General features: G+C 36.7%; 4 protein-coding genes across 29 annotated transcripts; 2 read left to right on the top strand and 2 right to left on the bottom strand.

The window, feature by feature from the left end:
• Window positions 1–10,285: 10,285 nt before the first annotated feature.
• LOC142549320 (stromal cell-derived factor 2-like protein) lies at window positions 10,286–13,246 on the bottom strand. Its single transcript, XM_075658207.1, has 6 exons — window positions 12,915–13,246; window positions 12,293–12,433; window positions 12,049–12,189; window positions 10,850–10,899; window positions 10,622–10,751; window positions 10,286–10,493 (listed from the first exon to the last, which is right to left on the bottom strand). The coding sequence occupies exons 1-6, from the start codon at window positions 13,011–13,013 to the stop codon at window positions 10,410–10,412; spliced, it is 645 nt and encodes a 214-aa protein (XP_075514322.1). The 5' UTR covers window positions 13,014–13,246; the 3' UTR covers window positions 10,286–10,409.
• A 14,208-nt stretch (window positions 13,247–27,454) lies between these two features.
• On the top strand, window positions 27,455–31,793 carry LOC142549319 (SUPPRESSOR-OF-WHITE-APRICOT/SURP RNA-binding domain containing protein 1-like). Its single transcript, XM_075658206.1, has 3 exons — window positions 27,455–28,932; window positions 30,315–30,598; window positions 30,760–31,793. Exons 1-3 carry the CDS (start codon window positions 27,953–27,955, stop codon window positions 31,512–31,514), a joined length of 2,019 nt encoding a protein of 672 aa, XP_075514321.1. The 5' UTR covers window positions 27,455–27,952; the 3' UTR covers window positions 31,515–31,793.
• Window positions 31,794–44,327: 12,534 nt separating this feature from the next.
• On the top strand, window positions 44,328–64,050 carry LOC142549318 (sister chromatid cohesion protein PDS5 homolog D-like). 7 transcript variants are annotated; one of them, XM_075658204.1, is made up of 14 exons: window positions 44,328–44,559; window positions 44,655–44,787; window positions 45,655–45,858; window positions 45,986–46,167; window positions 46,354–46,480; window positions 46,581–46,748; window positions 47,274–47,948; window positions 48,042–48,113; window positions 48,207–48,286; window positions 62,341–62,392; window positions 62,646–62,729; window positions 62,842–62,900; window positions 63,191–63,293; window positions 63,454–64,050. In XM_075658204.1, exons 2-13 carry the CDS (start codon window positions 44,668–44,670, stop codon window positions 63,288–63,290), a joined length of 1,923 nt encoding a protein of 640 aa, XP_075514319.1. In that variant the 5' UTR covers window positions 44,328–44,559; window positions 44,655–44,667; the 3' UTR covers window positions 63,291–63,293; window positions 63,454–64,050. The 7 variants fall into 7 exon arrangements, with proteins under 7 accessions (XP_075514319.1, XP_075514316.1, XP_075514318.1 ...); XM_075658201.1 differs by having other exon boundaries at window positions 44,330–44,559; window positions 44,658–44,787; window positions 63,222–63,293; XM_075658203.1 differs by having other exon boundaries at window positions 44,330–44,559; window positions 46,360–46,480; window positions 63,222–63,293.
• A 1,495-nt stretch (window positions 64,051–65,545) lies between these two features.
• LOC142549316 (metal transporter Nramp1-like) lies at window positions 65,546–69,885 on the bottom strand. Of its 20 annotated transcripts, none has more exons than XR_012821167.1 (8): window positions 69,338–69,885; window positions 68,542–68,620; window positions 68,425–68,465; window positions 68,197–68,274; window positions 68,019–68,123; window positions 66,562–67,711; window positions 66,426–66,480; window positions 65,546–66,041 (listed from the first exon to the last, which is right to left on the bottom strand). XR_012821167.1 is itself a non-coding variant. In XM_075658192.1 (7 exons), exons 1-6 carry the CDS (start codon window positions 69,532–69,534, stop codon window positions 67,274–67,276), a joined length of 483 nt encoding a protein of 160 aa, XP_075514307.1. In that variant the 5' UTR covers window positions 69,535–69,885; the 3' UTR covers window positions 65,546–67,153; window positions 67,238–67,273. The 20 variants fall into 20 exon arrangements, 7 of the variants coding, with proteins under 7 accessions (XP_075514307.1, XP_075514309.1, XP_075514310.1 ...); XR_012821169.1 differs by having other exon boundaries at window positions 65,546–66,712; window positions 67,084–67,153; window positions 67,238–67,711; XR_012821172.1 differs by having other exon boundaries at window positions 67,238–67,711.
• Between the last annotated feature and the right edge of the window lie 2,204 nt (window positions 69,886–72,089).

The raw sequence follows: 72,089 nt of genomic DNA, 5'->3' as shown, positions 1-72,089 counted from the left end.
GAATAGTTGAACATCATAAAATATTATAGTATAATTCTTTTCATTTTTCCTATGATTTTTATTCTAATAATTTTTAAGAGTTTTATTCCTAACTCTCGGTATCTGATCTTATATTTTATTTTCATATTTATATATTGAGATGTCGCACATAAAACCAACAATTTTTCCCTTATTTGGTAAAATGTATGGTTCTGATTGAAGGTAGTAGTTCCATACGAACATTATATCATACTTTATGAAGCGTTATTTAATATTTACTTGAACGAACGCAACAAGTTTAATTTCCCTAGGTGTTTCCATAAGATTTATATACAATAACCTAGTTAACAATAGAGTCAAAATTTTATTTAAAAATGGCTGGCGGGATTGAAATGTTGATGAAGAATATGATCATAATTAAGAGAAATTTTATAGAATGTCAACGTCGATTCAATCGAAGAGTCAATCGCTCCGCTCATATATTAGTCGATACTCGATAGCACAGCATGTAAACTGTGCATATATGTTTGAGAAAGGTTGTTATAAGATCAATTTTTTTGGTGGTTTGAATTTAATGCTATATATAAAATTGTGTGTGTGTGTGTATATATATATATATAGCCTTAAATTTTCATTAATATATATATATATATATATGTTGAAAAATAATAGTTGTGTTGAAAATTTGATATATTTGAATGTTGAAAAATAAAAGTTGATATATTTGAATGTTGACATAAGAGTTGCAAATATTGAAAATTAGTGTGTGATGATATATGTAATGATGAATTTATTTTTGGATTATTTCCAAAAAAATTCTATAAATAGGTCTCTCAATTTGTGAAGAAAATCACAATTGAGTTGAGAGAAAATTTTATAAAGTGTGTAGTTTAATAATTTTGTGAGTTTGAGATTTTTACTTTTTACCGTAAATTTTTACTTTTAACACATTATAGGCACGATACTCGAAGTTTCGGTCCTTCATATTTTTCCAAGCTCCAAAACACAAGAAAAAGATAACAATATTCAAAAGTAAGAGTATTTAATTTACTTTTTATTTATTTTTATTGTGTATAATATATAATATCATGTTATTATATAAAAGGAGTCTATAACACCTCATTATAATAACGTGATGTAATTATATTATTATATTGCTTATATAATTTTATTGTGTTACTATTTATTAATTGTATATATATATATTTGAATAATATCATGTTATTGTATAAAATGAGTCTATGACACCTCATTATAATAACTTGATGTGATTATTTCACTGTTTATATATTTTTATTGTGTTAGATAATAATTATATATATTTGTATAATGTCACAGTATTATATAAAAGGAGTCCCTGACACCTCATTATAATATTGTGATATTAATATTATATACATCATATTATTACCATAAAATTTACATATACATACATTTATTTTTTTAAGAATTTGTAATAGTCATAAACGGTCATAAACGGCTATTTTTTATCCTATAAATATGACTTCACAAACACATTCAATAACTCCAAACTTATTTTTCCTCCCTAAAAATTTTCTTCATCAAAATTTTCGAAGAAGAAGAAAATGGCTCTTTCAAGGTTATTTTGTATAATTATTTTTGTTATTATATTCACTAGTCTTGTATTTATCGGAGAATATCCGCCTCGCATTTTTTCTTTATTTTTAAGAATGCTTGTACTTGTAATTTATCCGTTACTTTTTATTGTCATATTAATAGAACTTAACTAATAAAATGCATTGTTATTTTTATAGTACCACCATGTCAAACTTGGCAAAGCTCGAATTTGTTGCGTTCGACATTACAGGAAAAAATTATATGCCATGGATCTCGATGTAGAAATGCATCTTGAGTCATTGGGTCTAAGCGAGACCATTAAAGAAAATTGTATCTCTTTATCACAAGAAAAAAGCAAAAGCTATAATATTTTTGCGTCGACATCTTGATGAAGGTTTAAATGTGAATATCTTATCGAAAAAGAACTCATAGCTCTGTGGAAAGGATTAAAAGAAAGATTTGAACATATAAGGGAAGTTATACTTCCGACCGCCCATGATGAATGGAATATGTTCAGATTCCAAGATTTTAAGAAAGTCAGTGATTACAATTCGGCGATGTATCGAATAATCTCGCAACTAAAATTTTGTGGACATGAAGTTACGGAATCGGAAATACTTGAAAAAACATTTTCCACATTTCACGCATCAAATATAACTTTACAACAACAATATAGAGTGCGTGGATTTGCGAGATATTCTGAACTTATCGCATGTCTTCTTGTGGCGGAAAAGAACAACGAGCTGCAAATGAGAAATCATCAGTCCCGACCCACTGGATCAACTGCATTTCCAGAAGTAAATGTTATAAATAAAAATGAATTTAAACATGGAAACCAAAATCAAATTCAGTGGCAAGGTTTTGGTCGAGGTCGAGGTCGAGGTCGAGGACGTGGACGTGGAAGAGGTCGTGGTCGTGGTCGCGGCCGTAGTTTTGAAAACAATCGAGATAGTTATTTTTATAACTCATCTCAAAAGGGCGTCACAGACCACCCACTGAAAAGGCATCATGAGAACATGAGTGGTAATGAGAATCACTCAAAACGATTTGAAAGTTCTTGTTTTAGATGCGGCTGTGAGGGGGCCTACAACTCCTTTCTTGAAAATTTGCGGAAAATTAAAATTTTTCTTTTTAAAAGAACTTAAATGACCTCATTCATAAAAATCACTGGTGAATCAAGTTCCATATTTCAAAATATTGCAGCGGAAGAAAATTAAAGTTTTGCCAACAACAACGATTTAAAAATATCCAACGACTGATAAAATTGTTTGCGGAAAAAAAATTAACAACTGCTGCTCTGAGGTCCTCGGGTGCCACTACTGCCGACCTAAGCTGGCTCACTGGTCCCCGCCCTCGGCCCTGGCCTCATCAGTACCTACAACAATCAAGTCTAGTGAGCCTAAAGACTCAGCATGCATATATCACAGGTAACGAGTAAAAAATCTGAATTAAAAATATGCATGAGTTAACATATCCTGTCCTGAGGCATACTGAAAATAATCTGTACTGAGCAATTATAATACGTGCATAATTGAACTGGAAATCACTGTAAAAATATTTGCTCCTTGGAGCCTGTACTGAAATATCTGGTAAAATTTTCTGTTGAGATTATGTTTTACGCCTGTGGCCACTGCACTAAGCTGAACTGATCGGTAACTGGCTACCGAGGAGGCTGAAACTGAACTGAGCTGGCCGGTCACTGGCGACCGGGTGGTACCATACTGAACTGATCGGTCACTGGCGACCGTATAAAATAACACTCCCACATAGTGAATGAACCACAAGCCATATCGCATAAATCTCAAAAATAATCATTTTCTATTTAATGCACGTAAAATAATTAACTGGCGTAATGAAAATTCCTGTAATTTTACCAACTGGATTGGATTGGATCGTTCCCAGGCTCGCTGCAACCTAACTGTGCCATGAAAATTATGCAATAGCTTAAACTTGACCAACTATGCAATTTACGTTCAAAAGATGCGACTATGACGCCTAATGACTTCGCATTTAATCATGACTCCGAGCCAACCTGAACCGACACTGAACCGACGTATAGTCATGATTAAAATACGCTGAAAAATCATAAAATAATGTTCCTAAAATGATAGGGTCGAAATCTAGGTGGAATGGAGGCCAAAACACGAAACGCTCTTTCGAGAGTCAATTTGGCACATTGCACCGTAAATTCTCGTACGACCTCAAAAATGATCCAAATGACGAACGGTCGAAAACATGACCTTTCTAACTCAATGAGGCACTGTCCAGTCCAAGGCCATGGGCTAAAAGCCAACCAAGAACTCAAACGAGCCTTCTAAACGACACAACAACTTGCTGTAATTTCCAGCAGCTGCGCAACTACAAGACTTGCGTTGGTTTCGAGACTATCGGCCATTAGGGGCGTGAACCACCGACCAGAGACTCTTACCAACATCCCAAGGAATGATTTGAACCATGGCTAAGGGCCCTAGGCCAGCCACAATCCGCATCACACCATAACTCAACCGAAGGGTCCAACCGAGAGCATCTTGAATGCGTGTGTAGTGTTTATGCTATGATCGATGTCTTGCGTCATTCCAGTGGCCATTTGATTGACCATGGCACGATCTAGACATCTAGGAGCATGGTATGAACCGTGGCTAAGGGCCATAGGCCAACCAAGATCCACACCAAGCAAACACAAACCGAAACCAAAAGCTGTCCAACCGAAGTAGCCGAAGGGGTATAGGGGCTGTTGTGATGTTTTTATTAAAAACCGATGAACCATGGACCAAGCCACCAAAAGGGCAACTTAGTCACGTCTTAGACTTGCTAGGGAAGTGATCCAACCATGGCTATAGGCCCTTGGGGCAGCCAAGATCAGATCCTTCCTCCATGACAACAAACTGAATTTTCGAACAACATTTTCTGCACCTATGGGGACTTGCTGTCATTCTGAATTTCCAGCAAGCATGGGGCTGGTTTGAATGGACCAACATGGTCCTAATGCATCCTACTACATGTATATAAGCCGCCGTGGGAGCCTGGAGTCGATCCAATACCTGAAACTCACAAACCAAAAGAAATCGTGAAGCTTGCCAAGGAAATCGAAAATTCTGCATGTGTGGTTTCAAAATGTTTTGACTTGGATCTCGATTTTTACTTGAATAAACATGATCATGTACTGAAAAATAAATGATAATATGACTTGATTGAGGTTTGAAAGAAATCTAGACATGCCTGGTTTCGTTTCGAAAGAAAACGAACGAAACAACGACGACGCGGCACGGAGGAGGTGGAGCGCTTCTCTTTTCTACCTTACCTTGCTCTCGATTTTTCTCTCTTCTTTTTGGCTAGGTACCTCATGATTTTTCTACTGAAAATGAGTGTGAATTCACTTTGAATTTTCGAAAAGGAGAGGGGGGGAAAAATGGTTATGAGGGGTGAGGAGAAGGGTGCACAATATAAGGAAGAATCAAGACCAAGTCCACTCCCCTTTGAATTTTAAATTTTGAATTGATATCAAATGAGTTGGTGGATGCTTCTAGGAGGTAGTGGCCGAAATTTTGCTTATTTTCTAGTCTAGGATATGTCCATTAATTAATTAAATTGTGCTCCCAAAAATCCTAGAATTATCCTACTAATTACATGCAAAGAATTGGTCAAAGTTGATGAGTTGGAAAATGAATCTTCTAGCACTAAGGGTGGCCGAAAAATGCATGATAAAATAAAGGGAAATGTTGATTATCTAGTCAACTAATAATCCTTGAAAGCCTTACTAATCCTTTAAATAATTTTAGTGAGCTAACCCCTTAATTTAATAACTTAAATGAGTTCATTTCTTAATCACCTCAAATAATTAAATTACATCCTCAAACCTCCCTTTCTAACTTAAATGAACTTACTTGCTAGCTAAATTAACTTCTGGAAATATTTCTCGAATCTTAAATTCTATCTCAAAACTCCAACTTCGGTCCGGCCTCACTGAAATAACTGAAATGCTAAAAATCAAACTACTGAACTGAAATAATAAAATAATTAACTTCAAATAAATGCATTTAAAATAATCATGCAATGAAGTCAATTAAATTTAAAAATCTAGAATTATGCATGGCTTATACGTCTACTGATTTACGGGTGCTACAGCGGCACTCCAGGACATTGGTCTCGTATTTGTCGAGCCCTCGAGCACCTTTGCAAGCTCTATAAAGAATAGATAAAGGGGAAAGAAAAAGAGACCAACTTCGCTGAACGCAGTGACCGTTTGAGTGATTCAACTCATTTTGATGCTGCAGATTTTTTGAATGATTTCTCTGGAAATTATCAATATGCTGGTGGAATAGAAATGAAAAATATTGATGCTACAGATTTTCTCAACGATTTATCTGAAAATGAACAATATATTGATGGAATATAAATGTAAAATAATTTATTTTTCATGTACTCATATAATAATGTGTTATTGTACATTTATGATCTGAGTTATATTTTTCAATAAATTACATATGTATTATCCGTAATTTTTTCATTGCATATTGTTTTTGAAGTTCAAATATGAAAAATGCTATGAACAAAGCTAAACAAGGAACTAATCCCATGGAAGTTTGCATACCTGATAGTGGTACAACGCGCACTATTCTCCGAGATAAAATATATTTCTTGGAACTAAAACCAACAAAAACAATAGTGAATACAATATCAAGTCCTGTAGACTTGATAAAAGGTTGTGGTAAAGCACATTTTTTGTTACCTAATGGTACAAAATTTTTGATAAATGATGCTTTGTATTCACTACAATCGAAAAGAAATTTGTTAAGTTTTAATGACATATATTCTCATGGGTATGATACTCAGACAATAAATGAAGGAAATGAGAAATATATGTGTCTTACCACATATAAATCAGGAAAGAAATATGTAGTTAAAAAACTACCAATGCTCCCTACTGGATTGCATTATACAAATATAATCAAACATGGTAGTTGATAATTCTTCAATACTGATCAACTGGTATGATCGATTAGGACATCCTGGTTCAACAATGATGCGAAGAATTATAGAAAATGCTCATGGTCATCCGCTGAAAAACCAGAATATCTTTCAAAATAATAAGTTTCAATACAAAGTATGTTCTCTTGGAAAACTTATTATAAGACCATCACCAGCTAAAATCAAAAATGAATTACCTATGTTTCTCGAACGTATTCAGGGTGATATTTGTGGGCCAATTCATCCACCATGTGGACCATTTAGATATTTTATGGTATTGATCGATGCCTCCAGCAGATGATCACGTGTATGTTTATTATCAACTCGGAATGTGGCATTTGCAAAATTACTTGCTCAAATAATAAAATTGCGGAATCAATTTCCCGATCATACAATCAATAAAATTATATTTGATCATGCTGGTGAATTTACTTCCCAGACTTTCAATGATTATTGTATGTCAATGGGAATCACTGTTGAGCATCATGTTGCTCATGTACATAAACAAAATGGATTAGCTGAATCATTGATTAAACGTTTATAACTGATTGCTAGACCAATGATTATGAAAACAAACCTCCTTGTTTCTATATGGGGACATGCAATTTTACATGTTGCTGCATTAATTCGCATCAGACCAAGTGCATATCATAAATATTCCCCATTGCAGCTTGCATTTGGTAAAGAACCAGACATTTCTCATTTGAGAATTTTTGGATGTATGGTATATATGCCTATTGCACCGCCTCAACGAACAAAAATGGGACCTCAAAGAAAGATCGGAATTTATGTTGCTTATGATATCCCATCAATAATTCGATATCTTGAACCTCAGACAGACGACGTGTTTACAGCACGTTTTGCTGATTGTCATTTTGATGAGGAAATCTTCTCAATTTTAGGGGGAGAAAAGAAAAATATCAAAAAGGAAATTACATGATATACATCATCATTGTTACATCTGGATCCAAAAAATAAACAGTGTGAAAAAGATGTACAGTAAATTGTGCACTTGCAAAGAATAGCAAATCATATATCAGATGCATTTGCAGACACAAAAGGGGTAATTAAAATCATATATACATGCTGTAAATGCCCATGCTCGAATTGAAATTCCAAAGAAACAAATTGAAGACACTCATGATGTCATTAAACGCCTGAAGCGTGGAAGACCAATCGGTTCCAAGGATAAAAATCCTCAAAAAAGAAAAATCATAGAGAAATATGATGATCACAAAATAGATAATGATATTCCGGCAGAAATACATGATGATGAAAATGTTCCGTCAGAACCACAAAATGATGAGAATCGTGAAATCTCTATCAATTATATTAATACTGGAAAAATATGGAACCGAAAATATACAAAAGAAATTGATGAGATATTTTCTTACAATGCGGCATTTGACATCATAAATGACAATGAAGATCATGAACCAAAATCATATGGTGAATGTAAAAATCGACAAGACTGGATAAAATGGAAAGACGTCATCCAGGTTGAATTGGATTCGCTAAATAAACATAACGTTTTTGGGCATATAGTCCTTACACCTGAAGGTGTAAAACCTGTTGGATACAAGTGGGTTTTTATGCGAAAACAAAATGAGAAAAATGAAATAGTAAGATATAAAGCTCGACTTGTTGCATAAGGTTTTTCTCAAAGGCCTGTAATTGATTATGAAGAAACGTATTCTCCTGTTATGGATGCAATTATGTTTCGGTATTTCATTAGTTTGGAGGTATCTGAAAATTTAGAAATGCGTCTTATGGATGTTGTAGCAGCTTACTTATATGGATCACTTGATATTAATATATATATATATATATATATATATATGAAAATCCCTGAAGGATTTAAGATATCTGAAGCACAAAGTTCAAAACCCAGAGAATGTTATTCTGTGAAATTGCAAAGATCATTATATGGGTTAAAACAATCCGACCGAATGTGGTATAATCGGCTAAGTGAACACTTAATGAAAAAGGGATATGTAAACAATTCAATATGTCCTTGTGTTTTCATTAAGAAAACAACATCCGGATGTGTAATTATTGTTGTATATGTTGATGATTTGAACATCATTGGAACGAATAAGGAAATTCAAGAAGTTGTGTCGTACTTGAAGGAAGAATTTGAAACGAAGGACCTTGAAAAAACATAGTATTGTCTGGGTTTGCAAATTGAACACTGAGAATGTGGAATATTTGTTCACCAGTCAAATTATACAGAAAAGGTCCTTAAACGTTTTATATGGATAAATCAAATCATTTAAGTACTCCAATGGTTGTTAGATTATTAAACATAGAAAAAGATACATTCCGTCCATGTGAAGATGATGAAGTTATTCTTGGTCCAGAAGTATCATTTCTAAGTGCTATCGGTGCTCTTATGTATCTTGAAAATTGTACAAGACCTGATATATCTTTTGCTGTAAATTTATTGGCAAGATTTAGCTCATATCCAACAAAAAGAAACTGGAACAGAATTAAGCATATATTCTGTTATCTACGAGGATCGAATGACTTGGACTTTTGTATTCAAAAGATACCAATCAAAGCATAATTGGTTATGCTGATGCTGGGTATTTATCTGATCCACACAAGGCACGTTCCCAAACAGGATATGTATTTATTCGTGGAGGCACTGCAATTTCTTGGTGTTCACAGAAACAAACACTCGTAACAACTTCATCAAATTACGCCGAGATTATTGCACTACATGAAGCAAACAGTGAATGTGTGTGGCTAAAATCAATAACCGAACATATCCAAATCTCATGCGGATTATCATTCGACAAGAAGTATGTGATACTATATGAAGATAATGATGCATGTGTTGCTCAAATGAAAGAAGGATAAATAAAAAGCGACAGAACTAAACATAATTCCCCCTAAGTTCTTCGCATTCACACAAGAGCTTGAGAAGAATAAAGATATTGATATTCGTTAAATTCAATCAAATAAAAACTCATCAGATCTCTTCAAAAAGGCACTTCCTACGACAGTATTCAGAAAGCATATATATAACATTGAGATACGCAATCTACGAAATTTGTGAAGAATCGTTTGTGTTAACATGAGGGGGATTTTACGTGACTACACTCTTTTTCTCTTACTATGGTTTTTATCCCAATGAGTTTTTCCTAGTAAGGTTTTTAACAGGACAGTATAAAACACGTAATGAAGACAATCATTGCATCATGATCATCAGCACAAGGGGAAGTGTTGAAAAATAATAGTTGATATATTTGAATGTTGAAAATAAGAGTTGTAAATATTGAAAATAAGTGTGTGATGATGTATATAATAATGAATTTATTTTAGGATTATTTCCAACGAAATTCTATAAATAAGTCTCTCAATTTATGAATAAAATCACAATTGAGTTGAGAGTAAATTTTATAAAGTGTGTAGTTTGCTAAATTTTGTGATTTGAGATTTTTACTTTTTACCGTAAATTTTTCCTTTTAAAAAAAATATATATATATATCAAAATTTAATGCTATATTTACTTGCAGCTATCATGTGTGCCCCATTACTTTTAGAGGAATGAAGATCTCTGGCATTATTTTATAGAAAAATGCACATAAACGCAAATAAGATGATACATCTTATTTATTTTATTTATAAAAAAAAAAACTTCATTGTTCAAGAGATGATCACCTGGTGCAACACCCGTCACGCAGTAATTCAAGATCTACTTTTTGGTAAAAAAAGATCAAGTCCAAACCTGAGAAAACTACTGAGGTACCTGAACTTGTTGAATTCGTAGTAATATTAATTTCTCTATATCAAAATTACACGAGTTATCTTATGATTGTTCTAACCCTTCAAAGAAATCTTGGAAAATATGATTAGATTGTGATACATTTTCCGCGATGTCACTTGCTTTCCATAACTGGGAGATATACGCCCTCTGCTGCTAACCAAACATTATCAGCACGCTTCTCTCGGACACCACAGACCTGCAGATGGCATGCAACTCAATCGACATTAGAGATACTGGGTTAAGTAGATTGCTTTGAAACTTTATTCAGCGGTCCTCGACTGGAAACCCGGCTGGTGAAAATTATTGCAACCATTTGATTCTTACCTCTTGCTGACCACCAGCTATACGGGTATATTTCTTGTCATGACTGTGCAGGTATCCACCGGTGTCTACATGACGAATTCTTACTCTCTGATCTTGCCTCCAAGTCTTCCCACTTCCCTCGATTTCAAGACTAAACCACAATAAAGAAAAAAAATCAAAAAGATCAGCACGTTTCACAAAGAACACCAAATGATGAAATGATGGAGATTAATAACAAAAAGAACTCACCTCCAGTAATCGCCGGTATCTGACTCACCCTCAGTGCCAAAGCAGCTGACCTGAATGTTTTGCTTATATGAGTCTATAATATTATGGCAATGCATATAAACATTTTTTTTTAAATATAAAACCAGATCTGACAATATTAAACTGGCAGAAAGTATCCTATTAAAAGGGGCTCTAAATACTTTTACCAGTTGAGGAAGGAGCAAACGATTATCTAGCAAAACTGCCTGTAAGGTCAGATTTTGTCCTGCTGTCCTTAGTAATTAATTTGATTAGGCAGCACAATGGATACTACCATTTTCTGCATCAATAAGTTCAAAAGGCAGTAATGTGTTCTTTTTCTGTATGAGTTCACACATACAGCAGCATTGATATGGGGCCACACTACATGCACTAACTTCAGCGGCCGGAATTTCTTCCTTTATGCACACATCATAAATATGGCCTACGAGATTCTTGATGATACTCATAATAAGATGAGAAGGGAGAATCTCTCGATTGTTGTTTAAACCAAATTATTCCAAAGTCGTATGCTTTAACCCATCCTTGGCAAAAAGTTTCATGATTCGGACAATAAAAATGACAAATTCAAACTTTATAACAGAAATCCCATGACTAAGCCAGTCTCAAAGTAATGAGACTCAAATTCAAGATGCAAAGAAGATTGCATAAGATAATTATTGGCTGCTTCATTTTTTACAACAATATGCACAAGCACTAGTGAGAAAAAAAGATACGCCATGCGGTTACAGAGCTCCAAATTCTAGCAAACAATATAGAGCGCAAGCACGCGAATGTGAAGTATGTGACTTATTGAAGTGAGGAGTGCTTACATATAATAAACAAGAATCTAAATATTAGAAATATTTTCACCGCATATCATATAATGTGTAATTTACACACCTGTTAATCAACAACAAAACAAAGATTCATCAGCTTATACATTAATTTAAATTACTATGATGTTGAATTTAACAATAGAATCACTGTCCCAACAGCTAAGGCCCACTTAAGGGATGCCTTGAGCATTTAAAGCGCACCAAGGCTCATGCTTTACAGTGAAGGCGTGTACTAAACTGAAAAGCTAAGCCTCGGCCTGAGTCTAGGCCCAAATGAGGAGCATCACTGCTTGAGGTTAGGTGCAAGCCTTTTGGGCTTTTAACAACTATGAACAAATCTTAGGAAAACACATGTGTACTGACCTCTAAATTGCCGGATATGGGGGATGCGTGCAAGTGGCTGTGCAACCATTTCCTAGTCCTCATGTGTTGCAGCCTTAAAAGGCTCCCAATTTTGATCGTGTCACCTTGTTTTGCATTGGAATCTGGTGCAGGCCTCACAATCTTCATAGTAAAACGACTCCAATTAAAACATGAATAAATATTAATAAACACCAGATACATAGGTAAACACATATTAAATTATATGGAATAGCAGGCAACATACCCAATAGCTGTTAGAATCATCGACATTGGGGAAACCAGTAACAGATTGCTGCCCACTACCAGACCCATAAGGTACATCATGAGAATGCAGCCGAAATTTTGTTCTCTCGTGCATAAGCTTTATGACAGAACCGTAGGTAATCTACAAACAGTTTGAGAAATGCACAAAGCCATGAAAAGAACTCTAGAAACCCAAAATAGACATATCGCTAACCGATCAAATATCAAATACATTTTATGAATCCAATCAACGACGCATTGCACAAATGCTAGCCATAAATTTGGGAGGAAATTGTCAACCAATTAGCTGGTATAGTAGTTGAGTTCTTAATGGATCCCCAAGATAAAAGGAGGAGGATGAGAAAATCGCAGAAAATGAACATGGGAAAACTAAATTTGAAATTGAACTGAGGTTGTACATTTAAAATTTTAAGTATCTAATATTACTATTATTTTAACTGAGGAATTCCGACTCCACGTCTCCAATTCATGCCCAAAGTCCCGACAATCAACCAACTACATCATCCCACAATTAACCATTCCATGAGCAGGTAATTTATAAACAACCTACGCACCTATGTCGACATTATCACGAAATCTATCACGAAAACGCGATCACTTACCTGAACCCCTTCGGAAGCAGCGGAAACAGGAGCGGATACGTAGTCGGAGTCCAGCGTGAAGTACAGGAAAATCGCCAGAGCAAAAAACGAACAAGCCATGGCCAGCACCAGTGCTACAAACCAAGACCTCAGCCAAAAGGGCAGGTTATCGGAATCAGACGGCGGTTTAGCGGACTCTCTGTATACTATTCTGGTCGTATCCGTAACGGAGGACGTTGCCGCGGGTTTCCTGCGAGTGAGGTTCTGTTGGCCGGAGGGAGCCACGGTTGGATCCTCTAAACGACGTCGGAGCTCGATCGAGATCGCTTCCAATAACAGATTTGACTGTTTATCGAAAATATGTTGCCATTCGACTCGACGTGTCCAAGTCCAATGTTATGTTTCCACGTGGCAAGTCACTGACGTGGATAGTTTCAATTAGTTAATTGTACGCGTCCATTTTACTCGACGTGGCCGCATCCAATTCGTCGTAGGATTTAATTTTCAAATAATTAATCAAATTATTATTGACACCATGTCAATTGATTTATGTGGTCGCATGGCTTCTATATGTACCAAGTGAAGTTTAGTCATTGAGTTGAGCCATTGAAGAAAAATTGATGGATATACATACATCTGAGAGGACATGGATACATACAAAGACGACCAATAGAAGCCGCAATTAGGAGATGCGAGATCATGACTTATGTGTTGTACTTTTGTCTGATCGTAACGTACTCAAATTAATAGAAAAAGAAGGAGACCAAAAGAAACTTAGTTACAAATGATCAAACACGATATGCATTATCTAAATATAGATTATAATATTATATAAGATATAGCACAATTACATAAGATGATTCATATAATCGACCCTACTTACTAGGATAAAGACTTATGTGTTGTTAAAAGAACGTTTGAAATCGTGTAAACTGTGTTGTTATGAGATTGATTGTTTGGATATTATACAATACTAAGTTTGGTAATGAGTTTTGATTCTTCTTGTTCCTGATTTCAACCTAAACCTATTGTTTTTTATATAAGGAGTAAAACCCATTTATTAACGGGCCTAACCTGGTTGTCATATGTACGATGTTGTATTTTGACATATGTAATACAACTGTGTAACATTCATCGTACATATAACCTGGTTGTCAATAGACTGGTCTAAATAATACTGCAATATAATATGATAACCATGAGTTTGACATTGGTGAGATTTCTTCCTTGTTTGGATCGAGTAGCCATTCAAATCGATTTGGTTCAGCGTTTAACATTTTCTTGCACCTTATATATCGTTTGAGCGGGTGGTATGATAGAGAATTGCGTAAATTTTATACTAAAGGTTTATCATCAGAAGTGTTAACATGTCGATTCGTCGCACATCTTCTGGTATAGTGATATAAATCGCCTTTATAAAAAGACGTGAATTGAAATATATGTACGAAATCTCATTGTAATTTTTTTAAAAGAAACGAAAATAATGTTTCTGAGTCACCCTAGATGGATTTAACAAACCCAACAGGCAATAACAAAGACTCCTGTTTTCATTGAATAAATTTTACCTACCAAAATAAGATAATTATTACGGTTAATCCAATGGAAACAAAATTAATGTTTTGGCCATCGAGCAATGGATATGACGTGTACAGATAGTAGCCAGTTGCTCAGCATTGGGCATGTGCAAGAGATGGGCTCCGAGAGCTTATACTTGTTTGAATTGATATGTGCGAGATAATAATGATTTCATGTCCTCCAGTTAGCCGATGAAAATACATAATAAAGTTGGAATCAAGTCCGTTGCTTCGAACTTGTCAGAGGACATAGCTGAGGCAGAAGTCCATGAATTGAATTTGAACGCTAATGTTCATGGTAGTTTCCGAGCTTGTGAGTGCATGTGCATACTTAATTTTTTATTTTTGCATTTTTTTTATTACATGATTTTTTCTCTTGTCATTGTTTTGGGTATGTATATCATTGTTGCTAAGTATAAAAATATAAATAAAGAGAACTTTTTAAGCAAAATATCACATCTCCTCGTCTTTCAAATATTGGCACGTTAGATGAAAGAGACAAATATTTTGTTTGTTCCTTGCACCACAAAAAGAGAACTACCGATGCATTCAAATGCTATTATACGAACATACACGTTCACAAGTATATGCACAAAGCTTGATAGTAAGAAAAGATAATTAATTTTGAAGGATAATTTTTTGTTTTTTTATATGAGTAAACATGTTATCATGAGCTTCCTGCACAATGCTTAATGATATATAAAGATAATTCTAAAGGAGAATTTCTTGATTTGTTGTTGTTGGATAATAGAAAACTTCTCAAGGAAAGATACGTAATGAAGTTGGCATCAAGTCCATCATTTTGAACATCTCAGAGGACATAGCTAAGGCAGAATTTATCGCCAAAGTCCATGAATTAAATGTGAACCCTAATGTTCACTATCGTTTCCGAGCTAATGGGCGCATATGCGTAATGATTTTTTTATCCTTTTACTTTTGTACATGATTTTTTCTCTTGTGCTTTTTTCTGTATATGTATTTCATTGTTGCAGTTATAAAAATATAAACGAAGAAAATTTTTAAGTGAAATATCATTTTTTTCTCATCCTTCAAATATTGACACAGTACGATAAAAGTTACAGATCTTTTGTTTTTTCCTTACAATACAAAGGGATTACCATTGATGCATTCAAATTCCATGATAAAGACACACATCACAGGTACATGCACAAAACTTGATAGTATGAATAGATAATTCTAAAGTAGAATTTCTTGTTTTTTTTCCCCATAAGGAAACATGTTATCCTGAGATTCCTGCACAATCATTGATGGTATATAAAGATAATTCTAACGGACAATATCTTAGTTTTTGTTGTTGGATGATAGAAGGCTTTTCAAAGAAGGACACATGATGAAGTTGGAATAAAGTCCATTGCTTCGGACATATCAAGTGACATAGGTGAGGTAGAATTAATAAAAAAAAGTCCATGGATTGGATGTGAACCCTAATATTTATGGTAGTTTCCGAGCTTGTGGGAGCACATACATATTGATTTTTTCTATCTATTCATTTTTTTACTAAATGATGTTTTCTCTTGTATTTTTCCTGTTACATATATCATTGTTGCATTTATAAAAAATATATAAAAAAAAAAAAGAAAACTTTTAAATAAAATATCATTTATTCCCATCTTTCAAATATTGACATATTACATTGAAAGAGACAAATCATCTGTTTGTTCCTTACACCTTAAAGGGAGAACTATTGATGCATTCAAATGTTATTATATGAACACTCACATTCACATGTACATGCATAATGCTTGAAGGTACAAAAAGATAATTTTGATGGAAAATTTATTGGTTTTTTGTCGTTGAATTATGGAAGACTTCTCAAAAAAAGATACATAATGAAGTTCAAATCAATTCCATTGATTCGGACCTATTATAGGACATAGCTGAGGCATAATTAATTTCCAAAATCCATGAATTGAATGTGAACATTAACGTTCATGGTAGTTTTCGAGCTTAAACGGGAATGGGGATATCTGATTTTTTGAGTTCGGAGATTTTATAAATCCCCGATGTAGTTTGGGGCGGGTATGGATTACTATCCACATTCCCGAACCCGCCCCGAAAATAATATCAATAATAAACTACTAGTATTATTAGTATCGATAATATAATAATAATAATAATATTTTTAAAATATTAATAATAATATGATATTAATATTAATATTATCACTAATAATAATATATAATAATAAATTTTGGTTTGAGAAAATCTCTGAATCCGTTATCGTCTTACCATATTAATATTTTTAAAACGGGGATAGGGGCAGGGATGAAAAGTTGATCCCCGAAGTTTCGGGTTTGGAGATTCCCCGAACCCGAAAAACGGGGATCGGGATGGGTATGAGGGTGGGGATGGAATTCGGGGACGGGGATGAAGATGGCAAACCCGCCCCCGCCCCACCTCATTGTCATCCCTAATTCTAAAAGAGAATTTCTAGTTTTTTCATATGAGAAAACATGTTTTTTATTCATATTTTATAAATAGATCACATTTTATATAAGTTTTTTGTTTACTTATGAGTTTTTTATTAAGTAAAAGTTTTTATTATTGTTTTATTGATTTAACACATTTCCTATCATTTATATTTTTTTTGTCTAGATGTCATTGGAAAAATAGTATCAAGAGATTCATCTCAAAATAGAGAAATTAGTGAGTGTACTACGAAATTTATTGATTTTGTTCTAGAAGACTTAAAGTAAACATTATTTTTCTTATCTTTCTTATTTTATTTGCGGTTACTTATTATTATTATTTTTTAACATTCAATGTTCTATATCCATTTTTTGTCTCTGAAAACAAATTACCATATATTTTGTGGAGAAACTTCGTTGATAAGATCATCACATATTTAGGCATGACCAGTGAAGAACCGATTGTAGTGGCTCTTCATATGTATAACAATTCATTTAGCTCATTTGTATTTTAATTATTTGTTCAAATGTTTATAATTACTAATTTTATCGTTAATTATATAATATAACATAGTATGCATCGCATGAGTGAAAATACTAGCTGAAGGATCGTCTGCCTAGCACCTTGTGGTGCTTCAAACAAAATATTCTCCAAGAGATGCAATAGCTTGTGTTCTAAGAAAGTATTCACCGATGAATTAGATCGAATTTGGAGTTAAAACCAAGCGGAAAACACTCGAAATAATCCTTCGTTAAGAAACACTGATATATTTGTATATCTTGTGTAACTGAATAACCAAAAGACTAGATTAATTTTTGCATTCATTAGTTCAGTTATGGTGAGAACTGAACCAACGGATGCTCTAACTAGTTAAATCAGTTTGAAAACAATAGTTAAAACAATAAATACAAAAGATATGTTTATGGATGTTCGGAGACTTCAACTGCTCCTATGTCACCCCTTCTACCACCTCGGGTAGGATTCACTAGAAGACTTTGATCTATACAACACTTTGTACAAACCCACCCAGCTAGGACTTACACTACTGTCTAAACTGAACTCCTAGACTAGACTGAAGGCAGCACCTTCCAGTCAACACTTCTTTAATGTCTATGTGAGAAAGACTATATACACAAGTTTAACGTCTTTGTGCAAGACTGTATTTGAGTGGTGGTGTGTGTGTGTGTGAGAACTGATCTCTGAACACTACCCGAAAGTGTTCTCACACACTGAGAGAAATATGCTTCTAATCTAAGCTGATAACACGTTGAAGTGTTCCCTCGATTGGGCTGAATTCTTCTCTCTTAAGCTGATATGACTTTGAAGCGAGCCCTTCTCTTTTCTCTCTTGAGTTGTATATATCTTTTTTATGTCTTCACTGATCTTCACCTTCTATTTATAGGCGCGAAGTTTGATCGTACACTGAAACTCAATTATTGTATCTGTTGCATTTTGAATCTGTTCCTCGAAATTTGCCTTGTTCTTTCTGGAACACTTTTGTTTTTAAGCTCTGATGCAACGTCCATTATTGTCCTTTGACTGGACAAAAGTTATTGTACCTTTGCGCACAACTGTATTCCACTTAGTTCAGCTTGTCTTGATCTGCAACTGATTGCTCATAACTGATGTTCTGAACTAATCAGTTGAACTGGTCTTCAGTTGGGCTGGTGAAATCAGTTGACTCGTCAGTTGAACTGATTTCACTCTTGTTCAGTTGAACTGGTTTCAGTTAGGCTCTTCATCAGTTGAACACTCCTTCAGCTGGCCGGGCTTCTGAGATTCTCCTGATGAACCACTTGTCAGCTGAACAATCAGTTGAATTCATTTACGATACATCAGTTGAACTCGTCTAGTTTGGTTGATCAGTTGATACTTTCAGTTGGCGTCTTCGACAGCTTCAGTTTTGGCTCGTAACTGATTATTTCAGTTTCAGCTATCTGCGCACTAAGGTAGATTAAAACAAGTTTTGTTAACATCAAAATTAAGATTGCGAACATGAAATGTTCCAACACTAGTGTAATGTATACATGGAATCTGACTAAATCCAATAAAATCTCATAAATGAGGGGAAAAAACAAGTTGGAACACCAAGCTAAAAGTAGGAATTCTCTCCATATTGATAAATACTCAAATATGGTGTAGGGAAACTTAAGTCATTAATAGTGATTTCACCTGCGCTATCGAATCTAACGCAACTAGACATCTCTACCTCGATTCCAACCAATTCTTCGGTGGCAACTTTCCTACCTTGGGAAACTTAAGGACCTCGATTCCCATGGTCTTCGATTCCCTCACAAATCTATCTTTCATAGGGAACCAGCATCTGTGTGGGCCTATTCCCGGCATTCCAAAATGCAATCAAAAGCCACAGACTCTGCGCTTAGTCCTCATCCTGATCATCTCTGCACTGTCATGTTAATATTATCAGGGTTCTTTGTAAGGAAAAAAATGACTTATATTAATCAGAAGAAGGAAAGACGTGTAGGAAATGGCGACGGCCATTGCCTACAACTTTTGACAAAAATGATACATGCACCGTCACAACTTTGGAAATTGAGATACGTACACGATTCTTCTTTTGAATCTCGGCTCCCGATACACTCATCGATGGTATGAGAAACGCCTATAAATAGCAGCGATTGAGGTCCCTAAGCACACACCTCATAAGAAATATACACCACATCATCAATCGAGAGGGTGGAGTGCTTAGAAGACATCAATCGGAAGAAAATCAGAAGAATTTCAAAATTTTCAATGGCCGGAGGTAATGCTCGATCTATTTCCGCATATAGTTTTATCATGTTCATATATACGTAAAAACATGATTTTGAGAAAAAATTCTGATATTTGGTATCAGAGCCGTGATACCTCTGCCTTGAAAATTTGTTTTCATATCATGAAATTTAAAAAAAAATTGATTTCTGAAAGTTTACGTAAAAATGAAATTTTGGAGATCATAATATTAAAAAACTTACCTGAGAATTTTGTTCTCAGTTCCACCTTTAAAATCTTCCTTGAGTCCTGAAAATTGGAGAATTTCTGAAAAATTTTGAACGAATTTTCTCTACGAAAAAATTTTGCCGGAGATGTTGCAGAAGAAACAAAGAAGAAGATGAATGACAACTGGCTATTGAACTGGCAAATGAATGATAATTGTATTCAATTATTGTACGAGACCTGCAATATATTAAAGTTTAAAAAATTAATTTTTTATTAACATGGGACTCACAATAATTTAATGAAAATAATTAACGCGGGACCACACCAATTTGAAATTTGGTATCAATTGTCGGTTTTTAGTATTATTGTTTTTTAAAATAAAAATAATAATAATAAATAAATAATGATTAATGTGTTATTAAGTTATATGTATAATTCGATATACATATATCATTTGGTTAAATAATTTGTACACATTAAAATAATTTCAAGTTTGACGTAATTTCTAATATATGTTTAGAAATTAATTTTGCATGTTAGATATAATGTCAAATATTATGGATAAGTGTTTGATTTGTACATGCAAATTTAATATTATGTTTGCATTTATTTTTGAAATTTAAAATGCAAATAATATTGAAAAATAATTGGTACATCAATATTCACATTATGTTCATATTAAATTATATTAAGTTTTTTATAATTTGAAATGAACATATCAAGTAAGATGTGAATATAATAAAATATTTCAGATTTTCACAAATGAACAAATAATCATCACTTTATCATTACTCTGATAGAAGAGAAAAACTGATGAGGAGCCCACATTTTTACGTAAATGTGATTCTCACTTTATTACTACTCTGGTTGAAGAGAAAAACTGATGGGGAACGTATTTGTTCATATAAAATGTGAATATAAAGTTATTTAATGAAAAATTTTGGCTTACAAAGATTCACATAAATGTGGATAATTAAGTTAAATAATAATTATAATGTGACATAAGAAAATATGATCTGAGGGAGTTTTTCATAGATCGGTTTAAACTGCCTTGACTTGTCACCGGTCTCCCTGAGGAATGTTGCTCTGACTAGGAGTTAGGTATTTAAAGGGTCTTAGCACTACCTATCTTTTCTGAGAGCACTCTTGAAAAATGTTGATTATGTTAATAAATAATTATTATATAAAGTATTAAAGTAAAGCCAAAATTTTGTCCGGTAAACCGTATAAATTTAAATAATTGGGGAATAGCCACAGCATATTTAATTATGAAAAATTATGCATTAAGTGGATTTGGATCACATAATGGACATTAATTGTAATTAATTATATAAACATAATAAATTTTACCCCATATGAATTTTTATTATATTTATATAACTAATTAGGTTAAAATTTCAAATTATATTTTTCTTAATTTATCCACAGGAGTTAAGGAAAATACATTTTGATAGTTTTATCATAAAGTTACAGAAAAATCTTATTGAATTAAAATTTTAGCCCACAAGCAAATTTTATGTCACTAGATTTTTTATAAAACATGAATTACATTGGTAAAACATGATATTGTCTCAAAATTTTAAGCATATGATATTTTGTGCAGTTATGCAACATGCAAGTTTTTTTGATATAAAATGTGACATTCCCGAACTAAAGGGCGATAACTATAAAATACGGAAAGAAAGAATTCTTCTTCAGTTGGGTGGATGGATATTGATTATGCTATACGGAAAGATGAACCATCTGCTATTACTGAAAACAACATTCCGGATGATGTTGATCTTTATGAAAAATGCGAGCGATCTAATCGACTCTGTGTAATGTTCATAAAGACCAAAATCTCTACTGGTATGCGTGGTTCTGTCGATCAACATAATAATGTCAGAGAATTACTGAAGGCTATTGATGAACAATTTCAGTCTTCAGATAAGGTACTTGCAAACACCCTAATTATGGAATTCTCTTCATTAAGGCTCACCAGTGTGAAAGGTGTGCGAGAGCACATAATGAAAATGCGGGACATAGCGGCTCGATTAAAGACACTTGAAGTGGAAATATCTGAAACTTTTCTTGTGCACTACATTTTATGCACTCTTCCACAGCTATATGGATCCTTCAAAATTTTCTACAATACAGATAATGATAAATGATCGATTAATGAATTAATGACCACGTGTGTTCAAGAGGAAGGAAGGTTGTTGATGGAAACAAGTGATAATGTATTTATGACTACACAAGGAAAGTATAAGAAGCAACCCAAACTCAAGGAAAAAGGGAAAAGAATAATTCCACCCCAGCCTGACATCAAGAAAGAATCCAAGTGTTTCTTCTGTAAAAAGAAGTGACACATTAAGAAAGATTGCAATAAATTTAAATAATGGCTTGAAAAGAAAGGTATTCCTATTTCATTTGTCTGTTATGAATCTAATATGGTTGATATGATTTATAACACATGGTGGATTGATTCTGGTTCTACAATCCATGTTACAAATACCTTGCAGGGTATGCAAAACCTAAAGAAGACAATAGAAAATGAGCGGCGAATTTATTCAGGAAACAAGATGTCTTCGCATATGGAGGCTATTGGGACTTGCTGCCTAGTGTTGGTTATATTTTAAAATTGAAAAAGATATTTTATGTTCCTAGTTTTTATAGGAATTTAATTTCAGTTTCAAAACTTATACCTTTTGGCTATTCCTTTCAGTTTTTGGATAAATCAATAAATTTATTTTATAAATCAAATCTTATTGGAAATAGTACAATGATTGATGATCTTTTTTCTATTTCTTTACAAAATAATAACTCCACTATGCATGTTCAAGGAGGTATTAAAACATGTGTTATAAATGAAGATTCCTCTATACTATGGCATAGGAGATTGGGACACATCTTCATCGAGAGAATTAAGATATTAGTAAATGATGGAGTACTTAGAACTTTAGATTTTACTGATTTTGAGACTTGTGTGGACTGCATTAAGGGAAAGCAGACTAATAAGTCTAAAAAGGGTGCCAAGAAGAGTAAAGAAATATTAGAAATCATACATTCAGATATTTGTTGTCCAGATATGGACATGCAAAGTCCGAAATACTTCATCTCTTTCATTGATGATTATTCACGATACATGTATATCTACATGCTTTCATAATAAAAACGAAGCACTTGAAGTCTTTAAGGTTTTTAAGGTTGAAGTGGAGAAACAATGTGGAAAATATATTAAGTTCGTGAGAACTGATAGAGATGGAGAATATTATGGTAGATACACTGAGAATGGACAGACACCTGGTCCATTTGCGAAGTTTCTCCAAGAACATGGGATCGTTGCCCAATATACTATGCCTGGTTCTCCGGACCAAAATGGCGTAACTGAGAGGAGAAACCAAACATTATTGGACATGGTGAGGAGCATGTTTAGTAGCTCCAAACTTCATAAAGCCTTGTGGACTGAAGCTCTTAAGACAGCTGTGTATATATTAAACCGAGTTCCAACCAAAGCTGTCCCAAAGACGCCATTTGAGTTATTAAAAGGTTGAAAACCGAGTTTGCAACATATACGCGTTTAAGGTTGTCCTTCAGAAATAAGAGTTTACAACCCACATGAAAAAAAACTGGACACAGGAACTATAAGTGGATATTTCATTGGGTATGTCGAAAAATCCAAAGGGTACAGATTCTATTGTCCATCTCACAACACTAGAATTGTGGAATCAAGAAATGCAAAATTTCTTGAGAATGATTTGATTTGTGGGAGTGATTATTCAAAATTACATAATTCTTGAGAATGATCATATTAATGCACAACCCTCTTATTCAAATGACAGATTGGTCGTTATTCACACCCCTCAAGACCAAATGGGTGTTAGACAGCCAGTTACTGAAGTTCTACAAATCGCTGATGAAAATCCAGTAGATCAAGTTGTTAATGAAGAACAACAATAAATTGTTGATCAACCAAACAACCTTAGGAGATCTACTAGAATAAGTTGATCAGCAATATCTAATGATTATGTTGTGTATTTACAAGAATCGGACTTTAACAATGGAGCCGAAAATGATCCTGAAACGTTTTCACAAGCCATGAGTTGTAATGAGTAAAAAATATGGTTTAATGCTATGAAAGAAGAGATGAATTCTATGACAGTTAATGGAGTTTGGAATCTTGTTCAGTTGCCTGATGGTGTAAAAGCCATTGGATGTAAATGGGTCTTCAAAACAAAGAAAGACTCATTAGGCAACATTGAAAGGTATAAAACAAGACTCGTTGCTAAAGGATTCACTCAGCTGGAAGGAATCGATTATAAGGAGACTTTTTCTCCTGTATCTAAAAAAGATTCTCTTCGTATCATTCTAGCATTAGTTGCACATTTTGACTTAGATTTGCAACAAATGAATGTGAAAACAGCTTTTCTCAATGGAGAACTAGAGGAAGATGTTTATATGAAACAACCTGAAGGATTCTTCTCTTGTAATGGTGAGCAATTGGTTTGTAAGCTTAAGAAATCTATATATGGATTGAAACAAGTTTCCCGTCAATGGTATTTAAAATTTCATGATGTTATCTCTTCATTCGGATTCGTTGAGAACCCCATGGATCAATATATATACCAGAGGGTCAGTGGGAGCAAGATTTGTTTCCTTATCTATATGTGGATGATATATTACTTGCAACCAATGACAAGAGTTTTTTATATGAGGTGAAACAATTTCTCTCTAAAAGCTTTGATATGAACGATATGGGTGATGCATCTTATGTCATTGGCATTAAGATACATAGAGACCGGATTCGAGGTATTTTAGGTATGTCTCAAGAAACCTATATCAACAAAGTTTTAGAGAGATATCAGATGAAAGATTGTTCACCAAGTATAGCTCCCGTTGTGAAAGACGATAAATTCAATTTGAGCCAATGTCCAAAGAATGATCTAGAGCGGGAACAAATGAAAAACATTCCTTATGCTTTTGCTATTGGAAGCTTGATGTATGCTAAGGTTTGCACTAGACCTGACATTGCATTTGTTGTTGGGATGTTGGGAAAATATCAGAGTAATCCAGGTTTAGACCATTGGAAAGCTGCAAAGAAAGTCATGAGGTACCTTCAAGGGACCAAAGATTATATGCTTATATTCAGACGAACTGAGAATTTGGAAGTAATTGGCTACTCTGATTCAGACTACGCTGGCTGTATTGATTCACGAAAAACCATTTCAGGATATAATTTTATGCTATCTGGTGGAGCTGTATCTTGGAGAAGTGTAAAGCAGACATTATGGCTAAAAATAACAAAAGTGGTAGTCGAAGCAAGCACATCGACATTAAGTATTTAGCCATACGAGAACGTGTTAAAGATAAGAAGTTACTTATCGAGCACATTAGCACTGAATTGATGATTGCAAATCCTTTAACTAAGGGCATGCCACCATTGAAATTCAAGGATCATACAGAAAAAATGGGACTTGGTTCCTTTATGTAATTTTGTTGTAAGAACAAAGTTAATGAACCTATGATGTGATATTTTCTCATATTTGTTGTGCACACATTCATTGATTCGAGAAATATCAATAAAGTTGGACCTCGAATAAAAATAAGGTTTATTCATTAAGTCATTTGCGAGATATAATACATTGTGATACATGGAAGATAATAATCGTTTTTAGATGACCTATCGCCATCATTCATGTGTTCTGTTTTCTCCTATGATAAACGAGATATATGGGTCAAGTGGGAGAATGTAAGAAAAAAAATGACTTATATTAATCAGAAGAAGGAAAGACGTGTAGGAAATGACGACGGTCATTGCCTACAACTTTTTACAAAAATGATACATGCACCGTCTCAACTTTAGAAATTGAGATACGTACACGTTTCTTCTTTTGAATCTTGGCTCCCGATACACTCATCGATGGTATGAGAAACGCCTATAAATAGCAACGATTGAGGTCCCTAAGCACACACCTCATAAGAAATATACACCACATCATCTATCGAGAGGGTAGAGTGCTTAGAAGACATCAATCGGAAGAAAATCAGAATACTTTCAAAATTTTCAATTGGCTTAGGTAATGCTCGATCTAGCTGGAGGTAATGCTCGATCTATTTCCGCATATAGTTTTATCATGTTCATATATACGTAAAAACATGATTTTAACATCATTTTGAGAAAAAATTCTGACATTCTTCTCAAACGGTCTGGATCAAAAGTCAGCGTTCACGAGTCGTCATTTGATGTATCCTCAAAGGGCTTTAATGCTTGCTTATCAATTGGAAGAAATCAATATCATGATAAAGAAAAGTGTTGTTTCTGTTTAACAAATACAATTAGTATTCGTAAAAATAAGACAAAAGTTGCAAAAGTGACATGAAACACCCGATAAACATAATCGGCGGCATCCGCCATCCGACTTGACCGACGTGCACTAAATTATTTCTTGAGAAAAGAATTAAACAAGATTTACTTTGGGCTCGGGTTTTGAAAAATCAAATTTTGCATCTTTTGGTTTTGAACAAGCATAATTGGATGTAAAGAACACAAAAACTTTTTTCTAAAAATGAATTTTAGAGGGTGCAAACACTTAAATGAGTAAAATTAATAATTACTTAAGTAATCTATTATTTTATTTTATTTATTTCTAATATACAAGTTCTTTAGCAACAAATTTTTTTAAATTTAATTTAGATTGTAAAATATAAAAAATATAATTTTAGAATATAAATGTAATCATATCAACTATTTCATTTACCCATCTTGTATGCAAAAATATTAATATTGAATAAAATGAGGGTGTTTTGCTATTAAAAAAAAAAAAACATAGGATAATACCGTGAGAATTAATGACAGGTTTTGCTCAAACATTTTTTTTAATGTAAGTTCTAACTTGTTAAAAAAATGTTTGCCCAATCTATTTTTCGGAATTCCCCAGTATACTAAAGTTTTAGTTACTTGATAATATATTATAAATAACATAGAGCAGGTCTCTTGTGAGACGGTCTCACGAATCTTTATCTGTGAGACGGATTAACTTTACTCATATTCACAATAAAAAATAATATTTTTTCATGGATGACCCAAATAAGATATCCGTCTCACAAAATACGACATGTGAGATCATTTCACACAAGTTTTTGCCAATAATACAATGCTAAAATGATTAAAAGAAAGTGATTTTAAAATCTATGTTAAAATTCAAACTAGTATATAGAATATCAAATAAAACACACACACTCATAAGAGATTTATCTCAACGGATTAATTTCGTGTGACATAATTTCTATTTGACCAACTCATGAAAAAATATATTATTTTTTAGTAGATATCTTGTGAGACGGATCATCCGATCTATATTTATAACGAACAATAATAATTTTAATATAAAAATAATATTTTTTCATAAATCGAGTCGAATTAAATCACATAAGTTTCTATATTTATAACGAACAATAATAATTTTAATATAAAAATAATATTTTTTCATAAATCGAGTCGAATTAAATCACATAAATTTTGTAAAAAAAATTAATGCTGAAAAAATAATTTTAACACCAAATATAGATCAACATGTGACACTATCTATGTGAGATGCTCCAAATAAAAATATAAATTCTGGAAACTGAACCCCTAAATCGTATATACCAATAAAAGCAGGAAGAGGCTCTACCCCCACCCCGTTGCGCTACTAGCTCCAACGCCTACACCAGTATAGTTCTCCATTACAGCAGAGGAAGGTCTGTTGCCATCGAAGCCTTTCTTGATTCAGGTATGCCATTATCATGGAAGAACGAAGAAATAGGCCTGGGAAAGATTTTATGCCTACAAGATTGGAGCATGTTATTTTTGGATGTGCTGCGGTTTGGTTGCAAGATTAGTTGATTAAGTTAGGGAGAGAATTTTTACGAGTAGCGGAAGATGCAGGGGGATAAAGCTAACCCTTTGAAACTTGTAATTATTCGTTTGTGAACCTGGAATTTTTTTGAAAGTTTCCGCATTTTAGTTGGGTTTTGATGGTTGATGGGTTGAATCTGTGAATCTATGCGATTAATATAGGGCTAGGATATCACCGATCAAGGATCGCAAATTTTCATTTCGTTTTCTAAACTTGTTTTTGCTACCTTCGGCTGACGATGGACCACCAGCCGCATGATTATGGTGCTCCAATTACATTTTCTCAGCAGCAGCGACCGAGTCATGTTCAGCAGCAGCGACAGTATGGTTTTCACCCCCAGCATCAGCAATTTCCTCCATCTGTTCACGGTTCTCCTTTTTTGCCCCCTCATCCTTCTCTCCAACAGTTTCCTTACCCTCGGCCATTGCAGCAACCACAACTTTATCCTCACCCACCTCCCCACCCTCACCTTCATCAGCAGCCACCACCTACTTTTCTGCCACATATGCCTCCTCATTCTGTTCCTCTGTCTTTCCATGGACCATATGATTCTGCGCCACCCCCTGTTCCACCTCCATCTGATCTTGAACTGCAAAAGAGAATTGAAAAATTGGTTGAGTATGCTGTCAAAAATGGCCCGGAATTTGAATCTGTTGTTCGTGAAAGAGAGCATGATAATCCTGCTTACAGTTTCCTCTTTGGCGGTGAAGGCCATAATTACTACCGACATAAGCTCTGGATCGCAACAAGACATCCTAGCTGCCATTTTAACCCCCCTTTCCCATCTTCTATGCCAGTGATGCCTCCTCCAAATCCCATGACGAGTTCATCGCCTATGAATGCTCCAAATGCTGGAGTGGTCTCTGCTCCAACATTTGGTGCTAATCACATACAGCAACCTTCTTTTCCTCCATTCTGTGAACAACATCCTCACCAGCCTTTTGTTGGTCATGTTCGTCCTGAGTATGATCAGCCTTACCGGCCTTTTAAAGGTCTATCTAGACCCCTTCCCTCTGATGTTGAGATAGAGCTGAATGGTGTTCTTAACAATCTTTCTGGGACTAAGGAGTCAATAAAGAGTGCAAAGACTTGGTTTATGCAGAGATCTACTTTTGCAGCAGCTTTGGCCGAAGCACTCCGTGATAGGTTGTTTGCCTTGGATGATTCCGAGGGACAATTGCATATAGTTTACCTTGCGAATGACATTCTCTTTGACAGGTAAGCTTTCATCATTTAAAGGCTTTCAAACTTCTCAGTCACTTTCTATTGTAAATTTAAAAGATGGGATGCCCATGTTCAATTTTTAGAACTCTTTATCCATTTCCTTTTTTTTATTCTTGCACATTCTCCATAAAGTCACTATTAGCATATCATGGTACTCATTTTGAATGTTATGGTGAATTAGAGTTACCAAATATGGTGATGAAAGCATGAGTTACTAAGAAAACTTCAATGGGGTATGGTGGTCCAAATGGGTAGTTACTTAGACAACTTCATTGGGTTATGGCGGTCCAAATGGGTCAATGGCTCTATCTTACTTTCAATGTGGGAGAAGGTCTAACCGCGGTACTGAAACCATCGCTTTGGTTCCAATAGAAGGTGGAACTGGATGAGCGATTCGGTTCCATTTTTTTTTAGTTAACTCAGTTACGGTTCAAATCAAATTTGTTGAAAGCCACTACAAATATAATTTAAATAAGTAATTATATTATGTAATACCATAAATCTCACATTTTTTATTTGTAAAAAATAGTAGGGTTTGAACTTGACTATTAGAATAAAGAATTCAAATTACAATAAATTAATTTGCATATGTAAAACATATGGTTCCAGTTCTATGTGGTTCTGATTCTGGTTTCTATTTTTAGGATTTTGATCCAAACCGAGAAATAGTTTCTGATTTTAGAACCAAATGGTTCACAGTTTGAACAGAGAGGTGATCAGGTCTATTAGAAACCAGAGTAGCATGTTGGCTAAATGTATATGCTGGCTGAATACATTTTTTAATCCCCATTTCAAGTCGAAAACATATCCAAGACTTTAGGAAAACTGATGAATGGTCAAAAAGAACTCAGCAACAGGCAAATCATTCAACCCAAAAACCAACTTTATACACTTGTTATTGTGTTGACAGAACAAGCTATGGACAGAAAATTTGCCGGAAGAATGAAAATTATAAAACTAAATATGTGTGGTTGTTTTGGTAGTTGTGGCTGTCAACCAAAACAGTCGTGGAATCTTTGTTAGACATGGAACAGTAAATGTAATGTACAATATTACTCACTAGAGATTGATGTTTTGAATCTTGCAATTGTTTTCCATTTATTTACTTCGTTTTTTGTTACGTGTTTGTATTCTCTGGTGGAATAATCTCCAAATTCTCTACTATTACAGAACCAGCAACTTTTACTAGTAGAACAATTTGACAGGAGAGGGTTCCAGTATCCATTTTGACTTTGTTTGGAATCTTTGAATTCCGGGAAATATGAACAATATATTTTGTTACTAAAAAATGGGATATTTGAATATCTGGAATTTTGCCCCTTATTCAAGAACTCTCTTTCGACAGACACGTTTTTACTTGTGGATATTTCGTACAGCTTGCAGAGGCGGGGCAATCCTCATGAGCTTGATAACGAGGCCTTTGCATTTAAGCCGGTTTTGGGTTCTATGTTGGCGAGGATATACCACAACCCACAGAGCAAGGAGGAAAACCAGTCACGACTTCAGAAAATTTTACATTTCTGGGCCTCCAAAGAAGTTTATGATCAGGATACTATACGTGCGCTAGAAAATGAGATGACAAATGGGCTGCCACCAAGCTCTTTTCCAGGTTCTCACAGAGACATATCTGCTATTGCAGGAGGATCTGCTTCTGCCTCAGGTTGCTTTATGCATCCCTGTAAAAAAAAACATTTGAGTGAAAATCTTTTGATAAAGGTTCTAATTTCGGCTCTTTAACCAACCTGTTGGTGTGTCAACATGAGTTCATATGTTTCCGACATACTTCCATCTCCTTGGCTGATGATTTTGTTTCTGTGACAGGCCTACACCAGGTGGCAAACCATAATTTATCACAGTGGCAACCTGATATGCACAGCTCCATTCCCAATATATCAAATCAAGAATATGCAAATAAACAAGTTCCTCCGGTACCATCAGTACCAACTCAACAATTTCATCCCACTTTAGTCCCTTCCAGTGGGTTTGCAGGTTCTACCCCTGTCCCTTCTGTTTTACAGTCAAGTCAACCACCTCCCCAGCTACCTACTCCTGGCATAGTTGGGGAAAAACCGCCACCATATCCTTTGTTCCCTCCAGGCCTTATTCCAGGCATGGTAAGAAAGATGCAGATTGGTAGTGGGGTGCCGTACTCTCCGATGAGCCCTCTAGATATTCCAATCGTCATTCCGCCATCAAATGTTTCGCCGTCAGAAATTCTCGAGCGAGTGTCCAAGTTCTTTAGAGAGATTGGAGAGGTTAACCCCTCGGAGGGACCGATGAAGTCATCAGAATCAATAGATTATCAGGAATACGAATCTGATAGAGAGCTTCATGTTCGTAAGGGTGGAGCTTGCATTCCTCCACCTCCTAGTCTTGGTGTCGACCCCGATACCGGGAATCTTGCTGATGGAAGTGTTGAGCGAAAGCCCAGCTCAAGTAGTTCTACCAGATTGGGACTTGGGGCAACAGCTGATCCCAATGGGCCAAGTCAATATGATGATGTCTACTCATCTTATAGGAAACAGAGAAGCACCAATTACCATTCGTCCATGAGTGCAAGAGCTTCAGCAAGGTGATTCTGCTTCACAAAATGTGGTCCTGAGATATCACAAAAACGTTCCTGAATTTTGTTACGCTTTGGCTTCATTTTTTGAGAAGATGTGGTTTCTTCATTTGATCAACGGTTTGATGAACGTTCAAAGATTTACTAGATGGTCTGCCATATCAATCAGGCTGAGGCTGAATTAGCTACTTGCTCTTTCCTTCCTTTCTTTTCTTTTTCCCTACCTATCTTTTCTTTTTGTGTGTGTAATGTGTACGTGTTTTTGTGCAATCGAATGAAATCTTTTGCTCTACTCGGTGTTACATTTTGCGAATGCAAATGTACATATGGTATGATTGGCTTTAAATTTTCATTATTTGACAAGTAAATCTTTACGTTATTGAAATTGTTATGTCATATATTTGCGCTATATAAAAAACAACACAATAAAAACAAATGATTTCGTTCCAACTTTCAGAAGCTTGCTTCAAAACACACATATTATGTACTATGTATATTATTATTTTATAATAATCGAGTATGCTAGAGTACTTCTTTTACGCGGACACCAAAATTTTCATTCAATTTTACCTCATACTCTTTTCGATTGGGCAACAATTTTTTCTACACCCTTTCACGTAGCAGCAGTTCTCACTAACCTCTCAACCTTCCCATTTTCCCCTCACATGAAATCCTATTCTTTCCTGTATCTTTAAGAAAACCAACAGCCAAATTCACTTTCAAAAGTTTGAAACTGTAATATCATAAGCCACTATCCTTCCTCAACATAAAATCATGAAGCTCATTACGAAATGTATCATATGTTCTATATAGGTTCTTAATCGAATCAGCTGCCTAAAATAAAGATAAAGGTCGGTTGAACTTGAGACTAGCATCTGTGACGTAATCGTCTGTTTAATTGGTAAGGCATCGAGATGTCCCATATGGATGAGCGATCATTTGATGATTTACTGAACAACCTTCCATCGTACTGCCCAAGTGGTTGTTACTTATCGAGTGAAATAGTCCACGGTTATGGTTGTACATCATTAGTCCTTTGACTCGAGACAACGTAGAGGCTCTACGTACTAGCATGCACTTTGATCCGTTTACCAACTCTATTGAGGGTAATCAAACGGTGAGGTTGGGTGTAGTTTCGAAATACGTAGGAGCAGATACGTTATAGTCAGGGGTTCACCATTTGTTTATGGGTGATGATATCCTATGTAGTCTGATGAATTAATAGTGCTAGAAATATCGGGCCAGAGTAAGACATGTGCATTTTGGAAAAGTTTTTCCTCAGTTGCACTTACCATATCACTATTAGTACTCAAAGATACATCACATCGTTATCGAATTCATATGCAATTCTAGATATACCAATTCGATCGGGATATATGAATTAAAGAGACCGTACTCTATGTTAATTGTGACTTAAAGTTCTTGTAGATACTATCAGTGATACCAAAGGGATCATGCGGCGATACTACTAAACGCTCTTACCATGATCCGATAGGTGCAGTCAGAAATGAATTCTGACATTCTTGATCAAGGCGTTGATGAAAAAAATGATGCTAATTAGGGTAAACTTGAATAAGAATAAATGTTATTGTGAATCACATGGAGATGTGAACTCACCGCTAGCTATATCCTTGAATCATTGAGGGTCACACAAGTATCAGATTCTGCGTTCTCGCTGAGAAAGTCAAAGTTCAAGGAGTTGACTTTGGCGACGGTAGTTTGATGGTGATCAAACAGAATGCTTACAAAGGAGTTTATAAGTTGATTCCATAAGATAGAATTAATGAAAGTTAGCTTAATGCTAATTGCGGAAAGAGAGTTGAACTTCCTGTTTTGCGAAATTGTTTTGATGAAAGAATTCGTAAAACTGGCAGCTACCAAATACAGACATTGAAATTTTTGATATTCAAAATTTTTAATTTTCATTATATGAAAAATATTTGTATCTTTGGTATATCAGCGCTATCGGATCGCAAATCGGGGTAATAACGAGTTCATAATTATTTATTTAGTGAATTTGAAATTTACTAATTAAATAATAATATTAGTAGTATTGACTACTAATATAAATTTTTTTTTAAATACTCTAGAGAAGTCTAGAATTAATTAACTGATAAGCTAATTAAGTTATTTAATTATAATTAATGTGTCTATGCATATATTAATCGTGCATGTGTAGATGTATTAATATTTATATACATACTTTGTATGAAGATATAAATGTATATAAAATATAAATATATATAACGTATTATTAAAAGTTGATAAAATACATGATATAATAATAATATGAGAGTTTTAATCGATGAAAATTGAAAGTCCTAATGATACTAAGATTAGTAATCCTATTAACATATAATTTGTGTATTTTTAATAAATATGTTAAAAAGTTGATAACACACAACATTAAAATAACACAATTATAACACACAAAAATATTCCGCCTCTCATCTCCATAACCTCTCGGCCACTTGGAAATTTTGGTAGAAAAATAGCTTCTTTGTGCCGCGCGCATCCCGCGTCGTTGCACCGACTTCGGATTTCTGAAATTCGGTGTCCTAGTCTCGACGCACAAATTATTTGTAATTTTTAGTGCAATCCAAACAAGGAACACATTCTCCGATTGTGGACTTGATTTGACGATCAAAAGAGGGAGATCCGTTCGAAGATATGTACAAGAAAGACCACCTCCGTTAATGTAGGACTGGTTTGGTGCCTAGCGTTATATATGCGAAGATAATAATTCTAAATATCCTATGAATGTCTAAATTCATACGACGTCCAAGGAACATTTTGAGCATCGATACTAAAAATTTATTACTTCCGCTGCGCCTTGAGTGCGAATCATTGTTTGGTAAATCACATCAATAAGTGGCGCCGTCCATGGGAAGCAACAATACATAATGGGATCTATTAGAATTGATAACGAAAAATTTACTCGAAAGTGCAACTTCTCTATGTGGCTAATACAACATGGCTTACTGGGCACTATGAAGATGAAAGATGAAACGTCAAGCTCCACAGAAGACAATGATAATATCATGGAAAGGGCACACAGTGCTATCATCCTATGTTTAGGGGACAAACACCTCAAATTGATGAGTTTGTTAAAATCTTGAATGACCTGGAAAACAATAATACTAAATTGGAAGATGAAAACAAGGCTCTTATTCTATGCAATGCACTTCCAATATCTCATGAGAACTTCCGAGATGCCATGTTATACGAGAGAGAACAAACCATATCACTGGACGAAATGAAATCTGCGATCCAGTCCAAGGAACTTCAAAACAAATAAATCAAAATGAATTAATTACAGGTTGAAACTCTAGTAGCTAGCTAGAGGCAGGTCAGAGAAGAGGGCACCAAGAAATGAGAAGAACAAATCAAGATCCAAAAGTCAAACAAAGTACAAATGTTTTCACAAGTCATAAGGAATGTTGCTTCAAGAAAAATTGTAACAAGAAATCAAAACCTGAGGCTGAAGTCATTGGTGAAGTATCAGTGGCCACATATGGTTATGAATCTGCCGAGGTACTTGTAGTAGCTGATCAAGATTTCAGTAGAAACTGGATACTGGATTCAGGGTGCTCCTTCCATATGTCTCCCGTGAAGTCCTGATTTGAAGATTTCAATGAAGGAGAGGATAGATTAGTATTATTAAGGATTAACAAAGCATGCAAGATTAAAGGTATTGGTTCGGTTCGAATTAGAATGGATGATAGCACTGTCAGAATACTCCAACAAATGAGATATTGTAATACCTTCTCCTACGTCGTAACTATACTTTTACTTGATTTCATATTTAAAATAGAGTTTGCCGAACTAATGTATAAATCGTAGGATAAACCAGGATAACGGAAAATGATTTTAAAATTTTATTTTTGTTCTATAAAAATATCGGCAAAGTTTTCCTGTATTTTGGTATATCTAATAATACAATCATTAGTTTAAATTATTATACAACCTAATGCCCAATTTACAATCATATGATGTGTAAAATGACATCCATTTATCCTGGTCATATGAAATCTCTATCTTCACATCCTTAAACATATAGTAACTCTCTTCAAATACCACAAATCATTTCAATTTTATATATGCATAGTGGAAGCGTTTTACATATATATATCGTGAAAACGATGACTATATCATGTCAGATCCTCGTTGAGGTAAGACATGTGCCAAGTATCCACTGGTGAATCGGGATCCTAGTTGTCCTCATTACCTGATCCTGCAATACATGAGCTATATGAGTTTATAAACTCGATAAATTGGGCTTTGTGCATATAAATATGCAAAGAAAGAGCATACTATTCAAGTCATGATCAAACTATCAATTCCTGGAAACTTAGTACATTTATAACGTGAAAACAATGTTCAAATTATATGATATTCATGAGCTAATGTGGTTGATCAAATACTAATGTTTTCATATACTACCATGGTTGATCTTATTATCCATGACTCCCATAGGCTACTGGGATGGACTGTACGATCCAGGTTTGTAACCATGATTGGCCAATAAATTCGATGGGATTTTCATCTTTCAGGTGCTAACCACTCATGTTCATTCATCAACAAGATCATTTTATCATAATAAATGGCTTTCATTTCAATGGCATACCATTTACTTGCAAGATGCATTTATATCAATATAACAATGATAGTTGTACTATGAATCTTTATAGAAATACAAAATACAAGTATATATATCATCAAATAACATGAATCTTTGAAAATCGTGATGAAATTCATACTATGTTCATATATTACATCGAAGAATAAGTTCAACTTACTCTCAAAGCTTAAAAACACTTGTTGGAGTATTTTTCCTAATCAGTCTTTCACAATTAATATAATTATTTCCATGTAAATCTGGAAAATTGCCCATACTCTATGGTTTACACAGCTTGAACTTATGATTTGAAGGAAAACTTATAGCCCTGAGTTGCAAATTCTGTGTAGAACTCGAATATGCCTTCGATTAGATGTGAATATGGATGTTTGGGGACTATTTGAGAAATAATGTGAAGAACCCTAGCCTTTCCTCTCCGTTTTTCATGTGTAGATGTGTAAAATGAATTAACTCATGAAGCCATGGTGTTTTTAAGTCAAACTCCAACTTTTTTGCAGAACAGGCGCTGGGGCGAACCATTTCAACTACTAGGGCAATTGACCTATTTTTGCAGGGTGCTGGGGCGAACAATTTCAGTTGCTACGGCACACCCTGCTGACATGTTCTTTCTTTTCTTGTTGCAGGAGTGCTAGGGCGGTCCTTTTCAGTCGCTGGGGCGCATCCTGCTCGACCCTACTCTTATTTTTTTTTTGCCTCAGGGCCACTAGAGCGGTCCATTTTGGCCTTTGGGGCGTCCCTCTCTTGAATTTTCGGGCCTTTTCTTTCTTTTAGGATTGCTAAATCATCTTCATATCAATTGTGTTCCCTCCTTTCCTGTCACATTCATTAATCACCATCTATACCTCCTCGAACATGTTTCCAATGTTCATTTCCACAACCACCATCATCCATCATCAATTTCTCAATATGTACACACATTTCAATATCAATTTTAATGCATCGATGTCATAGAAGTAATATCAATGCTTCTACATAGCTTTCACGATCATTTTTCATATCCTAAAATGAATGATAATTCATTTACCATATATCATGTCATATTGTGTTAAGATTGGAACTTGGACATAACTCAACCTCAGAAGCTAGCTCAAGGGAGGAGGATTGTCTAATATATTGAACCTAAATCTATCATAATGAACATTTTAAACTCCTAATGATAGTCATAACAATGTAATTAACAATGAGAGCATTTGTTGAGACATCAAGAAGTGTCCAAAGACTGTGTTAGATGACATGGATGAGAATACGCGAAAAATTTCCAAGGGCTACTCCTCCGGGCCTCTTCCAAATTAACAACAAGCAGTGGAGGAACTGGCTGAATCAAAAGGCTTTGGTATCTTAGGTCAAGTTGCTGGGGATTTCATTGCATTAGAGGAGTCTTCTACTCCAAAAAAAAAATGCATAAACTCGAATTAAGCTTTATCGTGCAGCTATATTAAGAAGCCAATTTACTGATATTTTTATTAAAGCCCAAGAGAATTCCATTGAAAAATGAGAAAGACCAGATCCAGAGAAGCTAACGCTTGAAAGGGAGGAGCTTGAGAGGCGTAGAAGAGAATAGAAAGTGATACTCACGGGAAATTGAGGGTCCAATCCCAGCGAGCGTCACTAGTCCAGACACGGGCTTCAAAATTACCCTGGGACTGAAATCACAAATAAGACCGTTAGGAGGGGGCCAGGAGGGTGTCCTGGCGTAACCCCTCCGACGCTCAAGTCAGAGACTGAGGATATATGGGGGAGCAGCTAAGGGTGCTGCTGAAAACAATATAGTGAATTCATCAGCTGAACACCCAAACCTGGTATTTATAGGAGAATACCTGGGCCCTTGGTGGGCTTGTCTTCCATTTGGGCTAGGGATGGGCCAGGGGTAGTTGGCTCATCCATGGGGTAACACCAGTCTCCCCCTCCCGGGTCGAACTGAATCGCAGGTTCGAAGTTCGATTAGTTGTGCTGTCCCCGAGTTACCGGGTGCGAGTTGTGCATGTTTTTCCAGCCGTTCGTCAGTCCCCAAAAATTTGGAAACAAATCAAGTCACAATCTCGTCCTGAATGGCAAGATTTGGTTTGAACTCCCCTAAAAATAGAGGTCACATTCTCATTTCATTCTCATTTCTCCCACAAAAACTTCACCAGCTCTTCCAGGCCCACGCTTCACCTATGCGTTAACCCAAACACCACTTCACTATCATCACGCCACCACTCGCGCCGCCACCTCAATCCATCTCGCCTACCGAGTCCTCGCCCTCGGCCTGCACCAGCCTCGCCACGCCTGACGCCTCACGCCGCTAGCACCGCGCGCACATCGCCCCTACCGCGCGCACGAGCAGCTCGCCCGCCGCACGAGCAGCTCGCCCGGCGCGCAGCTTCGCCCCATCACCTCCCCGCCGAGCCCTGCCCACGCTCGCCGCGCGCGCCTCGCCACCCTCGCGCATCAGACCGCCCGTACACACGCTCGCCGCGCGCACATCGCCCCTACTGCGCGCCCGCCCGCCACACGAGCAGCTCGCCCGACGCACGAGCAGCTCGCCTGTCACGCAGCTCGCCCCATCACCTCGTCACCCTCGCGCATCGGCCCGCGCATACACACGCTCGCCATGTCACCTCGCCCTCGCCCCAACACCTCGGCCAGCACCTCGCCCTCGCCCCAACCAGCACCTCGCCCTCGCCCCAACACCTCGCCCAACACCTCGGCCAGCACCTCGCCCTCGCCCCAACCAGCAGTCACCTCGCCCTCGCCCCACCAGCTAGCCTCGTCTTGCCCTATCACCTCGCCCTCGCCCCAACACCTCGCCCAACACCTCGGCCAGCACCTCGCCCTTGCCCCAACACCTCGCCCAACACCTCGGCTTGCTCGCCCAGCCCCGTGCCACGCTCGCCCAGTGATGAGAATTTTGATATATTCCCTTGCGAAGGGTTGTGTAATTTCTGAAAAAATTATGGGGGTGTTGCCTCCACACCCCCACGACCTGACCGGGCAGGTCGATCCCCGTAATTTTCGCAGCGGCAAACATTGTTCGTTAACGACAAATGAAATAAATTTTTCTAACACAGCGGGTATGCCCTCTTCGCCCCTATCTTCAAGGTCCTCTACTAAGCTTTTGAAGGGAAATAGTTTCCACTTCCCCGTGCCCTTGACTCCTCTGCTAAAATAGTTCATAGCAGGAAAATAAAATTCAACACCTCCACCCTCTAACTCCTCTGCTAGGTGACTCCATAGCATGAAGATAAAATTCAACACCTCCACCCTCTAACTCCTCTGCTAGGCGAGGCCTTAGTAGGAAAATAAAATTCAACGCGCCCACCCTCTAACTCCTCTGCTAGGCGATGCCTTAGCAGAAAAATAAAATCAACACCTCCACCGTCTAACTCCTCTGCTAAGCCGGGCCTTAGCAGGAAAAATCAAACTCTCACCTCATCATCTCATAACTCCTCTGCTAAGCCGGGCCTTAGCAGGAAAATAAAATCAACACCTCCACCCTCTAACTCCTCTGCTAAGCCGGGCCTTAGCAGGAAAATAAAATTCAATGCGCCCACCCTCCAACTCCTCTGCTAGGCGATGCCTTAGCAGAAAAATAAAATCAACACCTCCACCCTCTAACTCCTCTGCTAAGCCGGGCCTTAGCAGAAAAGTAAAATCAACACCTCCACCCTCTAACTCCTCTGCCAAGCCGGGCCTTATCAGGAAAAATCAAACTCTCACTTCATCATCTCATAACTCCTCTTCTAAGCCGGGCCTTAGCAGGAAAATAAAATCAACACCTCCACCCTCTAACTCCTCTGCTAAGCCGGGTCTTAGCAGGAAAATAAAATTCAACGTGCCCACCCTCTAACTCCTCTGCTAGGCGATGCCTTAGCAGAAAAATAAATATTCTCCACCCTCACCCTCAAACTCCTCTGCCAGACGACAACTTAGCAGGAAAATAAAATTTTTCTTCTCCCCAACTCTGCTCCTCTGCTAGGCGATGCCTTAGCAGGAAAATAAATATTCTCCACCTCACCCTATACTCCTCTGCTAGGCGATGCCTTAGCAGGAAAAATTTAACTTTTCTCCCCTCCCACTCTTCTCCTCTACTAGGCGCAGCCTAAGTAGGTAAAATAAAATTCATATAATCCTCATAATACAAGAACAACCACGAACTTAATATAAGAACTTGGCTTTATTAAATATCAACTGATAACGTAAGACAAATTCAGGAACGAAATACATCAAAAATGAAGTAAATATTCTCTAAGGTGGTAAGCGTTCTCATGCCTCTTTAGAGCATTACCCAGCGCATTCTCCAACTTTCCTCTCAGCTCCTCTTGTACCTCGACATGACAAAGTTACCCATTTAGAAGCTTCTCCGAATGACTCTACAACTGCAAGACTGAGCTCAAGCTTCCATGCGAATGCTCGTGACCTCTCTTTTCTTCTTCCTTCACGATTCTTTCATAACAATGACGTGCGACTTTTTGGTCCCCGCACAGGACTCCAACTCCTCTTCCCACAGGAAACTTAAGCTTCTGATGATAACTGGAAGCTACTCCTCTAAAATCCTTCAGGGCTGGTCGTCCTAAAATTCCACTATACGCTGACGGGGTATCTACTACAGTGAAGGCTATCACCTTTGTTACCCGCCGAGGATCAGTCCCCAAGGATAGGGGAAGAACAATCTGACCCAAAGGCAAGATGACGTGTTCTGCAAACCCATACAGCGGGGTGGATACCGGCTCAAACTCAAATCCTCTCATCTTCATTTGATCCAACGTGCTCTTGAACAAGACGTTCACGGAGCTTCCATTATCAATAAATATTCTCGCCACATCATAATTGGCAATGGTGATCGTTACCACCAAGGCATCGTTATGTGGAGTCACAACGCCTCGGAGGTCTTCCGGCCCAAAGCTGATGACGGAGTCTTGTGGTAAGTCTGCACCCCTAGATATCTCAAAGTTCTTCAACCTTCTCCCATGTGCCTTCCGAGCTCGCCCAGAGTCTCCATCAGTAGCACTCCCCGAGATCATATGAATCATTCCTCTCGTAGGGTGGTTATCTTCATTCATTCCCCTCCTCGGTTCCACGAGCTCCTGAGGAACATCTTGACATCCACCTTCCCCTCTCCGCTCACCCATCCTCTGATTTATCCATGGAGGGCCTTGACCACGCCTAGGGGGCGAGCGAGACCTTTGTCGACTCCTTAATGAGGATCCTTCTCGTCTATCCCGTGAAGGCAATCTAGCACTGCACCCAACCCTTCGCGACTTCTCCCACCTCCCCGCGGGCTCCCTCACCTCCATCACCTCGTCCCGACTCCTATCTAGGGGAACATGGGATGAGAATTGTCTTCTACTACTAGTTATGTCTTCATCTCTTTCCCCCGCACCCCTCTTCCTTCCCCCCTTCTCCGCTCCCTCAACTCTACTTCCTCCGGGCCGGCTCTCCATTCTTCTGTACCGTTGGGCATCTTCCAAGTTTACATATTTCTCAGCTCGAGCCAACAGATCATCATAGCTCAACGGAGGCTTCTTGACCAGCGACTTGAAAAACTCCCCTCCCCTCAGTCCTTGTGTGAAGACACTTATCATGATGTCAGGGGTAGCCGCTGGTATTTCCAGCGCTGCACTGTTGAAACGCTGGACAAATTCTTGCAAAGTTTCATTCTCTTGCTATTTCATCACGAACAGGCTCAAATAATTTTTCTGGTGCCTCTTGCTGCTAGCAAATCGGTGCAAGAAGGCAGCTGAGAAGTCCTCAAAAGAACGTATAGAGCTGGGCTGCAAAATGTTAAACCACTGCTGGGCTGACCTCACCAACGTGCCCAGAAACACCCTGCACCTGACTCCATCCGAATATTGGTGCAACAGAGCCGCATTCTCAAACCTCCCCAAGTGTTCTTCGGGGTCCGTATGTCCATCATATTCTCCAACGTTTGACTGTCGGAAATTTGGAGGAAGCCCCTATTCCAAAATGGCGAGGGAAAAAGGACTTCCTTTCTTGGACGCTGCAGCTCTGTTTCCCAACTGCTGCCTCATCATCCGTATCTCCCTCCACATCTCCTCCATCTCCGGATTCTCCTCACTGGGGAGGGGTCGCATCTCCTCTACCCTACTCTGACTACCCTCCACATTCTCCTCTCGCTCCTGGCGAGCGGCCTGCTCTTCTGCAAACATAGACTCTTGATTCCTCTTTATGGCCTCATCCACTGTCCAGGTGATAAATTGTCCCAACTGTTCTAGGGTCAAGTTCACCACATTCTCATTGGGACGGGGTTGCTCGACCCTTGTCTCGTGAAGGGGCTGCTCGGTTCTTGTCTCTTGACGAGGTTGTTCATGTCTCGTCTCAAGACGCGGTTGTTCATGTCTTGTCTCAACATGAGATTGTTCGGGTCCCCTCCGAGGACGCGATGATGCTGAGGTAGCTCTTCTACTTCCTTTCTTGCCTACCATCTCTACGCCTCAACTCAAGTGTTCCCACAGACGGCGCCAAGTGATACTCACGGGAAATTGAGGGTCCAATCCCAGAGAGCGTCACTAGTCCAGACACGGGCTTCAGAATTACCCTGGGCCTGAAATCACAAATAAGACCGTTAGGAAGGGGCCAGGAGGGTGTCCTGGCGTAACCCCTCCGACGCTCAAGTCAGAGACTGAGGATATAAGGAGGAGCAGCTAAGGGTGCTGCTGAAAACAATATAGTGAATTCATCAACTGAACACCCAAACCTGGTATTTATAGGAGAATACCTGGGCCCTTGGTGTGCCTGTCTTCCATTTGGGCTAGGGATGGGTCAGGGATAGTGGGCTCATCCATGGGATATCAGAAAGCATGATTGAAAGCTGAAGCTAAGGCTACATAATTGACTCGAAGAAAAGCTGAAGCAGAAACTGCTGCATAAGGTAGAAAAAAAATAGAACTCGAGAGGGAAGCTGCACGTTAGGCTCTGCAAAGCCGGTTCATGGAAGATCTTAAAGTCAACAAGAAAATCAAGCAATTGGAATATGATGATATGCACAAACAGAATGTTTCACAACATATCTTCAAGTTTCAAAGATATTGAATCAACAAATTATAAGGTAATTCATAAAGTTGGACATACAAAACCCATTTTCACAAAATTTAAAACAGCTTGAGTGCAAGAGCATGAAGGTCATAGAAACTTTAAAGCATTTGAGCTATGAAGAATTGGTGAATTGAAAAAGTGATATTGGTAAAAGAAAACGTAGGCGGAGGACTATTGAGTGAAAAGAATTTAAGGTGGAGGATTGTTGCCATAAAATTTGAAGAAAAATGAGGATTTGAGGATTGAGCTTATGCTAAATTTTAGAGAAATGTGTCAGTGAGATATAGCAGTGTGAAGTCAATAATTGGCCTACGGGAGACATTTGTTGGAACAAAATTCTGTTGCAAAGCCCATTAGAAGACAAAACTCATTGGAAGACAAAAGCCAATTAGAATTCCAGTCGCTTTGAGAAGACGAATGCACACGATTGACGAAGTTGATCAACGATGCTTGACCAATGAATGTGGAATGTGGACCAAACTATAAGGAATATATGAACAAAAGCAGGTGAAAATCATCAGAAAAAGTCTCTCAACAAATTCATTAACAAACTCTACAACAAAAAGCTTCTGCAAATCTCATTTACTCCAGTTCATCATAGTTCGTTTATTTTCAGTTATCAGTGGCATAATTTTTTTAGTTTTTAATATATTCCTTCATCTTTTAATTTCATTTTTAATGGTTAAAGATGGTGAACTCAATTCATAATAACGCAATTAATATTGTTGTTGTACATGAATTTCTCTTCTACAATTTTCGTCAAATTACTAATTTAATTTCTTAGTTTTGTGACTTATCGAAGGAGTTAGAACTAATAACCGAATCGAGATCAACGTTGCTTGATCGTATAAGTTGGATTATTTACACTATGCCACGATTTCATGCCTGACATCCCACAATTTTCCTATGCGAACAACATCGTTTATAAAAAACACTCATCATGAGTTTTAAAGAAGTCTACGATCAAAGTGTTTATGGTTCTATTTAGTAAGAAATAATAAATCTTTTGATTAAAAGTACATAAAATTCAAATTTGTTGAAAAAAATAAAGAAATTTCTAATAAATAAAAAAAAATTTGTGATAGTTCCAACTCATCCAAGGGCAATCAAGTCATTAGACATTCTGCTGACACTGCCAGTCTCAGACCCCAAACATGAACTGTTAATAGGAAATTGGGAGTGAGAATCAAAACCTAGATTCCGTTGATAATAATAGCATAATAACGAAACGATCCAGACACAGGAGAGGTTTACTTGAGCCGAGAGCCGAAAAACCTTTAGAAATCTGTGTAGCGAGGCGAAACCTGGATGGATTTCAAAGAGGGCTGGCTGTAAACGCCGAATATTTCGCCCAAAATCGGCATTTCACTCGTATATCATCATTGTATTTACTGGATTACTGTACTTGCTACTGAATTTTTTAGCCAGAGGGTTGTGGGTAGAATTCTTGAATTTTTGTTGCCTTCTCTCTCTTTGAAGCAGGAGTAAAGTTATGGGTTCTTCTACATATAATGATGCATCGCAGAAACAGCTTGAAGATGAGCTCATCGATGCTGGGAGTAGGCTTCTCATTCTTTCGTCTTCCATCGATGAGCTTCTTAGCCTTCTTCAGGTATAAATTCACTTTTTTGGGCCTGCTCTTGTGCACAGTGGCTTTGATTGTGCGGTTTTTCTTAAGACTACGTTTTTATTCAGACTGAGGGACAGATTTGTGCGGGATGCCTTTAAATGTCAAAATCTATAGTTATATGCACATGCAGCGAAACGTTTTGTGAAAATGTCAGTTGCGAATTTTTTTAAATTTTATTCACTTTCACCGTGACTTTTTTTGGTTTGGTCTCTTCTGTTTGTCTAGTTAGCTCAAGTCCCGTCGATCGAGTTCTTTCTTTTTTATACCTCGCACGAGTCGTACCTATGAATTCCCAATTCTTTTCTGTTTGGTGTCTGTATAGGCCGTCTACAGTTTGTTAAGCTTTAGTTTCGAATTGGGACAACAAGCTTTGGTCATTCATATTACTTTCTCTGGGTTCCTGACAACATTTTTCTTGATAAGTAATTAATGCACTGTGTTGATGAACTTGATGCATCTAAATGAGTTTATGTGATGCAAGATGTATTCGCCAAAATGATTAACTAGATTTGTACATTTTTCTATAATGGAGATACATTCTTTAAGTTGTTATATCACTAGGTCGCATCCTGTTTGTGCAACCTATATTCTTCTAATATCCTGAATATCTATGCGAAGTTGATCTCTTTATGTTTTCTAAATCTTTTCATGCAAAACCTTGTTTGACAGATCGCTTGAGTGTGAGCCCTAAACACATTAGCTTAAAATAATCCATCTTGGAAGCATCAAATTGACTGTGATCTTGTATACATGTGTCACTAACCCTACGCATTGCCTTAATTGTTTTTCCATCCATCAACGTGAACCTTATCTTATTAGAATGTAATGACTATTTTCTATTTCTTTCAGAAAGCAGAGAAACTTTTAATCAAGGTACGCCAACAGCCACCTAGGTCTACAGGGGATGCACTTCTTCCGGTGATGAAGGCATTGGTTACTGATGACCTCTTGAGGCACGTAGATGTAAATGTTCAAGTAGCTGTTGCATCTTGTATTAATGAACTTACAAGAATAACTGCTCCAAATCCTCCATATAGTGATGATGAAATGAAGGTATGCGGATACATGTCTGTTTATCTGTCATGTTAGTGTGGTGCCCGTATTATCCTTTTCTCATTCATTTTTCGCTGAAGATGCCAAATTTATATATGAAGCGACTGGCTTTTGGTTGTTTATACAGGAAGTTTTCCGATTGTTCATGATTGCATTCAAGCAGCTGCCCTGTGAGTCAGGTCCTAATTATTCTAGAGCCGCACAGATTCTTGAAACTGTAGCTAAAGTGAGATCATGTTTGATACTGCTGGATATAGATTGTGATGCCCTGGTTTTGGAGATGTTCCAACTGTTTTTTTCTACCGTCAGGTGAGTCCTCGAATAAGGATGTACCTTTTGCTTGAAAAGGTTGGTATTTACGTGCCCTGTTTATGAGGCCAAGCTTTTAAACAATTCTCCTGTGACAATCGGTGTTACCGTGTGATAATTGTTTGACATGGTTTTAGCCCTTTCTTTTGGCAATGCCTGTTAGATGAGTTTTTCATTCCATTGAAGGTGCAGTCAACCCTCGAATATCTTGAAATACATGGAAATGATAATGATTTTGGTGTTAGAAGAAAGTGATGAAATTTCACTGGAACTTCTGAGGTCTCTCTTAACTAGTGTTAGGAAGGACTGTGAGGTAGTTGTTCTCTTCTTGGTCTTTATTGCAAACTATACTTTGATACGACATTATTGTTATTCCATTTGTCAATGGTGTTTACATTGTTTCTTTGCTTCAGAATATTTCACCTGTTTCGTTCGAGTTGGGGAAAACTGTCTTTAAAAAATGCAGAACAAAACTCGAGCCACGTCTTAGAGAAGCTGTGGAGACAATGAATCTTGACGTTGCTGATTATGCTGAGATTTTTTCTTCTCTTTCTGAGGATTTGTCTAATGGAAATAACATGGTTTGCTTCTTTTTTCTGCACATCTTTTGAATTAAAAATTGTTTTACATTGCCTTGGTACTGATTGAGAAAGTTTAGTAAACCATATATGATTAACGGGAGTTGAGGGAACTTTTGAATAGAAATGAGCAACCAAATATCCTCTTGTATTTATCGAATTTCAAAAGTATCTTGATGTAGCTTGTCCTTGGTCATGTAAAAATCTATGGCCTTAGTTGTGTGTATTTTTCGGGAATATTTTTCTGTCCTTCAAAACAAAATTAATAATTTTCCATCCTTGCTAATATGAATTGCTGTGATGTTCCCCTTCTAGCTATGGACGAGGTCATTCATTGGTGATTTTAAAAACGAAATTCTATTAAAACGATGTTGTCTGCTTGATATAACAAAAGAACTCATCACATCTACTATTTAGGCAACTTATTTAGATTTATTACACTGTCTATTTTTCCTTTTGGACAAAATCATGTAAATCATTAGCCTGTAACAACCTTTATTTTTATTCATAACTTCTTCTGTGAATCAGGTGGCAAAGGAAGCTGCATCAGCCGGTAAAACTACTGAAATTGGTCTGTCCAGTGCTGGTATATCCAAGTTAGATGGACTTTCCAAGACTGAGCTGGAAGATAGTTCTCCTTTAAACAAGGAAGACAGTGGAAATGAGCAACCTGCTGATAATTACGCAGGATCTGATAATAAAGAGGTGGGTGCTGCAGAAATGTTGCAAACAGAAATGGATAATCGAGCTGCACGAAAAAGAGGCAGAAAACCTAAATCCTTTATAAAACCAAGGGAGGGGCATGAAGGCAAGGATTCTTGTGAAGTATCATGTAATGTCGAGAGTGACAATGACTTGGCTTTGGCATCCAAACCTGGAAATGCGAGCGAGCTTAATTATTCTTCACATAAAGAATATGATTCTGCTAATGAAGGAAGTCTTCGCAGAAGGGGTCGGTCAAAGATGAAAGAGAGTATAATTACCCAGGGCAGTAATCTAGAATTGACTTCAACACCAAAAAGCAGGATCTTGCGAACTGCGGTGAAGGAGAAAGGTTCCAGTGCCTCAAAGGGGACTGACAAGAAGAATATTTCTGGATCGAGAATCATTAAAGCAAAAAAGGAAGAGAACCTTGACACCGAGATAATAGGAAAACTTAGAATTAATACCCAAAAACATGAGTCAGAAGATATCTTGGACAAGGTAATTAAACTAGGTCTTTGATTGTTGTGGGCTTTTGGCTTCTGGCCCATAAAGTTCTTCAATTTTTTATTATTCTTGTGACTGGTGACTCAGATGGTAGAGTCTCCTGTTTCTGGAGCTTCAAGAGCCAAGCGTCCAAGGAATTTGCCTTCAAAAACAGAGAAGGTACTGTCATATTTTATGATAGGGTGTAAAATTCAAATATCATTTGTAATTCTTACTCTCATAATTATTTTTAAACATGTGCTGACAATCCAGATATCCAAAGGATCACGTGTTGATTATGGGGAGGAAGTAGTTAATTTGAGGATACAAGTTTGGTGGCCGATGGACAAAGCGTACGTACTAATGCTGAGTTAGTTTTCTGTTTAATTTGGTTGTGATTACATTTTGTTGCCATGCTTTCAAATGTTCTCAGTTTGTCCTTGAATAAAGTGTATTTGGTGTTTGACTAACGTAAATCTCCCATCCATGCCCATGCCCATGCCCAAAATGAAAGATAACATTTTCCCCTGAATTATTTGTAAACATTTTCCCCTGAATTCTTTGTACTTGGAATCAATGTCTTGTTAGTCTTCTAGTGTGATTAGGATGATGTTGTTGGCTAAGGCAATGCTAATCATTTATCCTAGTGATTATATAGTTTGCACCTTAAGTTTCATGTGTTAAAAACACAAGAAATCTTCAGTTTGCTTACTTTTGGCATAGGCCATTTATTTTTTTATTCTTTTTTGTCAAAATCAGAAGTTAAGTAATATGCCCCTTCAATCTACATCAATGAGATCTGACTTATGATACACATATGGTTCTGTAGACTGCACAGAAGACTAGGTCTCACCGATTAGACGATTTCTTTTTAAGGTCAGCACCATATTTCGCTTCTTTCAAAGTTTCGAGGGTGCCTCTCTTGTAAATGTGTAGAAGCAGTATGGTGTTGTGTCCCTGGGTTCTTTTGGTTGTCTGTTTGGTTTCTTTAAATTTAAAATCTGTGTATCACGAGAATCTTCCAAAAGCTTTCGTGTGTTGGTAAAACTAAACTTGAGTGAAGATGTCTTGTAGCTGACAAAGGTTGATACTAAGAAGTGTATTTCTACCTGTTGATGTCCATCAGTGCAGAAAGACAGTGTCCCATAGTGTTAGTGGTTTGATATTTTTATGTTGATAATATTAGAAAAGTGAAAATGCAAAGTTAGAAAAGAGAGTTTCGGTGGGAATTAAGTTTTATATGGAAGTGTAAATGGTGAAACTGGTAACTTGTAGGGGGTGTCTAAAGCAATGGTTACTCAGGGAGGGGAATGTTTTCTTGTTTAGGTGAGAATTAAGCTTTCTATTACACTGTATCGAACAACTTTGTTCACATATTTATGTTTCAGTTAACAAATTTTGTCTGATGTACCTTAGATATGAATTTGGTCTAGTACTGATTTCTGTTTTTTAAAAAAAGGTATTACTCAATTACCATCTCAAATTGAGAACATGTACATTACAGCTAACCATGGAATAAAAAAAAAAAAAAGATGGACTCATTTACCATCTCAAAATGAGTACTATATACATTACAACTAACTAATAAGTGCAAGAATTACACTTAATTTATACAAGAATCTATTTGAATTGTGTTAGTTTCGAACAAAATTATGCGTTTTTGGGTTGTTTTGAATGTCTATACAGGAATGGAGAAAAAGATGTACATGAAGCCTCATTGATGCAAGAAAAATAGAAGAATACACGCGGCCGCTCCAGAACACGCACAGCCGCGCGCGCAGGGCAGACACTGTACTCCAGCAGTTGCGCGCGGTAGCGCCGGATCACGCGCACCCGCGCGCAAGAGGCGTTCAGAAACCAATTTAGAGCCGCTGGCACGTGTATAAAAGTGAGAAAACCTAGAACAATAAGGATGGCCATTTTTCTGAAGATGCAAATTCACTTGCACAGATCACAAAAGACTTTAATGGTGATTATTTGGCTCATAAGATATTCAACACAAATGTCAAACAATGAGATGCTTATATGCAAATGATTGAAGTCCATACTTACTAGTCATGTGTCTCAGGTATCCATAAGCTTGATTTGAACAAATTTTCTCCACTGGTATATTAGATAAATGTGACAAGGTTAATAGGTCTTGTAGGCTTACCGCTTATAACGTTAGGCTACGGCTATACAATAAAAGGTATGAAAATTAAAATTTGAGATAAATATTTGAATTCATCATTTTTACTCATTTAAGTCTTCTTATCATTCACATCCTCCATTTCCCATATTTTTCTTTTTCGTCACTTTGGATTCATTCTTTTAATTGTTTTTCTTCTTTTTGTTTATTTTTCAACTCCTTTATACACATTTGTTTTTCTGTTTCTTTTCAAGTAGTGGTTGAATCATTTCAACATCAATGAACTTATTTCTCTCATAGGTAGGATCGTAAGTATATAAGCTTCATTTAGTAGTTGTTGTGGGATATAGAATAGATCCAAGTGGAGGCTAATTGTATGTCATTGATACATTCCACTTGATTTTTAGTAAGCTCAAAATGGGACATTAGAGATATTTCATTTACATTTGGTAGGCTCGAAGGCTCAAACGGTTCCAAAGATTGCCTAAATCATTCCTATGTCAAATATTATCCGTATTTTGCCTCAAAAAGTGTTAAAACAAGTTCTAGATTACCCTCAATCCATTAGTTATCTCATACAAATCAATCACATGCACTGTTCAACCAAAATGATATCTGAGCTAGGTACACAAAAAATTTCAAGCATCTCAATCAACTCAAGGCTCAATGGGCTAACAGTAGATAATAAACAATGAAAACATGCCCAAAAATATTTTAAAAATTGACTAAATCATCTATGTGTTTGCAAAAGTCAGTCAATGTCAGGTGAGAATTACTAAAAATCAGATCTCCATTGTCAATTTAACATCACATGTAGGTAAATTGTCACTAAAGAAAGGTTTCTTTGACAATGGGGTGTCTTTTAATTTTGAGGCATGGAAACCGGATATCAACACAGCGGATACGGTGGACAAATGTTGCTACAGTTGGGTTCGGATCTATGGACTTCCTTGGAATTTATGGTCGAAAGAAACCTTCAAAAGCATAGGGGATCAATGCAGGGGTTTGATCGACATAGACGCGGAAACATTATTACTTACAGACTTAGGGGCAGCAAAGATCAAGGTGAAGGGCACAGAAGGAGGGTTTGTTTGCAATAGGATGAAAATTCAGTTGGAGGGGAAGAACCTTGACATCCGAATTTGGGTAGATTACTTTGATCTAACAGCTTATGAGAAGTACGGTAGGCAATCATACGCACAAGTGGTGATTAATGGTAAAAAGACCTTGGCGGGGTGGGGTAACTCAAATTTGCTATGGAAAAATTCGTAAATGAAGACCCAAGCGGCGGCCTTATTGATGGGATGACTGACTCAGTGGTTTTTTTGCATCCAGTTACAACCACAATTGAAGGGAGGTTAGGAGGTGGATCTGGCAATAAAGGGAAGGGATGAGGTTGGTAGATGGGCAGGGGAATATGCACTTGGAAAAAAAATATTAAAGGGCCAGCTGAAAATAGTACGGAAAACCGAGGGGAAAATTTAAAGGGGAGCGAGGACTTCGACAAGGGGATCCCTTGTCCCCTTTTCTTTTTAACTTGGTCATTGGCGCTTTGGGAAGACTGGTTGATAGGGCTAAGGATTTGAATGAGGTAAGAGGACTGGTGGTTGGCAGGGGAAATTTGGAAATCTTGCATATTCAATTTGCTGATGATACGTTGTTTTTGGTACAAATGGAAAGACATGTGAGGAAACTAGTGGAAATAATCAATTTATTCGGGCAGAAATCGGGGTTGAAGATCAATTTTGAAAAAAGCGTGGTGTTGGGGATTAATTGCGAGGAGGAGGAAGTTGTTGGTTTGGCACAAGCAATTGGGTGCAAAAAAGATGACTGGCCAATCAAGTATCTTGGGGTACCATTGGGAGGGAAATCTATGACTCTCGAATTTTGGGAACCTGTCGTTACGAAAATGTCAAAAAAACTCTCAAGCTGGAAGAAAACTTTCTTATCCAGAGGTGGTCGGTTGACCCTGATAAAATCGGTTTTAAGCGCAATGCCTTCTTATTACATGTCCTTGTTTAGGGTGCCAGCAAAAGTAGCAAAAATATGGAAAAACTGATGCGAGATTTCTTGTGGGATGGAACGGACGGGGACAAGCGATGTCACGTTGTTGGATGGGATCAGGTATGCAGACCAAAGGACAAGGGAGGGCTAGGATTGGGGAATATTGGTTTGAGGAACAAAGCATTACTTGGGAAATGGTGGTGGCGAGGTACAAAGGAAAATGAGCAGTTGTGGAAGAACGTTGTTAAAAGCATTTATGGTCTTCAAGAGAATGGATGGGATTTGGGATTGGCCAGGAACGCGACTTTCAGAAGCCCTTGGAAATTTATTTCTCGTTATTTCCCGGCAATTCAACTGTTGAGTGGGAAGGTTTTGAGAGGGGTAAATTACATCAGGTTTTGGGAGGATGTTTGGGGGGGAGGGGGTCCTTCTTTCAAAGAACGCTTTCCGTCTTTGTTTAGGATTTGCACCGTCATCAATAAACCAATTCGAAATTTTATTGAGGTTGTTGATTTAGGAGTCAGTCATAATTATCGTTGGGACGTACGCTTTAGGAGAAATCTTAGTGATTTAGAACTGGGGGAGTTTGCTAATCTCGTGGGAGTCCTAGAGACTGTCAGATTAGAGTTGGGTTCGGAGGATATCAGGGTGTGGTTGGGGGATTCTACGGGTTTGTTCTCTGTCCGATCTTTTTACGAGTCTTTCTTTCCATTCCATAACTTCCCTGTTTTCTCCCCTTTTATTCATACATGGAAAGTACCTATCCCGCAAAAGATTCAAATTTTCTGGTGGATCGTCGCTCTGGGCAAATTACCGACCTCTGATTTTGTGCAAAGAAGATGGCCATCGTGTGCTTTAAGCCCACAGTGGTGCTACTTATGTCAAAACCACGAAGAGGATCAGGATCATTTACTGGTACATTGTTCATTTTCGAGAAGCATATGGATTAAGGTGATGCAAGAGCTGAGATTTTTTTGGGTTTTTCCGAGAAGGGCGAAAGATATGTTCATTTTAGATCCCGGATTTCAAACAAGGGCTGCCACTTGTCTGACTCGATAGACAAAGTATGGGAGGTGCTCAAATTCAGGGTCGCAGCGTCAACAAGAAATATCAAAGAACTCGGGCATCTTGCTATCTCGGATGTGGTTAGGGATTGGAAGTTCGTAATGTATTGACATATTTGTTGTAGTTTCTTCTATTCCGCGGATCACTCATCCGCTTTCTATGTAATAGATTTTTATGTTTATATAAAATTTTAGTTTCCTATCAAAAAAAAAAAAAAAATAGTGCGGCGTCAACACCTATTTTGGGGGGAAAGGCAATCAAAATTCTGAAGAAGATCAGTCCAAAGGAAGTCACAAGATTCAGCAGCTCAACTGTTCAATCCATGAACAATGAAGGAGCCGAGAAGCAAGATATGAGGCACAATAATGTGAGTGTCAAGGCACAGATGCCTTCATACGAGAAATTTTACACTCGAAGATTTAACGAAGGTGCTCCAGCGTTTAAGCCTGCCATTGACAAATGCGGATTGCCAAGTTCAGAGTTCTTCAATCTTGAGGAAGTTAGCAAGCTGGGAGAATTTGATATGGAAGACAAAGAAGATGGTTTGTTCACAGATTCACAAGATGACTTGCTGGAGGAAGAATCCGAATCAACAGACTCGGCTAGCCTAGTTTCTGAAAATTCTTATGACTCAGGTAACACGGAAGGAGCGCTGGGGGATATCCACGGGCTGTTTTCATCGTCATTTGAGCAGCCAGCAATCACCGAGCCACTTCCACATGAAGATGCGACACCTTCAGCGGGACAGGTATTTTCAGGACTACAATCTTCGTTTCTTAACCATTCCTTCAAACTTCATTCCATCTTTCCAGCTTCCTTTTCTGTCCTCGGGTTGTCTAATGGTTATTTAGGTGGAGGGGTTACGAGGGTAGATGAAAAGTCGAGTAACGAGGACGAGGTTCTGAAAGGGACGGTAAAGGTCGACAGTTTGGTCACTTCGTTTGAGGTTCAGGGAGGGAATTGAGAATCGAATTGTTGGGGAGGCGTTAAGAAGTCTACTGGTCTATTGAGTAGAGAATTATAAAGATTGAGTTTTGGGGTTAATTACGAGAGAGGTTCGACGTCGAAGGGTCCTTCAAAGTTATAATGAAAATTTGCTCTTGGAACATTAAGGGAGGGGGAGGGGGAGGAGCAGCAAGGAAGAGAGAATTGATTCGAAAGGTCATTCGAAAGGAAAAACCTGATATCGTTGTAATCTTAGAAACCAAGCAACAACTGGTTGACAGAAGATTCGTTGCAAGCTTGTGGAAATCTAGATTCGTAGATTGGGTATACTTACCGTCAATTGGGAGATCTGGAGGTATTTTAGTGATGTGGGACCCTAGAGTGGTGGGGATCACCGAAAATTTGATAGGGGAGTTTTCGGTGTCAATTGAAATAGAGGGAAATGATCGGATCAAATGGTGGTTCTCATCCATATATGGACCGGTTCAATCAAGACAGAGAGAATTATTTTGGGATGAGATAGCGGGGTTGCAATCTTTTTGCGGAGACAGATGGTGGTGCTTGGGAGGCGACTTTAATGTGATGAGGAATACGGGAGAAAAATTGAACAGTCTTTCCAATACTACGAGTATGTCATGTTTTGATAAGTTGATAGGGGAGTTGCGATTAATTGATCCCCAGTTGTTGAACGCGAAGTACACGTGGTCAAATTTCTAAATGAAGTTTCTAAATAGAATAAGGAGGTCTTCGGAGATGTGAGTGTTAGATACACGGAGGTGGTTAATAGGATTAGTCAGTTGGATGAGTTGGAGGCGGAGGGATCGTGGTCACAAAATCAGCAAGATGAGAGAAAGAGAATGAGGTCGGAACTGGAAGTGTTGTCGTTTCGAAAATTCCAAATGGACAGTCAAAAAGCAAAAGTGAAATGGCTAAGGGAAGGTGACCAGAACTCGAGATTTTTCCATGCATTACTCAAGAATCGGTGGAACAGATCAATTACAGAAAAAGTGGAATTGGAAGATGGGTCTGTGATTTCGGAAGAGAAACAGGTTGAGGAAAACATTGTCAGCTTCTACAAACATCTCTACCGGAAATCTGACGGGGACGGTGGGGACTTCGATGGTTTGGAATGGAGTCCCTTAGACACAATTGAAGCAGAGGAGCTGGAAATTCCATTTTCTGAGGATGAGATTAAGAGGGCCGTGCTTGAATGCGATGGGAACAAAGCACCAGGGCCGGATGGGTTTACAATGGCCTTTTTTAAAAAAAACTGGGATACGGTAAAAGCAGATTTATTTAAGGTCTTTGCTGAATTTTTTGATGGTGGCATTGTTAATGCCACTACTAATGAAACCTATATCTGCCTAATCCCAAAGAAACAAGATGCAACCAAGATTAAAGATTTTCGCCCGATCAGCTTGACAACGAGTCTTTATAAGATTTTGGCTAAGGTTTTGGCAAACAGATTGAAGAATGTTTTGGGAAATACAATTTCAGAGAGTCAATGCGCTTTTATTAAAGGAAGACAAATTTTGGATTGCAGTCTGATAGCGAATGAGATAGTAGAGGAACACCGTCGGAAAAAAAAGGGTTGGGTGTTTAAGGTTGATTTGGAAAAAGCCTACGACAACGTTGATTGGAGATTTCTTGATTTTGTGATGCAACAGAAAGGTTTTGAGACAAGATGGAGGTCGTGGATCAAAGGGTGTGTTTCGAATGTTTCTTTTTCAATTTTCATCAACGGTAGACCGTGGGGAAAGTTCAAGTCAGAGAGAGGCATTCGACAAGGGGATCCACTATCCCTTTTCCTCTTTAACCTTGTGATTGATGGTTTGGGTCGGTTGGTTGATAAGGCCAAGACAGTGAACGAAGTAAGAGGTTGGGTAGTGGGGAGAGACAAAATCGAAATATCGCGTATCCAATTCGCATACGACACGTTTTTTGTCCAGTCAGAAAGGCACCTAACGGCACTATTGGAAATTCTCAACAACTTCGCTCTTAAATCGGGATTGAAAATCAACTTGGAAAAAAGTGTTGTCTTGGGATTAAATGTTTTGGAAGAGGAAGTTGAGGGTATGGCGAGAACAATTGGGTGCAAAAGAGAACATTGGCCGATCAAGTACCTTGGGGCACCTTGGGGAGGTGACCCTAAGTCTGCTGAATTTTGGGAGCCCGTATTATCAAAAATGGCAAAGAAACTCGCAAGTTGGAAGAAGTCTTTTCTCTATAGGGGAGGTCGTCTGACTTTGATTAAGGCAGTGTTAGGTGCGATGCTGACTTACTACATGTCTCTCTTCAGAGTGCCAATTGGGGTGAGAAAAAAAAATGGAAAAATTGATGAGGGATTTCTTGTGGGACGGAGCAGATGGGAGACTCATTGCCATGTAGTTGGGTGGAAGCAAGTTTGTAAGCCAAAGGACAGGGGGGGCCTGGGATTGGGGAATATTTGCTTGACGAACAGAGCACTTCTTGGGAAGTGGTGGTGGAGATGCTCGGTGGAAAAAGATTCATTGTGGAAAAGAGTTATCAAGAGTATTTATGGGTTACAAGACAACGGCTGGGACATGAGGTTGGCGAGGAACACGACCTTTAAAAGCCCCTGGAAGTTTATTTCTCGGTCTTACTCAACTTTTCATCTACTGATTAGGGCGGTTCTAAAAGGGGGAATATTATTCAATTTTGGGAAGATATTTGGGGGGGCGGGTTTTTGTCGTTCAAAGATCATTTTCCATCTCTGTTTCTTTTATCCACATCAATTAACAAACCGATCTCCAGCTTTTTAGATGTAAATGATCTTGGAGTTGGTAATAATAACTTTCAATGGGATGTGCGTTTCAGGAGAGCTTTAAGTGAGGTAGAATTAGAAGAATTCAGTGATCTTTTAGGGATTTTGGACACGGTTAGGTTGGAGAGGGGTACAAATGATGTCAGAGTGTGGTTGGGGGATCCATCGGGGTTTTTTTCAGTTCGGTCTTTCTACGCTTCTTTTTTCCCAGTTTCAGCTTTCCCTATATTTCCTTACCACACAAATATCTGGAAAATACTTGTCCCGTACAAGGTTCAAGTCTTCTCATGGATAGTGGCGTTGGGGAAACTTCCAACTACCGACTCGTTGCAAAAAAGGTGGTCCAGCTGCGTTTTATGCCCGCAATGGTGTTATCTATGTCGTAAACATGAAGAGAACCAGGACCATCTTCTGTTGCATTGTTCTTTTTCATAGGGTAGTTGGACACGAGTACTGCAAGAGCTTTGATTCGCATGGACCTTTCCACGAAGGGCCCGGGATTTATTTATTATGGAGCCTTTCTTCACAAACGGAAACATGAAAAACAGCTTCTGGTATTTGGTTGTTCACGGCATCTTTTGGTCGCTTTGGTTAGAGAGGAACAGTTGAATTTTTGCGGATTCGGCTGAGTCTTTGGACGACGTATGGTCAAAGATCAAATTCAGGGTCGCGACTTGGACAACAATGCTGTCGGAGTTTAAACATTTACTCATCACGGATGTAGTTAGGGATTGGAAGTTTGTATGCTGCTGATTTAAGCTTATAATTTTTTCGTATTCTAGTTCTAAGGATTACTTTTCTCTGTAATCAAACTTAATATTTTAATAAAGTAAAGTTTCGTATAAAAAAAAACATCAACAAACATGACAGTGCAAAAAAAAAAATGAGACTCCCAAATTATCATTAACACGTATATGCTTCAGAACCACAATTTCATTTTCATCATCGGTCACACAATGAACTATCAATGACTTTTTTCTAAAGATTTTTTTTTCGACCTATAGATAAAATTACTCAACCCCCTGAACTTACAGTATGCACTGTACTCAATGTATAAATCAAAAGAGCGTGACAACACATACCTCATGCACAAGTGTTAGAACTCGTTGCCCCAGTCGTCATCCGCGGCATCTTCAACTTCCTTGTCCATTGGCTGCGGTGGTGAGATGTCTGGTGGTGGATTGTGGTGGCCAAGCTGGTGGCGGTGGACAAGCTGCATCATCAGGCCCAATCAGTGGAAAACGCTGGGCTAGCACCGACGTGAAGTCCATCATATAAGATATGAAAGCATTTGTCAAATGTCGGTGCTCTATTAGCTCTTGGCACCTTTACACTTTCAAAATCAAATATTGATGGTGGTTACTGGATTATGGCCGGCACGGTATAGAGCACGGAATACGTGGCTGGCACTACACGCTGCTGCGCGTGCGTAGGATCAGCCGACAATATCCGCGCCCGTTCAATCATCAACGCAGGTCAGAAACATGCGCGCACCCGCACCAGTTCACGCGCAGCAGCGCGCAAAAGGTCCACCAAAGCAAGACAGAAGAGCGCGCATGGCCGCGCCAGATCATGCGCAGCAGCGCGCGCTCAATTATTGAAGCACGACGCGTAGCGCCCTCCATCTCCAACCCTACAAAGCTCCGCCGCCGCCTCATCCGCTCAACTAGCAACCGCCACCACCGTTCGTAGCCGTCGCCTCAATTCTGCACCGCCGTCATTCGCCCTTTCTAGTCAATTTCTTCCTTCAAGGTTACAAATTCTTCCATTTGTCATTGTTTGTGCTAGTCGTCATCCGCGGCATCTTCAACTTCCTCGTCCATGGGCTGCGGTGGTGGGATGTCTAGTCGTGGGTATTGTGGTGGCCAAGCTGGTGGCGGTGGTAAAGCTGCATCATCAGGCCCAATCGGTGGAAAATTGCATCCCATGGACGAGGAAGTTGAAGATGCCGCGGATGACGACTGGGGCAACGAGTTCTAGCACTCGTGCATGAGGTATGTGTTGTCACGCTCTTTTGATTTATACATTGAGGACAATGCATACTGTAAGTTCAGGGGGGTTGAGTAATTTTATCTATAGGTCGGAAAAAAAATTGCTAGAAAAAAGTCATGGATGAGTCATTGTGTGACCGATGATTAAAATGAAATTGTGGTTCTGAAACATATATGTGTTAAGGATAATTTGGGCACATTTTTTTTGCATTGTCATGTTTGTTGATGTTATCGATGTTTAGAGACAATATATATACATGTGATGCTAAATTGACAACGGAAATCTGATTTTTAGTAATTCTCACATGACATTGACTGACCCTTTTGCAAACACATAGATTATCTAGTCAATTTTTAAAATATTTTTGGGTCTGTTTTCATTTTTTATTATCTACTGTTAGCTCATTGAGCCTCGAGTTGATTGAGATGCTTGAATTTTTTTGTGTACCTACCTCAGATATCATTTTGGTTTAACGGTGCATGTGATTGGTTTGTACGAGATAACTAATGGATTGAGAGTAATTTACAACTTGTTTGAACACTTTTCGAGGCGAAATATGGATAATATGTGACATAGGAATGATTTAAGCAATCTTTGGAACCGTTTGAGCCTTCGAGCCTACCAAATATAAATAAAATGTCCCTAGTGTCCCATTTTGAGCTTACTAAAAATCAAGTGGTGTGTATCAATGACATACAATTACCCCCACTTGTATCTATTCTATATCCACAACTATTACCAAATGAAGCTTATACACTTATTATCCTACCTAATTTTGAGAGAAATAAGTTCATTGGTGTTGAAATTATTCAACCACTCCTCGAAAAGAAACATAAAAAAAATGTGTATAAAAGAGCTAAAAAAGAAACAAAAAAAAGAAAAACAATGAAAAGAATGAATCAAAAGTGGTGAAGAAGAAAAATATGGGAAATAAAGGATGTGAATGATAAGAAAACAAGAAGTGAATGAAATGAAAATGAGTAAAAATGACGAATTCAAATATTTATCTCAAATTTTGATTTTCATACCCTTTATTGTATAGTCGTAGTTTAACGTTATAAGCCTACAAGACTTATTAATTTTGTCACATTTATCCAATATACGAGTGAAAAAAAGTTGTTCAAGTCAAGCTTATGGATACCTGAGAAACATGGTTAGCAAGTATGAACTTTAATCATTTGCATGTAAGTTAAGTATCTCATTGTTTGACATCATTAATCATTTTTGGTATACTTGTGTTGAATAACTTATGAGCCAAATAATCATCATTAAAGTCTTTTGTGATCTGTGTAAGTGAATTTGCATCTTAATGAAGTGTGGGTTGAACTGAACTGAAGATTTATTTATAAGGCCAGTGGGTGTTGCGAATCTATTTGAGCATTCGATTTGGTAAATGAACATTGAAACATCACACACGAACGTGACTCTTGAGTAATTGTGAATCACATGAAAATGGATAAGTCGGAGGCCAAGGTCTATGGTTGAATATCCATAACTGATAGTTGTTAGCTTTAATTATTGAGTAAATTTTTATTTTGCTCGGGACTATCAAAAGTTCAAGTTTGGGGGTTTGGTAAGTGCGAGAATTGCACTTAATTTATACAAGAATCCATTTGAATTGTGTTAGTTTCGAACGGAATTATGTGTTTTTGGGTTGTTTTGAATGTCAATACATGAATGGAAAAAAAAGATGTACATGAACATTGATGCAAGAAAAACAAAAGAATGCGCGCGGCCGCGCCAGAACATGCGCAACCGCGTGGTGTGCGCGGCCGCGCCAGAACACGCGCAGCCGCGCGCGCAGGGCAGACGCAGTACTCCAGCAGCTTGCGCGCGGTAGCGCCAGATCACGTGAACCCGCGCGCAAGAGGCATGCAGAAACCAACTTAGAGCCGCCACACGTGAATAAAAGGGAGAAAACCTAGAACCAAAAGGACGGCCGTTTTTCTGAATAAACAACGTAAGAGAAACGCAGAGCACAAGCACGATACGAAGAATTGGAGAAGAACGACGAATCTGAGGACAGAGACGCCACTTCTGATTTGTTATCTAATTCTTTCGGCTTTAATTTCTTGTGTTTCCGATGTCTAGACTTTCAAACATGCGTGGTTTTGTTTAAATTTCGCTATGAACTAACTTTTCCATTCTCTAGTGGATGACGTAGTTTTGTTGACACGATAATTCTGACTCAGTTGTTTATATGATTGAATTCCTTTTGGTTTAATTGTATTTTCTAGTTCTTATCGCTTTCAATTTACCGGTCATAAATTGTTTGTTATCTGACTAATTTTACAACTCAGGAGAGGGATTAGAATTATAGATCATTAGAGACACAATGTTAAATGTTTATGTTGTTCGAAAGGCGCATAACTTTAATGAGGTCTAGGTAATATCATCGTTTGAATATATCATTTGAATTTAGATATTTATTAGAAATGTTTGAATCAAAGTTTGAATGATACAATTTATTCAAATCACTTGGGAAAGGGAAAATACAATAATTAAGTGTTCTTGGCTGTTAAACGTTTGGAATTCATGAATATAAATGCAACCAGGAATGGTTATCGTGGAAATTTAGTGAAATCACTCCTCTAGATATTTTATTTCATTGATATTTTCTCAATTCGGTGATTAGATTATTAGCTATTTTTAATTTATTCGTTCTTAGTAAACCAAATCTGTTATTGATTTTTCTGAATAAAGTCGTGAAAATTTTAATTACAAGCACTGATATACTTTTACATACACACTGCTCGTAGGAACGATACTTTACTCTCATATATTAAAACTTGACAACCATGCGCTTACGAGCGTAGCGTAACGATACTTTACTCTTATATATTATAACTTGACAACCGTGCGCTTACGAGCGGAAAATACGCAACACTAACCATGACATCAAAAAATAGAATCCACTAACACTACATTGTGTCGGCAATAATGCGGTTGTGAAGAAGTAGAGCCAAGATAAATAATCGGTTTGCAGGATAGAAATGCAGCCCAGAAGTTTGGTATAGTATTAGCTCATTATGTGTTATCTTTATATTTGCATGTTCCAAATTACCTTTTTCATTAAAGTGAAAATTAATTATAAATAATTCGATTTATGCTTGTAAAATTTTCATATAAAAATTATATATTTTGTGTGTGCTCTAATATGAAATTGTATAAGAATGTACATGAAAATTTTAATGTAAAAAATTTCTAGTTCATAGCATATTATTTGGTGGACTGCCACTCATTGAAGCACGGTGAGGATATTGCTAATTTGATTGAAAATATGATTCTTTTTTCATTATACTGCGGATAGGAGTATTGCTAATTTTGATTGAAAATGTGATTCTTGTTCATTATTCTGTAAATAGGAGACGCTTTATCCAGAGTGGCTGGAAATTGAACGTGTCTTATCTTGTTTGGCATATTATGTCCCATTATTTACTCATACTCCATGTGTAAAACACGAGTTTAATCAAGGTTCTTGCATGCAGGTTTTACCCAGGGACTGTCAAAGCTTTTGATCCTGTCTCAAAGAAGCACAAGGTGATAAGATGCTTTCTTCTCGTATCTTGTTCTTATCCTTTTTATGTGTCCCATCTATGTTTCTTTTGAACTCTTCAGCTTTTGTTTGAGCTCATTATGCACTTAAACCTTATCAAACCTAAACATAAAAAAGGATTAACATATCAATGGAGGAGTTCTTCAGGTCATGTCATTTACTCAGGAAATTTATCCAAATTCATTTCAATAGTTTCTGTTTTCTATATTGACGGTTATAGTTTCTGTTGTCTTGTAGATTAATTATGATGATGGAGAAGAAGAAATATTGAACCTGAGAAAAGAAAGATGGGAAATTCTCAATGACAAGAAACCTGGACAAGTCAGATTCCTTTTAAATTTTTTGATGTAACGGTGCTATACGTTCCGTTTATATTGTTATTATGCTCTCTCTATCTTGCCTCCCTTATGATCTTGCATATTTAATTATATAGGCACACCTCCTTCGCCAACAAGAAGCTGATCATACATCTCATACCAAAGGGCCCACCAAGTAAGTATAATTATTTAGAGCTCCATTCTTTGCATCCGATGTTTAGACTCTGGAGTATGAAAGTTGTTTACTAGCCTAACATGTTTGTTTAGATATTGGTTCAAGGGTTTGGTCTTCACTGACTAGCCCATACTACTCATCTTGAAAGCCTATTTATAATTCAGCGGATATATAAAAAATATTTGTACAGTTTAGCGTTGGTGAGATAGCAATTCACATTCTTAATACAACTGCCAATGCATCTTGTTTTACTGAGAATTGTCATTCATTTTATTCCCTCACTTGTTAAGGAACTTGAAGTATTCTGATGAATTTGAGCAGGAGTCAGAAAAATACTACGAAAAGGAGGGTATTTTCCCCAAGAAAACAAAATGCTACCCCCTCAGCTAAAAGGTTGATTCTCCTTTCTTTGCTTTACTGTCTTCGACAGATTTTGTAATGGAGAGTTGTTTAGTCCTAGCAAATTTTTATATGATGTCTGATTATTAATTTTAAACAATTGTCGCAACTAAATGACTAATTACCTTCAAATGGCATGTGTGTCTGCTGTCAGATCGAAAAGTGAAAGCCATCATGGAGAATCTGAAGTCGTAGATAATTCTGCATTGGATGTCATCCACCAGAAAGGTGAAATTACCAACAAAGATACAGAGACAGAAGCCTCGACAAAACATGATGAAGATATCCTTGCCGGCAAGGAAGAATTGGAAACAGCTATTGATAAGATGGAACCAGACCTTAACCCCTCCAATATGTAACAAAAGTGGAAATGCATGGAAAAGTAGGTTGACAATTTTGATTTCAATCACTAGAATGTTCCCAGAATCGGCCCGAGATAAGTTTATGCCTGGTGACGCGTTTCCCATGTGTTTTTGCCTGATCCTAATGTACGTGTCAAGTACAAACTTGAAACAAGAGACTGCTACTTGTAATTGTATGTCTGTTACACTTAGTTCTTTGTAGGAATGTTTTGTGTGACGTTTGCGCTGTGTGTGAGATTTAGGCTTTCGCGAAGGGAAAACTATAGTTCAGTTGTACACAAGGCCTCGAGTTATTCTTAAAGTTTTCGTTCTTCTATAGTCTCTGTGTGTAGTTGTTACAGAATGTTGTAATCTATTATGTGTTATTAAGTTTGAGACACTTGGAGTAACTAACTTTTGACGGTATTGTCAGTTTTAATAATTATATATATTAATAAAATGATAAAACTTTGATGCAAGTAACATGTAGCTCAACAGATAGTCTTTATTTTATAAGTATCAATTTGTAGATTCGATTCTTATTTGAGTTTTTTTCCTTTCTTTTTCAATTTATGTTTTTAATTCATGTATCAAAATTGTAGTTTAGTTTTTCATTATTTTTTATAATTATATTTTGATTTTTATTTAAATATAAATCAAATTAATTATAAAAAATATTGTATGCACGTAATGAGTGTATCGGTGTAATAGTGTATAGTATGTGTGGACTGAAATAAAGAACCTGAGAGCGCAGCTTGATCTGATGAATTTGGTTTAATTTGATGATTAATCCGATGGGGACCTGGCCTAGTTTATAATCAGGTTGGTTTTATGAAAGTGAAACCCAAACCTGGCTAGATATTTGATATTATACAAACAATGTTCTTTTATTTTTACAATTTTTTTGTTTATTTTAGCTTTAAAATCAGTTTGAGTTTTTGTACAATATTTTATCAAGATTGTGTCTTCGTGCTTTTTAGAAATTGCTCTCGTGTAGTTATTTTCTTGCATGTTTTTATTATGTTTCATGTTAATTTTGATGGATTTCAAGTTCATCTAATAATAAAAGTATTTGACATCAATTATATTTTTTTATAACTAATGCATAAATAAATAATATATGAATTTAAGATTTCATATATTAAAAGGCAAAAACTTGTATGAGACAGTCTCACATGTCATATTTTGTGAGACAGATCTCTTATTTGGATCATCCATGAAAAAATATTACTTTTTATTGTGAATATCGGTAGGATTGACCCGTTTCACAGATAAAAAGTCGTGAGATCGTCTCACAAGAAACTTACTCATATTAAAATTTCATATATTTATTTATGTATATATATTCGTCATGGTTCCACAAAGTACAACTCATCACAAATAATCGAATAATACCGTGAACTAATCAATTAAAAGTAACTAAAAACAAGCTATTAATAAAGTTGATAAACCCACATAAATTGAAATCGAATCCAACTTTTCTGAAAGTGAAAATCTTGGAAGTACCTCCGCATCAGGCCAAGGGATCCTTCATGCCATGTCCGAATTTATTGTCAGCCGTTTCTTTTGATTTGACTATTAAAAACTAAATGTTTATATATATATATAAAACTACATCTCTGTTTCAGATTGCTTCTGCCACTTTGTCTCTATATTTTTCATCCTTCCTTTGTTTTTTATTCTCGTTTTCTAATCCAAAAAGATTCCTCGGGAATTATCAAATGATTCTTCAAGTGAGGTTCCAAAAAGCTCCAAATCTTATCTCTTGTAGAAATTATGTCATCTTTATCAATGCAAATGTTCGGTATTATTTTCATATGCCATTATAAATTACCATAATCTTAGTGGAAGAAATAATATATAACTTTCGATTTTGCTATCAATATTTTCATTGGATTTACCCAGTGTACATCGAAAAATAGCTTATATATTAAAAAATCTAGTTTTTTGCGGATACAAAATGTATTTTTTTGTGTGTTGCAAAAATCTAATTAATGTACGAAAAAGATAAAACAAGAACATCTAAGTAATGTAACGGTAGAAACATAAAAATTTCATTCAACATCCGAAGCACTTCTCCTTTGAGGAAATAGCATATCAACTATGTCTTATCTAGGCAGCAGGCAATACACAGATGCATTGCCTAAAGCATCTGCCTACTCGGGATTTTCCAAAGCAGTTATAGCCAGAAGGTTAGTGCCCTCCTTATTTTTCCTCAAGTCTTAGTAGAGGATACCAGCCAAATAAACAAGCATGGCTGAGAATCACTGTATTCCACAAAATACAGTGCCTACAATGTTCGACCGACTATCACAGAAAGAAACTACCAACTTTCGACCGCCTATCACGAAGAGAAACTGCCCTTCATAAGGGAGCCGATTACCCAAGTTGTTGACGAAATCTGTCATTTGTAAAAGAAAAGTGTTAGTGGCGGATGTTTCAAAAGGATATAGATGTTCTCATTAGTTTTCAGTTTTTGTATTTAAACATGCACTTACGCTAATTGGTTGGCGTAAATCAAGAAATCCCTGTTCTAACAAGATAAAGGTAAGCACTAGACAACAAACCACAGTAGAATGCGCCAATATAGCTTCTTTGGTTAGGTAAGCTCAGTCATTCAGTTTGATTATGTAAATATACTAATGAAACAAATCAAGTATCACCGTATCAGGAAGCATTTTAAAACCAGAGAAAATACATTAAAACGATCATAAATAATGTCTTGGTAGAAAAACCTGCATAACATATTTTCCAACATTAGTTCCAGTTATGGTAGAACTCTGACCTGATGCAGGCAAAGCAATCACAAAAAGCTTGCAACTCCTACTGCCCAAAACATTCTATAAAATGAAATAAGTTAGTCTCGAAACATTTGAATTCAATGATAAAGAATATTTCACGATGCTATTTTGGTAACATACTCTCAATAAAACATAGAAGCTTCATTCAAGTCCAAGTCTTTGCTGCTCTCAATATCTTTCGGGTTAATGCTTGACGAATTGCAAACAGACCCACTTACAGATATAATTGATACATTGATGAGGAAGGCAACTCTTAAAGCAAATCCACTTCCTATCAAATAAGATAAGCCTTCCTTTGCCTTAGCATGTTTGAAGAAATTGTTAATCATAACAACACAACATCAAGACAATTAGAAAAAATTGCATTAAAGATATTTGAATCTAGAAAATAGAATCACCTATAAATGAGCAAAATTATAGACTTATGGATAGTTATTAACCAGGAGATTGCTCGAAGAGAATTTAAAGTCTGCTGTACATGGCAAAAGAATGCAGGCAATGAGATCAGTTAAGTGCTCTATAAGATTCATTATATCAGCATTTGCCAGATATAAGAACAAAGGGAATTCTGATACAATTTGAGTGGAATCGACTAAAGGAACTAGAAGTTGTTTTAAAAGCCGCTTCAGATAGAAATATTACTTTGATACCATTGACAGACCGTGGGATTTTTCTCGAAAGCACCAACGCAGAATGGAGGAAAAGATCGTGCCTACAGCAAGTTTTAGTAAGCTCATAGATGACAGATGATTATAAATGAACTTAGCCAGATGTTGAAGAAAGCAGGTAAACTTACGGCATAACCATAGCACCTAGGAGTGAAATAGCCAATTTAGTGGCTCCACTTTCCCTTGAGTTGAGGAAATAATAAGCCGTTCAAAACTTCCAAAGCTTTGGGCTTTGCATATCCAAGCTCCACAAAGAAACAGGCAGCAATCATAAAGACCAGGAAAGCAATCAAGATTTCAAGTTTTCTGACCTGAAAAGTTTTCCACGCTTTCAAAAGCCCTCTAGACAATGCATACAATCTATAGCAATATCTGAATCGAGTACAACCGTACTTTTCTTACGACATGGGACAAATAGTTTCCAATTCGATTACTTTAACAATATCATATAGACAGAGTTAACTTATGTTAAGAAAGGACATGTAAATACCCCCATATTGCTGCAGTGATAAAAAGGACCAGTGTACTGAGTCCCGTGATAAGTACACAACACTACAGTGGTATCTTGAAGAGCATGATCAGAGCAAATGCTGTTCCAATCACTGGGATGAAGAAAGATTAGAAAAATCAGGTATGATATTCGGAAGGGCGGCAGAGGTAAAAGGAACTTGTTGAAGGAAAATAATATATTTCTGTGGCATTGATAAATTATGACATTCAAATGCATTTTTTGCTGAGTGACTGCTGTAATTGAATCAAGAACCAGATGATCTTCAAGTAATCAAATTTTAATGTTGAAATTAAGACCAAATGTGCATGGACATTGATAAGTGTTCAAAAGACTTCCAAGAGACTCGATGGCAGAGGGCAACAGAATATGCTCATTTTCAAGTGGCGAGCCCTAACAACCTTCAGGTATGTCACATGCAACTGTGGCTATTTCGGCAAGAATCCACAAAATGAAATTTGAAACCCTCGAATATGCCTTTCGACAGTGTTCAGCTAAATACTTCCCTGCAGAGCAATTCGTACAGTGACCACTAAGCAAAATAGACACAAACAAGGATCATTTCGTCAAATAACTAACCTGGAACAGCTCTAGGTTTGCAGCCAAGGATTGAATGATAAGAGCAGCACACGAAACCAACAATATGATCCAGAGCAACTATAAGATAAGAAAAAATGTACTGACGGTGGATCACAAAATGGTACATATAGGAAATCAAGAAAATACTTGAAGTAAAAATAAAATAAAGCAGGTCTGTTGTCAACAAAGAGAAAATAACCCATGAAAGTGGAAACTTAATATACTCACCCCGCACTTGTATTGTACTCCGGACTGCAAATCGGTCTGAACTGTTTGAAAACAACGTAAAATATTTGTCAACCACGGAAAATACTTGGCTATTACTAAAAAGTTCAGGGAGCTTACAATTTCCGGGATCGATATAAGCAATGGGAACAAGAAAGCCAGGACCCATATAAGCAAACAAGTTCCTCCAGCTGTTTTCCTGCCGAAAAATTGAACAGCCAAAACAAGTAACACAAATCAACTGACATTATCATTGTAAGTACCCAATGTATAATCTTGTGTCCTAAATCTGTATGCTAAAATGTTTTACGTACAATCTAGGCATGGGATATAAAAACCACACCCGATCTCATTATTAGTAAATTTAAAAAATATAGATTGTCAAATTGTCACATTTGCAACTCATGATTAGGTGAGTAGGTGACAATCAAGAATGGACAAAGGAAAATGTCTTGCTTTATCTCAGTTTACTATGGCTATGTTGGAAGAAGAACTCCAAATGTCGCTTAGCATTTACCATTGGATATGTATATGAGTTCCACATGAAATCCATGTAGAAACCTCATACATTTTTATGCATACATCATTACATATAGAACCCATTTACAATACATGTACAATTTTATGCATCTGATGATTCAATCTGTGAAGTATGGAACCAACCTGCTTTATGTAATAACCAAATGATGTTTGTAATTTTTTTTTTTTTAGCTCGAAAACACATTCAATCACACCTTAGCCATATCATCTGGTGTGCGCTTGTATTGATGGTATAAAAAGATATACTCCACACAACACCAATTAATCAATTCAAATGAAACCATTTTGGCTTGAAAAAAATTGAACACACCATAACTCCAAATTCCCAATAAAAAAATAGAAAAAGGTTGCCTCAGGAACGACGATTTGGTCATACTCAATATTTTCAATGAGCGACTCATTGAGATTATTTCTATACCCAACGCTGCTCGTAAAGCTGTTCTGCCGCCGCCGCCATTTTCTCCTAAACTTGCTGATTCAAGAAACAGAGAAATGTATGAATTCATTAGAACACTTATAAAATTACGTCAAAACTCCACTGCATTCAGCATTATACGTAACATACGGAATCATTGAACCGTGTTCATATCACTGTTTCATTAAACTGTGCATGTTGTAGTAAACAGATAAAGTGGCGAGCGCAGATCCAAGAAAATGGCGAAAAATAACAGCTTTGATTCTTCGGCAGATAACGATGAACAAAAGAAACAAATGGTTATTGAATAAACGATAAGATTTTGATGAAAAGAAGCGTAGGTGCTCACATTTCGTCCCCAGAAAGCGATTATTTCCGAGAAATATTTTCCCTGCGTACGGTTCAAGTTCTGAACACTGTCACTTTGACCTTTGCTGCTTCAATAAATTATGTTGCTCTAAACCAAATCTAAATAGTAAAATGGGAAATTTTGATTCGGAATGAGATTTGATCATTGACAGGGACGTAAATCAACAAACTGTTTGCGAGTTATTCGAAGGTCGGTTTGATAAAAAACTCGTTTGAGTTCGTTTGTTAATCATATCAAGCCAAGCTCAAGTTCGATTTTGAGCTCGAAAATTTAATCAAACCAAGCTCAAGCCTAAATATATTCGGCTCGTGAGCTTGCAAACATGTTTGATAATAGACTCGCGAACTCGAGCTCGGCTCGTTTAAGTGGCTCGTAAGCTTGAGCTTGACTAATTTGTTGAGTTGACAAATAAAAATATTAGTACTAATGTCAATGGAAGAATTGAACACAAGACAAATAAAAATATTTGTACTAATGTTATTATGAACTTTGCAGGATACTTGACTAGTTGTTATTGAAGATGATTTTGTAATTTCTGATTTTAATGGATTCTTTGACGTCCTCCCTACTTTCTCACCAAACTAAGTTGAAGTACTAAACGGGTGAAATTATTTCATTGTTATTTATATGGTGATATCAGTGTATAATGAATATTCTAGATGTATTATTTTGGAATGTCCAATAATATACTGATTTATGTTTTTTTAGCTCATATTTGTGTCGTTTTGGTTATTTATGAATGAATTTATATTTTTATGTCTGATTTAAAATTAGTTTATAGATATATTTAATTTTTAACAAGCTCGAATCATGCTCAAACTCGAGCTCAATTCTATGTTTTACGAGCTCGAAAACGAGCCGAGCTCAAGCCAGGCTTGTTAAACATACTAAACGAGCTATTAATGAATCAAGCTCGAGCCTGGCTTGATTAACATGCTAAACGAGCTTTTAACGAGCCGAGCTCGAGCTTTTCCCGAGCTTGGTAATTTCAAGACAAACCAAGCTCGAGCCTGATAATAAAAGCTCGAATCGAATTCGAGCTCGAGCCTCAAACAATCTTAAACGAGCCAAGCTCAAGTCTAATATTATTTGGTTTGGTTTGGATCGTTTACATCCATGATTCATCCACCAAAATGATGACGTTTGATCCCACGAAATCGTGCCCACAACCTTCCATTTTATAATTTGGTGAACTTTTCTTATTTTAGTAGTAAATCTAACCACATTTTCAGTTACTTTTCGAGTTTTTTTCCATCAAAGTAATGTGAAATATTGAAAATATATATTTTTTTAATGTGGAAATTAAATAGACTGTGTAGACACTCATTGTATCGGCTGAAAATATGATAAACTTAAGTATTTTGATAATTTCTCATGTATCATTCATTAAAATGACTAGCTTACAAAACGATTAGAAAGAAAACTCAATTTTCTACAAGTATTATTTCAGGCTGGCTATACTAGTTCAAACGTTGTATATATTAACTGAATGGTGCCGGTTGTTGTATCTGTGTCATCCAAATCGATCTTATAACGTTCAGTTAACATAGATAAAGTTTGAACTAATATAGCCGGCTTAGAATATGACTCGTAGAAAATTGAGTTTTCTTTCTAAAAGTATTGTATACTGGTCAATTTGAACATTGGTCTAAGAGATATAATCAAAATAATTCAACTCCTCATATTTTTAGCTGGTGCAGGGATGTTGATGCAATTTTTATAAAAAAAAACTGAAGTCTAAAATGTCTATTTAACAGAAAATACGTATTTTCAATATTTTTAAGGGAAGTTTAGTGGAAAAAAACTCGATAATTTTCTTTATTTTTATGCTTATTGTGTATATGTATGTATTTTTTCATTGAACCAAATTTCATTTTTTTTCCATGCTACCAAACATAGAGCAATTAACAATTTGTTAAAGCATGATGTTATTTACATTTTATTTTTTGTCTTTTGAACTTTGCTTATAAATAAATTTTTATTTTATTTTTTTGAAAACACTTGTGAATAAATTTCACATTAAGGAGTACAATATTTTGCTAGTCTGAAATATAATGTAAATAAAAACAAGAAGATATTTTGAAACATATCTCGACCTATTGAGACGTAATAATAGTGAACGAGTAATTATTATACGCAAATGGTTGTGTGAAGGAAATCCAATTTTTTTTCATGTATAGTCTTAAATTTACAAGTTTTATCAATCAAAAAATAATTCAACAATTTATTTTAAGGATTATTTATTAAATGTATAGAGAGAGACGAACAATTATACATGCATGATGCATATAATTTACAAATTACAATTTTTATTTTTATTTTTTTTTTTGTGTAAAACCCACT

The sequence above is a fragment of the Primulina tabacum genome, chromosome 6 (genome assembly GCF_025594145.1).
Source record: "Primulina tabacum isolate GXHZ01 chromosome 6, ASM2559414v2, whole genome shotgun sequence".
Classification (NCBI taxonomy): Eukaryota; Viridiplantae; Streptophyta; class Magnoliopsida; order Lamiales; family Gesneriaceae; genus Primulina; species Primulina tabacum.
The sequence above is the reverse complement of the archived record's forward strand: the minus strand, read 5'-3'. Positions and strand labels throughout refer to the sequence as shown.

Excerpts from the sequence above, each read along its gene's own strand:
- LOC142549320 (XM_075658207.1), bottom strand. The coding sequence starts at position 13,013 with ATGGCTTGTTCGTTTTTTGCTCTGGCGATTTTCCTGTACTTCACGCTG. Across the intron at positions 12,434-12,914 it reads CTGCTTCCGAAGGGGTTCAG|ATTACCTACGGTTCTGTCAT; the intron begins GTAAGTGATCGC and ends AACTGTTTGTAG. Across the intron at positions 10,494-10,621 it reads TAGCTGGTGGTCAGCAAGAG|GTCTGTGGTGTCCGAGAGAA; the intron begins GTAAGAATCAAA and ends TGCCATCTGCAG.
- LOC142549319 (XM_075658206.1), top strand. The coding sequence starts at position 27,953 with ATGGACCACCAGCCGCATGATTATGGTGCTCCAATTACATTTTCTCAG. Across the intron at positions 28,933-30,314 it reads AATGACATTCTCTTTGACAG|CTTGCAGAGGCGGGGCAATC; the intron begins GTAAGCTTTCAT and ends TATTTCGTACAG. Across the intron at positions 30,599-30,759 it reads AGGATCTGCTTCTGCCTCAG|GCCTACACCAGGTGGCAAAC; the intron begins GTTGCTTTATGC and ends TTTCTGTGACAG.
- LOC142549318 (XM_075658201.1), top strand. The coding sequence starts at position 44,668 with ATGGGTTCTTCTACATATAATGATGCATCGCAGAAACAGCTTGAAGAT. Across the intron at positions 48,114-48,206 it reads TGCCTTCAAAAACAGAGAAG|ATATCCAAAGGATCACGTGT; the intron begins GTACTGTCATAT and ends CTGACAATCCAG. Across the intron at positions 62,730-62,841 it reads ATGACAAGAAACCTGGACAA|GCACACCTCCTTCGCCAACA; the intron begins GTCAGATTCCTT and ends TTAATTATATAG.
- LOC142549316 (XM_075658191.1), bottom strand. The coding sequence starts at position 69,467 with ATGAATTCATACATTTCTCTGTTTCTTGAATCAGCAAGTTTAGGAGAA. Across the intron at positions 68,621-69,337 it reads TCGCTCATTGAAAATATTGA|GAAAACAGCTGGAGGAACTT; the intron begins GTATGACCAAAT and ends ATTTTTCGGCAG. Across the intron at positions 68,466-68,541 it reads TTATATCGATCCCGGAAATT|TTCAGACCGATTTGCAGTCC; the intron begins GTAAGCTCCCTG and ends GTTTTCAAACAG.